At 35.7% G+C, this 71,218-nt stretch overlaps 6 protein-coding genes across 7 annotated transcripts; 1 reads left to right on the plus strand and 5 right to left on the minus strand.

The window, feature by feature from the left end:
- Positions 1 to 16,581: 16,581 nt before the first annotated feature.
- On the minus strand, positions 16,582 to 18,913 carry LOC112802296 (small ribosomal subunit protein RACK1). Its single transcript, XM_025845439.3, has 3 exons — positions 18,267 to 18,913; positions 17,131 to 17,485; positions 16,582 to 16,895 (listed from the first exon to the last, which is right to left on the minus strand). The coding sequence occupies exons 1-3, from the start codon at positions 18,782 to 18,784 to the stop codon at positions 16,794 to 16,796; spliced, it is 975 nt and encodes a 324-aa protein (XP_025701224.1). The 5' UTR covers positions 18,785 to 18,913; the 3' UTR covers positions 16,582 to 16,793.
- Positions 18,914 to 28,155: 9,242 nt separating this feature from the next.
- Positions 28,156 to 30,164, minus strand: LOC112803880 (uncharacterized). Its single transcript, XM_025847331.1, has 2 exons — positions 28,981 to 30,164; positions 28,156 to 28,873 (listed from the first exon to the last, which is right to left on the minus strand). Exons 1-2 carry the CDS (start codon positions 30,162 to 30,164, stop codon positions 28,156 to 28,158), a joined length of 1,902 nt encoding a protein of 633 aa, XP_025703116.1.
- Positions 30,165 to 34,998: 4,834 nt separating this feature from the next.
- Positions 34,999 to 37,343, minus strand: LOC112802297 (small ribosomal subunit protein RACK1). Its single transcript, XM_025845440.3, has 3 exons — positions 36,684 to 37,343; positions 35,548 to 35,902; positions 34,999 to 35,312 (listed from the first exon to the last, which is right to left on the minus strand). Exons 1-3 carry the CDS (start codon positions 37,199 to 37,201, stop codon positions 35,211 to 35,213), a joined length of 975 nt encoding a protein of 324 aa, XP_025701225.1. The 5' UTR covers positions 37,202 to 37,343; the 3' UTR covers positions 34,999 to 35,210.
- Positions 37,344 to 41,918: 4,575 nt separating this feature from the next.
- LOC112802298 (uncharacterized) lies at positions 41,919 to 48,041 on the minus strand. Of its 2 annotated transcripts, none has more exons than XM_025845441.3 (9): positions 47,338 to 48,041; positions 46,514 to 46,983; positions 45,758 to 45,945; positions 45,498 to 45,665; positions 44,347 to 44,661; positions 43,953 to 44,102; positions 43,718 to 43,867; positions 43,417 to 43,626; positions 41,919 to 43,254 (listed from the first exon to the last, which is right to left on the minus strand). In XM_025845441.3, exons 1-9 carry the CDS (start codon positions 47,825 to 47,827, stop codon positions 42,318 to 42,320), a joined length of 3,078 nt encoding a protein of 1,025 aa, XP_025701226.1. In that variant the 5' UTR covers positions 47,828 to 48,041; the 3' UTR covers positions 41,919 to 42,317. The 2 variants fall into 2 exon arrangements, with proteins under 2 accessions (XP_025701226.1, XP_025701227.1); XM_025845442.3 differs by having other exon boundaries at positions 47,300 to 47,998.
- A 1,412-nt stretch (positions 48,042 to 49,453) lies between these two features.
- On the plus strand, positions 49,454 to 54,073 carry LOC112802299 (exonuclease 1). Its single transcript, XM_025845443.3, has 12 exons — positions 49,454 to 49,615; positions 49,721 to 49,757; positions 49,890 to 50,064; positions 50,154 to 50,232; positions 50,353 to 50,397; positions 50,664 to 50,813; positions 50,962 to 51,076; positions 51,260 to 51,360; positions 52,264 to 52,361; positions 52,455 to 52,547; positions 52,916 to 53,133; positions 53,434 to 54,073. Exons 1-12 carry the CDS (start codon positions 49,538 to 49,540, stop codon positions 53,982 to 53,984), a joined length of 1,740 nt encoding a protein of 579 aa, XP_025701228.1. The 5' UTR covers positions 49,454 to 49,537; the 3' UTR covers positions 53,985 to 54,073.
- A 282-nt stretch (positions 54,074 to 54,355) lies between these two features.
- Positions 54,356 to 60,500, minus strand: LOC112802300 (beta-glucosidase 44). The gene is made up of 11 exons (XM_025845445.3): positions 60,088 to 60,500; positions 58,680 to 58,738; positions 57,438 to 57,513; positions 57,265 to 57,336; positions 57,079 to 57,166; positions 56,744 to 56,996; positions 56,533 to 56,648; positions 55,910 to 56,130; positions 55,546 to 55,577; positions 55,351 to 55,453; positions 54,356 to 54,793 (listed from the first exon to the last, which is right to left on the minus strand). Exons 1-11 carry the CDS (start codon positions 60,341 to 60,343, stop codon positions 54,513 to 54,515), a joined length of 1,557 nt encoding a protein of 518 aa, XP_025701230.1. The 5' UTR covers positions 60,344 to 60,500; the 3' UTR covers positions 54,356 to 54,512.
- Positions 60,501 to 71,218: the final 10,718 nt, after the last annotated feature.

The following is a 71,218-nucleotide window of genomic DNA, read 5'->3' on the forward strand; positions in this document are numbered from 1 at the left end:
AGTCTGCCTCATTTTGTTTGATGCCAATATTTGTTAGTACCGAGTATAGCCCTTGCAAACCTTCTTCCTCCTAACTTCTTAATGGTCTCTTCCATTGTGAACTCTACCTCCACGAATATCCATCCCAAAAATCACATTCACTAGCTGTACAATGTGTCCAAGGCCATCTTATATAACAAACAACAATAACAACAAAACTTTGTCCCACGAGGTGGGTCGGCTACATGAATCAAACGACATCATTATACTCTATCATGTCTACAAAGAGATCGTTTACATGTAGATCTCGTTTGACCACTTCATGGATGGTCTTCTTAGGTCTTTCTCTGCCTTTCGCCCCTTTTCTATCTTTCATCTCATCCACCTTCTTGACTGGGTGTTCTATCGGTCTTCTTCTCACATGTCCAAACCACCTGAGACACGATTTAACCATCTTTTCCACCATGGATGTTACTCCAACTCTCTCCCTTATATCTTCGTTCTATATAAGTTAGGGTATTTTTTCTTTAATCTACTAATACTAACCCATAAATCATGCCAAAATTTTGTCTTTACTCCATATCCAACCTGGATTTGCAACCGATCTTTATACAAGTCAACCAGCTCAACTCCCGGTTGCTTTGAATCAACTATAGCCACCGAAACACCTCCACTTTTGAATCTCCAATGCCATATTTTCTCCAAATTATTATACAAATAAAGAATCCTAATCTATAATGGGCATTCTTTCTTATAAAACCGTCACCACTACTTTAACAATAGTGCAATGTTTTTTTATTGTAGCATCTCCAACACCAAATCTTCCTAGTTTTTTCGACCTTTGGATCACAGATCACTTTACTGTTGATAATCCCCTACGTTCTTGTTCGTTTATAATTTAAAAAATAATAAATAAATTACATCATTTTGACTTTCTTGTTCGTTTATATTATTCTGTTTTTAAATTTAGTATATGCTCTTCCTAAGTTTATATATTTATTTCAATATCTTATTTTAATTTTTTTTATATTTTGTGGATTTAAAACTATTTAAAAAAATAAAAAATATGAAAGATGCACTATTGTATTATCAGCACATGTACGTATAATCAATTACAATTAGAAAATGATACGAGATATCTTAGTTGTCCAATTAATATTAATACTATATATATAACCTATCTTAACCCAAATAATTAATGGTTAGTTTGAGTTAGCTCAAAACTTATCCCGGCTACAAAATTTTAGGAGAATTATTATCACAAAAACAAACTATATTATAATAAGAGAGTCCAATATCTTATAAAATTCTTTGTAAATATTAATCACTCGATATGAGCTTTTTTTTTTAAGGTATTAGTTTCACGAGATTCATAACATCAAATCATCAAATGATTTGCTTCTTGATAAATCTTAGTATCTTTAAAGTTTAAATAGAGATTTTAAAATGTCACTAAATTAAAATGTTTGATTTAATAATTAAAATTTGTTAAAATCTTTAAGAATTGTTAAAAATTGTATTGGATATTACTCACTTTTAAATTAAAGACTAACTGTGAGGATGAGGACCAACAAACACATTTTACACAGAAAATCAAACTCCATACAATATAAAAAGAAATTATATTCAATTTAATCTTCAAAATTTTAGCATTTATTAAAATACACTTTAACTTTTAGAAACAGATCAAATCAGTCTCTAAATTTATAAATTATAAATTTCAGTTCATCTCTAATTCAAATAACATAGCTAATATTTTAGTATGATTAAATAGACGTTCTAAATTAGTTAATTGGACTTACTTTTAATATTTATACCAATATAAAATCAATTTACTAAAATGAGTTCAAATAACTAACTTAGAACACCTATTTGATCAAAACTTTAACTATGTCACTTTATTATTGAAAATACCATGCAGATACTTTAACGTTACTTGTAAATACTAAATACTATATTAATGGTAATTGAATTATGAACAAATGGCAATTTATAATTTATAAATTCAAACAAATTTGATTATTTTCAGAAGTTTAAGGACTGTTTTGATAAACGCCGAAAATTTTAGAAATCAAAATAAACATTACCTCGATATAACAGTAACCATGAAACGATAAATAACCAAGCCAACTAAATTAAACAACACCCAAAGCCGTTATCTTGAGACTCCAACATAAAAAAAAAAAAAGGAAATAACCCAAAAAGATTTAAGAGAAAAATACATTTTATACTTTCAACACTTTTTAACATTGGTATTTAGTTTAAATTTTATCTTAAGAGTAAAGACCCAATTTCTATCTATTTTTTTTTTAAAGACAAGACAACTCATTAAAAAATGATACTTTAGCTCTCCAATAATATTATATTAGGACAATAATCTTCTGTTAAAATTTTCGTTAAATAGTAACTAAAATTAGTTTTGTGAGAGGTATATATTACATTTAGAAATGATGTTACAAAAAGAAAAAGTAATTATAATTCAAAAATTTAAAAAAAAATAACATTGTACAAAAAATGTAAGAAGAGAATAATGACAATGTTAATGGTGTTAGTGTTAATGGTAGTAAAAGAAATGTCGATAATAATAAAATATCGTCAAACAATTGAAGTAGTAAAGATAAAAATAATAATAATAATGAAAAAGTTGGTGGTAGTGGTAGTTGGAAATCAAAGTGGCTGTTATCTTAAATTTATTTTGATTCAATTATTCTCCTAATGTTTTAAAACCATTCAGCAAAATTCTTATATTAAACTTTCAATTAATCAAATGTTATTCAATTTCGCCTCAATTATACTCTTTTCTTTTTGTGTTCTCCTTCCCTTTCTAGTTTCTACTTTTTCTCTTCTTTTTTCATCTCCTTTCTCCCATCATCATTCACCATTGTGCCACTGCCGCAATCACCACTGCCATAGCCACTGTACCATGCCTCTCCAAAGCTGAATCGCGATCTTCGAGCTTGAAGATGATAGTGCCAAGGGAGACCCTCTTTCTTTGGGTAGAGGCGTGAACGATGGCACCGATGACGCAATGCTCTCCATTATCACCAACAACCTCTACCATTCAGTCCTCTAGACGCTGCCCTTTCAAGAGGTTTAGCTCAAGAAAGTGAAAACACCTAGTCGATGACATGAAGGACGAAAAGGGAATTCCAGGGGAGCGTGCATGGTCAGCTTGGAAGTTTTATAGGTAGGGACGCGAATGCCAGTGGAGAAGTGGAGGCCAAGCTTGGCAAAAACAAAGGTGGCGATGGAGCTGGTTTCTAGGCCGAGGAGTTAAGGGGCACAGAAGACAGAGCAGTTGATGCTTGGAGTGTGAAACTTAAGGTGGCGCAATTTGGAGCAAAATTGAATCAAAATAAAACCTAGAAGATAAAATTGAAATCAAACACTCATTAAATGGTATAATGTATATTTTTCAAATAATAAATAACATAGATAACATTTTTCTAGTGAGAGTTCTGTAAGTAACTAGGTGTCTCAAATCAAAACAGATGTAAATTGCAAAATTAATTTGAAAACTTTTTTCTAAAAGCGTCCGATTCCCCAAACTCTGAACAACGTGCTTCCTTCCGCACTCCAGTTCAGGCTGGTGCAGTAGATAACCTGCAAGAAAATGGGAATGAAACAATAAATAAATGAAAAATTCTTCGGTATAGACACGTACATTTGTGCTGTTTGAATTTTAGAGTGACAAGTGTCTATTTAATGGGTAAAGTAAATGGAACAAATTCTCCGGCTTGTCATGGCCTTGGACACACTCCAACGCTACCGTGCCGGCACTCGAACTTACTCAACTTCTTGAGTTAAGACCAAGTCAGCCTAACCCTCAATACTTAGCAAGAAAGCTAAGAACACAAGAGAAAAGAAGCTTGGTGGAAAGAACACTTTATTATTCAAGTGTTGATTACAAATGATTCATACAGATCTCACACTAACTCTCACCTCCTATTTATAGCCATCCACCTCCTCAATGGATGGTTAGGATTAAATATAATCAACGGTCTAAATTAATCATCTAAAACCTTCTTTGCAAATATCTATCCTACCACTACTTTCTAAATACTTCTAGATTGTTCCATACTACTCTTCATACTTTTATATACATCCACACTCTTCTAGAATATTCTATGATCTTCTAGAGTCATCTAGAACCTTCTAGGGTATTCCAAGACCTTCTAGGACATTTTAGAACATTTCAGAATCATCTAGAGCATTTTCAAATACTCTAGAAAACTCTACAAACACTGTTAAATTTAACCTTCTAAAATTTACCGTGACATTCTCCCCCACCAAATGCACAGACGTCCTCGTTGTGTTCTGCTCATGATAGCGCTCTAGGTGTTCTTGGAATCGGCACAGGTCTTCACGAGCTTCCCAACTAGCTTCGGTTATCGGGAGCCATTTCCACTTGATCAAGTTTTGGATACTTGGTGGTACCCCTCTTCATCGCACGATGCGATTAGCTAAGATCTCTTCGATTTCTTTATCAAAGGATCTAATCACCACGGGCGGAGCACGACTCGAGTCACCTCTACTCGGTTCGTCTTGGCCTCTATGATATGGTTTAAGCATACTCACATGAAAGACCGGGTGGATCTTCATAGAGGGAGGGAGTTGTACTTTGTAAGCAACCTCCTGAATACGTCCAATGATCTCAAATGGCCCTTCGTATTTGCAGATTAAACCCTTATGAACTTTGCGAAAGGCTTTGAATTGTTGTGGAAGAAGTTTGATCATTACCTTGTCTCCCACTTGATAGCTTGCATGCCTCCTCTTCTTATCTGCACATTTCTTCATCATCTTGGCAGCTTTGTCGAGGTAAGAACGAGTGACATCTGCTTGTTCTTCCCATGACTTAATCATATGATAAGCTCCAGGGCTCTTCCCTGAGTAAGAGGAAGAAAGAGAGTGAGGTGTAAGCGGCTGTTGTCCAGTCACAATCTCGAACGGACTCTTCCGTGTAGACTCACTCCTTCGTAAATTGTATGAGAACTGAGCAATGTCGAGGAGTTTTGTCCAATCCTTCTGATTAGCGCTTATGAAATGCCTCAAGTAACACTCGAGTAAGGCATTCACTCTCTCAGTCTGCCCATCGGTTTGAGGATGGAAGCTTGTTGAAAAATGAAGCTTTGACCCAAGGAGTTTGAACAGCTCTATCCATAGTCGTCCTGTGAAGCGTGGATCTCGATCACTAATGATGCTCTTAGGCAATCCCCAATATTTCACCACATTCTTGAAGAATAGTCGTGCTGCCTCCTCTGCAGTGCAGTCAGTAGGGGCGGGTATAAAGGTAGCATACTTTGAAAATCGATCTACTACCACGAGAATAGATCCAAACCCCTTGGACTTCGGTAAGGCAGAGATGAAATCTAGAGAGAAACTTTCCCGCGGTCGCTCTGATAGAGGAAGAGGTTCTAACAACCCACTTGATGTCTTGTTTTCAATCTTATCTTGTTGGCACACAAGACAAGTCTTCACATAGCTTTCCACTTCATCTCTCATTTGAGGCCAATAATAAGAAGATTCAATGAGTGCCAAGGTCCTTCGCTGACCTTGGTGACCAGCCCACTTGGTGTCGTGGTATTCTCTCACTAATTTTCTTCTTAGATTTTCCCATTTATGGACGTATAGTCTTCTCCCTTTAGTATAGAGAAGGTCGTTTTCTAGCCAAAATCTTTTGGTCTTACCTTCTCTAGCCAACTCCACCAACTTCTTGGCTAGAGGATCGTGATGCAACCCTTCCTTAATGGCATGCATAATATCTCCTTCAACCATAGAAATGGCCACCAACTCAACCTTGCGACTCAGCGCATCTGCTACCACATTAGTCTTGCCTGACTTGTATTCAAATTCGAAATCAAACTCAGCTAAGAAATCTTGCCACCTAGCTTGTTTGGGGCTTAACTTCTTCTGAGTTTGGAACTAGCTTGTAGCTACATTGTCTGTCTTGACGATGAAGTGTGAACCAAGCAAGTAGTGACGCCAAATTCTCAGACAATGCACTACCGTATTCATCTCCTTCTCCTGGACGGTGTATCGCCTCTCTGTATCATTCAACTTGTGACTTTCAAAGGCAATCGGATGTCCTTCTTGCATCAGAACCCCTCCAATAGCGTATTCAAAAGCATCAGTGTGGACTTCAAATACCTTTGAGTAGTTGGGTAATGCTAGTACTGGTCCTTTTGTGATACCAGCCTTCAACTCATCAAAGGCCTTTTGACACTCCTTTGACCACTCCCAAAAGTGATTCTTCTTGAGAAGATCAGTTAATGGTGCAGCCTTGGTGGAGTATCCCTTGATAAACCTTCGATAGTAATTAGCTAACCCAAGGAATGACCTCAATTCAGATACCTTGTTTAGAGGTTCCCACTCTTTGATAGCCTTCACCTTTCCTTGATTCCATCTTTAATGATGTGTCGCAAGAAGTGGACTTCATCCCTTGCAAAGGAACACTTTTTCTTCTTCACATATAGGTTATTCTCTCGCAAGATCCTAAATACGGTTCGTAAATGTTCTACATGTTCCTCCAAAGTATTGCTATAGACAACAATATCATCCAAGTAGACCATTACAAATCGATCAACGTAAGATCGAAAGATCTCGTTCATCAAGGTACAGAAGGTCGCAGGAGCATTGGTCAAGTCAAAAGGCATCACCAACCACTCATATGATCTATACCTCGTGACACACGTGGTCTTAGGCTCATCACCTTCGGCAATTCTCACTTGGTGATATCCTGACCTCAAATCTAGCTTTGAGAACCACCTGGCTCTACCAAGTTAATCAAACAAATCGGCTATCAAAGGAATTGGGTATTTGTTCTTGATGGTTATCTTGTTAAGTGCTCGATAGTTGATGCATAGTCTCAATAAACCATTATGCTTCTTTTGGAACAAGACTGGTGCGCCATAAGGTGCCTTTGATGGACGGATGAACCCAGCATCTAGCAAATCCTTGAGTTGCTTCTTCAACTTCTCAAGTTCTGGCGGTGCCATCCTATAAGGTGTTGAGGCGGGCGGCTTTGCTCCTGACCCTAATTCAATCTTGTGGTCCACATTCCTCCTAGGTGGTAGTTGTTTTGGCAACTCGAGAAGCATCACATCCTTATTTTCTTCAAGGACTTCCTTGATTTTGGGAGGAACGTACTCTCTTTCGGATGTTGACTCCTCTTTTAATAGAGCCAAATATGTAATCTCTCCCTTCTTGAACCCTTTCTTGAGTTACATAGCAGAAAGTATCGGTGGTCCGCCAAATTTAGAGACTGTAGGGACCATGCATGGAGACCCTTTCTCCGTGACGTATACTACGTCGTAGTATGGCATAGGTATTATATTTGCCTTCATTTGTAAATCGAGCCCGATGAATATTTTAAAATTGTCCATGGGTGCTACTGAGAAATTCACAAGGCCCTTCTGAGAACCAAGAGTCATACCAACCCCTTTTGCTACTCCCTTAAGGGGTTCACCCTTGGTATTCACGGGTTTGAACCAGCTATTCTTTTCGGTGATCTTCAACCCAAGCCTCTTTGCTTCATCAGGCGTGATAAAGTTGTGTGTAGCACCAGTGTCGATCATAGCCATGACAGGATTTTCATTGATAAAGGCTTTGACATACATCAAGCCTTTCTTTTCTGCAGTGCTTGCCTCTTTTCCCTTCACAGCATTTATGTGTTGGATAGATCCAACACACTCAGTTACTTGAGTTTGAACTTTTCGTTCCTCGGTGATAGATGCCAAAGTCCCTAACTTGGGACAATCTTTCATTTGGTGTGGTCCCTTGCACACGAAGCATCCTCCTTTGGGTACAAAAGCCTTCTTCTTTTCTTTGTACTCTTTCTTTGAAGAGTATTTTCCTTTCTTCTTGGTTGAGAAACTCTTCCCTTTGTCTCCCCCACCTTTAGTAGAACTAGGCTTGGAGGAAGATTTGGGTTTGGAGTCTCCCCTATGATACTCAGTGAGTGATTCGGCCACCACGATGGCCTCATCGACATCCTTAACATTCCTTCTTTGTAGTTCTTGCTTTGCCCAAGGTTGGAGTCCATCAATGAAGAAGAATAATGCATCCTCTGATGCTAAGTTGGGGATTTGAAGCGTGAGAGTATTGAACTCCTTTACGTAGTCACTAATCGTACTCTTGTGCTTCAACTCTCTCAACTTCTTCCTTGCTTCATAGACCACATTCTTAGGGAAGAATTGTCTTTTCAACTCCCTTTTAAAATCTTCCCATGTGGCTATGTTGCAAGTACCCTTCTCCATATCTACGCACTTTCTCCTCCACCACAAAGTAGCATTATCAGAAAGGTAGAGAGCTGCAGTGCGTACCTTTATTACTTCTTCGACCACCCCTTGGCCTTCGAAGTACCTCTCCATTTTCCATAGGAAGTTCTCCACCTCTCGAGCATCCCTCACGCCCTTGAACTCCTTTGGCTTGGGGAGATCAATCTTTGTCGTCTCCCTTATAATGGTTGGTCGAGATTTTGCCTCCTCGAACCAAACTCGAACTTCCTCAAATAGCTTTAAATAATTCTCAAGCTTCTCTTCGATTTGGAGCATGCTTTCTTTGAAAGCTTCTAGTTCTCCCAACACGTGAGCCTCGAGGGTCTCCTTATCATGTTCTATCCTTTGGAAATGCTCATCCATAGAGGATAGAATATTCTCCAACGCAGAAACTCTCTCTTCTAAGAAGTTAGAGTCCTTACCTCTAGGCTCACTTGAAGAACGGACCTTCTTACCTCCCCATTGAGAAGGAATAGCATTCCTTCCTCTTTGAGACTCAATATGCTCCATGGTTACACTAGAAGCCATACACACAAACCACTTGTGCTCCCTCTCGAACCTTGCTCTGATGCCAAATTTGTCACGGCCTTGGACACACTCCAACGCTACCGTGCCGACACTCAGACTTATTCAACCTCTTGAGCTAAGACCAAGTCAGCCTAACCCTCAATACTTAGCAAAAAAGCTAAGAATACAAGAGAACACAAGAGAAAGGAAGCTTGGTGGAAATATCACTTTATTACTCAAGTGTTGGTTACAAATGATTCACACACATCTCATACTAACTCTCACCTTCTATTTATAGCCATCCAGCTCCTCAATGGATGGTTAGGATTAGATCTAATCAACGATCTAGATTAATCATCTAGAACCTTCTTTGCAAATATCTATCCTACCACTACTTTCTAAATACTCCTAAATTGTTCTATACTACTCTTCATATTTTTATATACATCCACACTCTTCTAGAATATTCTATGATCTTTTAGAGTCTTCTAGAACCTTCTAGAGTATTTTGGGACCTTCTAAAAAATTCTAGAACATTCTGGAACCATCTAGAGCATTCTCAAATACTCTAGAAAACTCTACAAATACTGTTAAATTTAACCTTCTAAAGTTTACCATGACAGGCTGCTTCAGTTGCAGAAGTACTTGCACCAGTGGTTATTAGAAAAAAGGGAGTGTTACTTTTTGAGATTAATAAAAAAGTTATTAGACTAATTAAAAGTAGTGCAATTAGAAAGTAGTTGGGCTTATTCACTTTCTATTGTGCTGGGTATTTTATTGAGCCTATAAAAGAAGAATAATTTAAAGCAATTTGAACAATATCTCTTAGGCCTTTTGTAATATGAAAATCAAAACACATATATAATATATTATGATTAACCATATCAAATAAAAATTAAAAAAAATAGCACGATGTTCATTGTCACTACACCATATATCTGCATAAGTCACAATTGAAATAAATAAGAATAAGTTGTTAGTTCAAAGTAGAAGAAAAGCTTTGCAACGTTTGTATAATAACATTTTTGTGCCTAACATATTCAAGTTTTCTCCTGTGTATCTAGGGTTGGACAACCTTAAAAAAAGATTCTATTTCTTAACTCCTATAAATAAAGCGGGAAAAAAAGGAAAGAATCTCAAAATGATATGAATCAAATATCCGTGCAGTATACAGTTAATGAAAATGCTAAAATATGTATTACTACTTTACTAGAATCAAACTGCTATCATATCAATAACAAAGACACATATTTTAAGCAATGAAGCACAAGTATAACATAAAAGGAAAATTACCTGATAAAAGCAATAAGAAGCCAGTAACAACAGAGAGACAATAAGAGCAATCAAAACGGCCAAGTGCCCTCCTGATGATGAATGGATAATTTGTGGTAATTGAACAATAAAAAACGGAATGATAGCACTGGTTTAAAACAGAAGACAAGAACTTTATCATTAGGTGATACAACTATACAAAAATTGTCATAAAAATCTCAATCGACCATATTTTTATATAAAATATTAATTCCTGTCCAGTTTGCAATAGGTATTTTAATGATTAGTTAATCACTTCATCAATGAATATTCATCCACAAAATAAGCAAACAATCCTGATTTGATACTTGTTGGAGACCAAGAGGACCCAAAGACCTTGGCTCTTCTTCAATATCATCCCAAAAGCTTTGATCTTCTAAAAGCTACAAAGTAATAGTTTCTGTAACTATCATCCATGGAAACAAATTCAATATGAGTAAATTAAACATTCAATTTCATGATAAAGAAACTACAAAACGTAGAAAAAAACGCACAACATATTTGATAAACCCCATTTTTAGAGTTTATCTTGTGTTGAATTTAGAGAATTTTATCAACTTTTCCCACATTTATTCACTAAAATAGCATGGTTTTGTAAATTCTCCTTAAATTGTGCTTAAGAGTGAAAACATGCTTTTTAGGTCCAAAAATTGATAAATTTAATTCACTTTAATTCTATTTGATGTCTTGATATATTTGTTAAGTGATTTCAGGTTTAAAAGGCAGGATTGGATTGAAGGAATGAAGAAAAAGCATGTAAAAATGGAGAATTCATGAAGAAATGAGAATTTGCTGAATTCAGGGCGACGCGTATACGTGGCCCATGCGTATACGTGGTCCATGTGTATGCGTAGGAGAAAATCTGTCAAGCGAGGCGTATATGTGGCCCACGCGTACGCGTGAGAAGCAGCACCTGATCAACTTAAAGGCAATACGCTGGGGGCGATTTCTGAGCCATCCAGGTCCAAATCCAACTCATTTTTGATGCTATTGAACCCAAAGATTGAAGGAGAATGAACCAAGTAGTCATAGTATAATTTTCATCATATTTTATGTTAGAATTCTAGAGAGAGAAACTCTCCCTTCTCTCTACAATTTAGGGTAGTTTAGGTTAAAATTTCTTAGATCCAACTTTTAATTCTTGCTTTTAGTTCAACTCTCTTTATATTTTATTGTTCTATTGTCTCAATCTTCTTAACTTTTCTTGTTAATTTCCTTATTTTGCCATTTTTACTTTCATGCACCCTTGTTGGATTTTTATTTTCTTTTAATGCAATTTTATGTTTCCATGTCTTTTTATGTTTATCTTAATTGCTATTGTTGATTTCTTGTTTGTGTTAATTATGGGTTTCATTAATTTTTGTAATTTGTGATGTTTATTTTTATTGCATTCTAGGTGTTTGATAAAATACTTTCACTAGTTATAGAGTAGTTTTCTACAATCTTGGCCTAGGCTAAGGGAATTGAGTGACCTTGAGTTATTGGGTCTAATTGGATTGGTGATTTGGATCCCTTGTTGATCAATTTGATATCCATTGACACTGAATTTGGATCCTCTAAAGTTTGAATTTCACTTTAGAGAATAAAGTATGATCTTCTATCGTTGAATAGTTTCTCTTTCATATTTATTCTTGGTCCCACCTATGAAATCAATGGTGAGAGATCACACTTTACTCTCTAAAGTGAAATTCAAACTTTAGAGAATCTAAATTCATTAACACTAACCTACTATTAAGCTAATTAATAGCTAGGTTGGACTTATGGCTGATGTTGATCAAGCCTATTTGACTTACTTCAAGCATAGAAGTAGACTTGATGGGTTGGTCCCTCATAATTGTCAATATATGGTTGTTTAGACAAGGATGGTGATCTCAATTTCCATGTCTTAGCCAAGAGTTCTTTTCCTTTCTTTTATTAGTTAATTGTAATTTACTTTCTTGTTATTTACTTTTCTTGTCAATCGCCAAATCAAACCTCCTTGTTCCTTCATAGCCAATAATTGAGTACTTCATTACAATTTCTTGTGAGACGATCCGAGATTTAAATACTCTCGGTTTTTATTGGGGTTTGTACTTGTGACAACCAAATTAAAACTTTGATTGAAGGTTGTTTGTTGGTTGGGAACTATACTTGCAACGGAATTATTTGTGTGAAATTCCTAATTGACATAAACCTTCTTTCAATATCCAACACACTTTTATTCAAACCTGAAAAATTAATGACATGAGGAACATAAAAATTGAAACAGCACTGCAGAGAGGAGATTATCGTGTTGGTGGCGTCAGACGCGGGGAACAAGATTGCAACAAGCCTGGTGGCGAGCCGGGGGGAGGCTATTGGGCAGCATGGGGTGGTGAGTTTCAACGGCCGCACTAACGATGACCGGGGGTCGCGGTAGCATAGCGGAGGGCGACATGAGGGAGGACACGCCCGCTGAGGTGCGATTGAGGAGGGCGACGCGAAGGGGGGCTTGATGTGGTGGATGATGACAACATGAGGAAGGAAGAAGGGACGCCGGTGCTGAATGGAAAGAAAAAGAAGAACGGCGCTGAGAGAGAATTATAATTAGGGCTGCCATTTTTTTGTTTACATCACTGAGGAAAATCCTAATTTCCTTCAAATTCCAAATATGAAACAATTAAAAATTAATTAATTGACCCTAATTTGTTTTTAATTTCAACATAAATCCCATTATAAACATTGTATACTGCATACATTGGCTCCTAATACTTTTTTTATGTTTTATGTTTGATTGATTATAAACTTGAAGATATTTAATTATATGTTTTGGAGAATGTTTATTTTGTTTTGGACAATATTGATTTTACTATTTTTTTTTTAAAAAACTTGGTTTATAATTATGTTTATCACATATTTATGATTATAAAGACTTTAATATTTGTAAATTTAGAAATTATAATTTTTTTATATCTTTAGAAATTATAAATTATAATAAAATTCTAATTAATCGATCGACAATATAAATTATAACAAAATTTTAATCCCTTGTATAAATATAGGCAATTACGTACCTGCACTCATATATTTAGAAAACTCCGAAGCATGCATGGCCTCTAAATTCAAAGCGCCAATGAAAGATGGCTTCTCAAATGAATGTTGGTTTGCTAGTGCATTTGCTACTTCTGTCACATTTACTTCCATAGTGCCATCAGCTTGATCTTCATCTCCATCTGGACCAATGACCTTGTAATTGCTTTCAAACATTTTCTCACTGTTACTATTGTAATCTTTCCATTCAATATTTCGGTCAACTTCAGATTGTTTGAACTCAATATAAAACTCAATGAACGACATCTGAAAGCAACTTTCAATATACATTGAAAACATCTCTTGCATGCTCGCTTCATCAGTTACATATTTGGATTGAAATTGAACGAATCCACCAAATACCGATATAGGATACCTGTATAAAATACAGGATATTCTCCTTGACATTTCAGAATTTATCTTCTCACAAATCACACATTTTAGTTCTTCAAATGAGATTGTGAACGGAATAATAATATCTAACGGATTTTCACAAATAAATTTCACTTCTTCAAATATTTGTAACAAAATCTGAGGAAAATAATATAATTTTAATACGATTCTATCATCTATTTTTTTTCTCACATAAACATGAACTTCATTGTAATTTTTTTCAAGCACAAACGAAAATGATAGTTCTGGAGGGGCTGAAAGAAGAAAAAGAAGAGAGATTTGCCAACTTGGATACGAATTGCATATATATATATATTAAACAAATCGGTTAATCCGATTTCTATTGACACATCAAAAAAATAATTTCCAACAAACAAATTGGATGGTCCAATTTGTTTTCTTCTGACCTAAAAAAAAATTTTAACCACATTAAAATTGGATGGTAAGATTATCTACATGCAAATTAAACTTTTTTCTCCTATACAAATTGGATCATCCGATTTATATACCTTATTTTACTAATAAATAAATTAGATGATTCAATTTCTTCTCGCTACATTTTAAGAAAACAGCTATCACATTTTAGTCTAGCACTCTAAATTTCTATAACAAGACACAACACATATAATATGCATATTAAAAAAATGAGTCTATTAATAAATATGTAATTGAAGAATTTTTTGTATATATTTTAAACAAATATATTACATTAATTTATATATATGGGGGTATAACAAATGATTTTGGATTGACATAAATTTTCTACGGATAATTTATAAGATATCAACTCCTAATTCAACTATGAGTTTGTCGAAAAAGTTTTAAAAATAAACAGTTATTTATTTGTGCAACATTTACTTAAATTGACACTAATGTTATATATATAATTTTTTGTCAAATCTTTCTATCGGATTGAATTTATCGTAATACTATCAGATTAGCAGGTTTGAATGTGAAGCACTAGAGCCACCATAATGTGTGTTAGTGTGGATTGATTTTTTTTAATGAAAAAAGTTTTTTTTTAATAAAATACTTTTATTTAATTTAAAATTTATTTGAATATGTATTTAAAAAAATATTTTTATTAAGAAAAATAAAAATAAAAAATATTTTTAATACTTTAAATTTCTAAAAAAATATATTCAAATATAAAATAATTTTTATCGGTTAAAAAAAATTTTAAATATAAAAAAAATAAATACTTTTTTAAAAGCGAATTTAAACTAACTATATCTCTAACTTTAAATATCTATTATATCCATTTTTCGTTGCCTATAAAGTACAGACTGAGTTACTATGTCCGCACTTATTGACACTCGTGTAACATATATGTCTTCTGTATCGTGTCGTATCTTAATAAAAAAATAGAAGAATAATAAAAGATTTTTTTCGGACACGCTTAAACATACATAAATATCATAACATGTCAATGTATTTCGCTTTATTCTTAATATGTACTCTTAAAATAAATTTAAAAATTATATATATTATTCAATAAAACAAAAAATATTTTAAATATTTTAAATAAATAAAAATATTAAAAAAAATTAAAAAAAATTTATTTATATTTTAATATTAATAAAATATGAAAATAGCATTACAATTTATTTACATAAAATATAATATATATTCTGTATTTTTGAAAAATTCGTGTCCACATGTCATATCATTGTGCATCATAGCTCTTCACCGTTCAGGACCTCAGATCTATGCCTCTCTTCTGCCACAGAAAAAACACTAAAACCATCCGAACTCATCGCTTTTTAGCTCTGAAAGTTGGGATTTACATAGTTTATTGGGTTCCTTTAAAAAATATTAAAAATAATCAAAACATTTATTTATATTTTAACTTCAATAAAATATCAAAATAGCATTATAATTTACATAAAATATAATTTATATTTTATATATATTATGTATTTCTGTAAAATTCGTGTCCATATGTCATATCATTGTGCATCATAGCTCTTCACCGTTCAAGACTTCAAGTCTATGCCTCTCTTCCGCCTCAGGAAAAAACACCAAAACCATCCGTGCCCATCGTTTTTTAGCTCTGAAAGTTGGGATTTACATGGTCTATTGGGTTCCATTAAGGATGGCAACACTAACCGAATTCGTGGATACCCACCCGTCTCTACCCACTCGAGGCGAGTAATTATCTACACCCGTTCCCGCACCAGGACGGATAGGACGGGGTCAATTTAAGTTAAATCTGCCCCCGATATATAATATATCTAATATATATAAAATAATTAATAAAATAATCAATAATATTATATTATATTTAAATTTTTATTTTAATTTATGTTATGTATGTTATAATAGTTACATAAATTTTAATATTTAATTTTATTTGTAAAATTTTAATAATTATAAGAATAGATAGAAGTAAAACAGTACCCGTAGTGACAAATTAGGAATTAACAATTTACTACCCACTTATAAAAACGGAACGGTTCAATGTGGACTTATTGTAGAGCGGAATGGAATTGAATTAAGCAACAACCCACAACTACCTGCCCATTGCCACCCCTCTGTTCCATGTTAGTTCAAGATGAACATGTATGGTACGAAAAATCACCTTCAAAGTAGAAGAACAAGGTCCAAAGACAATCTTAGCATGGAAACTATTGCCAATTTGCATGCGTCTGCATTAAAAGGTCAAATTACTTTGCTTAAGAAAGGTTTTCGGATAGTTAAATGAACGAGTTTGAGAATTGGAAGAAACAAAACACGATTTTACACAATCAAGCTCCACATGATAAAAGTAATTGAAAAATGATGAGTGAATACCTCTCGTGACCTTTGACAATTATCACGAAAAGACGAAATTCCAAAAATAAAAAAACACCCAGTGCAGCCTTTGATATTTTTTTTTAAGACTGATTAATCCCTGTGTTAAAAAAAAACAACATTGCCTTTTTTTGACACAGGAGCTAATCCATCCCATAAAAAAATAAAACTCAGGGTCAGGTTGATATTTTTTTTTGTCAATAACCTCATCGTCTTGAAATAATTGTCAGGAGCTGATTTGGATTTTTCTCAAAAATGATCATAAAACGATTCATAACCAGGCCAACGTGACATTAATTAAAGGCCGCCCAACGTCATTATCTTGAGACTTCAACAATACAAAAATAAAATTAAAAAAAGAAATAACCCAAAAATATTCAACAATAAACAACCTAGAGAACATTTTTCTGGTGAGTTCTATGAGTAACTAGCTGTCTCAAAAATAAAAACAGATGTGCATCGCAAAATTAATTTGAAGCCTTTTTTCTAAAACCGTCCGATTCCCCAAACTCTGACCACACCATCAGTGTAACCACTGAACAATGTGCTTCCATCTGCACTCCAGTTCAAGCTGGTGCAGTAGATCACCTGCAAGACAATGGTGTAATGAAACAACAAATAAATACCTTAATGTATAACAGTTCATTCCACGGTGCAAATCAAACCAACCAGGACAAGAATCAAAGATCTGTGAGAGCATCACTATAAAACCCAATAAGGAAAACACTAAAACCCAATGATAACCATCATCAGCTATGTTATTATAAAAGAAAATCTAGCATTAACCAAAAGCGTGTGAAGGGGAGGGACTGAGAACAGTTACCTTCTTCTTGTTGGCGTTCCCACCGGTGGCGGCATCAGCTTCGGTCTTGAGATCAACCTTCAAGTCTTCCACAATGCTCTTACTCTCCAAATCCCAGATCTTAATGCTCTGTTCAGTAGCAGCGCATAGCCAGTACCTATTAGGGCTAAAGCACAGAGCATGGATGATAGCACCAGCATCAAGGGAGTAGAGCTTCTTCCCTTCAGCCAAATCCCACAGTAAAATTACTCCATCTTTGCCACCACTGGCACACAGGGAACCATCAGGTGAAACAGCAACTGTGTTCACATAACCAGAATGACCAGCAAGAGTGTTTCTCAGCTTGCAATTGGTCAGGTTCCAAACTTTCACAGTCCTATCCAAAAAAAAAAAAAAAACAGTAAGAAATCGTAGCAAATGTATTGCCAGTTGGAAATAAACCAAACCGAAGCAACTCCTAAGCTTAAGTAATCTCAAACCATTAAGCCATATGATTCAGTACTACCTATGTAAAATGCATTTAGCATGCCAATTATCTACAATTTTGGAAAAGGAAAAAGGGATAAAAGCAAGTGAATTTAAACCCCCCCCCTACGTCGTACTTCTCAAATATATTGTATCTAAAGGCAAAACCATTTTTTTCAAAGTTTCTAACAAAGTAAACCTTTTCTTTCACAAGCATTTCTATCCAATCAAACTACACATTTCAAAATACAAGCACATGCCCTTCATAGAATATACAAACTTGAAACTTTAAGAAACAAGTTCGTTTTCCATGATTATAAATGTCAAAGTAAACAAATGTAATAAGAGGGAAAAAATCTTACTTCCCGATGCTAATCCAAAAATTATTGCAAAAACATGGTCTTTCTTTCATTAATCACAAATCAATCCTTCCAATCAAAACCCTATAAATCACACAACATACTCCACAAAAAAGCGCATTTTCCAAACTTTTTATAATCAGAAGGAAAAAGAAGTTCAACCCTAATACTCACTAATATTATTGCATAAATAAGCCCTTTTATCGCAACTCAATCAATCCAATCAAACCCTATAAATCACACAAAGTCAACAACCACAGAAACACTCTTTTCAACCCAGAATTACATATCTGAACCAAAAACAATTAAAAGAAAAAACATATTTAAATCTACCTGTCCCAAGACGCAGAAACAATGGTAGGGTGCACAGTGTTAGGGCTAAACCTAACGCAAGAAACCCAATCGGAATGCGCATCACCGTCCTGGATCGTGTATTTGCACTCGCCAAGAGTGTTCCACAACTTAATCGTGCGGTCACGAGACGCCGACACGATCTGACGGTTATCAACCGAGAACGCAACAGACATAACGTCCTTTGTGTGTCCGACGAATCGGCGAGCGGACTTTCCGGCCGCGAGGTCCCAGAGGCGGAGCTCGCCATCCCAGGAGCCGGATAGAGCGAACTGGCCGTCGGAAGAGAGAACGACGTCCTGAACGAAGTGAGAATGACCGGTGAGCCTGCGGCGGGGGACGCCGTAGGTGCCCCCCTCCTTGGTGAGGTGCCAGAGGATGATGGACTTGTCGCGTGAGGCGGTTACGATCATGTCGGAGTTGTCGATTGGGGTTGCGATGGCTGTGACGGAGTCCGTGTGGGCTCGCATGGTGCCGCGGAGAACAAGTCCGTCTGCCATTGTTGTTTCTGTGGATGGTAGGGTTTGAAGGATTGGGAGAGAGTGCGAACTGCGATGAAGAAAAGGGCGCTTGCTTCTGTCTTTATATATGGTGTCAAAAATTCGATTTAGGGTTTTGGGATAAACTATGGTTCGTTTTGCTGTTTTGTTGAAGAATTTAATTTTAGGAAAAAAAGACACATAGATCCTGACTTTTTAAATTTTTGATAAATATATTTTTGACAAAATTTAAATATAAAAAAGTCTTTAATTTTAATATACAGAAGACAATTTAATCTTTCTTTTTCTTTGCCTCTCATTTACCAAATAGAATTGGCTGACGTGGATGAAACAGTATTCAAATGTCCGTTACGGTGCCATGCTAGAAGGGGAATAAAGTTTGAAGGACAAATAAGTCCTTAAGAATTTAGTTCATTATACTTCTATATGTATCCTATATTACTATTTAATTTAATAGTTAAATGTGTCACATAATACTCTTATTAAAATTGAAAGAAAATATTTTTTTTCAAAATTAATAAATTTCCTTCCTAAATTCTCTCATCTACCTCTCTTCATTTTTCTACTTTTCTCTACTATTTTTATTCTATATATAATTTATATTTTATATTAGTAATTTGACAAAACAAAATATGTCATTCGATTTTTTTTACAATTAAAATATTTTAAATGTAAAAGTATACACGAGTTAAATTATTTTAGATTTTAGATAACGAATGTTAAAATTAATTATTAATAAAAAATTAGATTTTTTTCATATAAAAATAATAACTAAAAATCTTATTAATTAATTTTTTATCTACAGATATCTTCGTTTTCTTAGCCAAGGACTTTTGTGAACTTACGACTTTTTTGTAAAAGTAGTTTGCTTTTATAAATTTTTTGTGCTATGCATAATTTATATTGTTAGAACAAAGTGAATTATAATTTTTAAAAAAAATTATTCCTATAATGTTATTACGGATAAAAATACTAATTCTAATATAATACACAAATGCACTAATACTAACTTAATACATGAATGATGCATAAGTGAACTAATGTAATTTAACAAATTATAATATAATACAGAAATGCACTAATTTTAACTAATGCTAACTAATGTGAGAAAACTGAAATAATGCAATTTAAGGGAAAAAAAGTAGAAACAGAATAAGCCTAATTTCTGCAGTTTTAATACAAATAATCTAAATTACCGAATACAACAAGTTAACTAGATTTTAAAATACAAGCATAATTTTATAAACTAAATCCTCATAATAGAAGTATAATGAACTAAATTCTCAAGGACCTATTTGTCTTTTAAACTTTATTTGCAAAATGATGTCAATGACTTATTTGTCCTTCGAATTTTATTCTCCTTCCAACGTGGCACCGTAACGGACATCTGGACACCATTTCATTCACGTCAGCCAGTTCCGTTTGGTGTATAAGAGACAAATAGACGGAAGGATTAAATTGTCCTCCGTTTGTTAAAGTTAGGGACTTTTTTGTATTTAAATTTTGTCGGGATATATTTGTCGAAAATTTAAAAAGTTAGGGACCTATCTGTCTTTTTTCCTTAATTTTAATCAAGATTTTTTTCTAAAATAAAATTTAAAAAAATTATTATCTTTTCAAACACTATTTTTGACTTTAATTTTTTAAATATGATTTTTTTCCACTCCCGACGAACTCTATAATCTTTATCTTTATTTTTATCGTAACCGTAATCGTAATTCGTAATTCGTAATACAAATGGAAAGCTTATACTGACATGCCATTCATACGTTGAGTCTAAAAGTTTCTTTGTTTAGGTGTTGTCACTAGAAATTTTTAAAATTATATTTATAAATTATAAATTATTATTTACTTAGATTGTTATTTTCAAATTTTAAATTATTTGTTTGGGTTGTTTTACTTGGTGGTTATGTTTTAAATTTTAAACCATTGTTTTAGATTGTTGTTTTTTAAATTTTAGATTGTTTTAGTTAAGTTGTTATTTTTTAAATTTTAACTAGTTTTACTTAAGTTGTTATTTTTAAAATTTTAACATTATTTTTTAAAAATTTGTTGATTCTTTTTAACACTATTTTTTAAAATATTGTTGATTCTTTTTAAAAATTGCAGCTACATATGTCCTTTTACATATATTCACGTTAATTTAGAATTTAAAAAATTGTTAGTATATTTATTACTTTATCCACAAGTTTAATTCAAATTTAAATTAAAGTCAACTTAATTAAAAAAAAAAAAGAAGTAGAAGAAGAAGCGCAAGGAGAAAAGAGGAAGAAGAGAAAAAGCATGAGAAAAGAAGAAAAACAAAAAAAAGTGTGTGACCTAAAATTATTTCATGAACTTGGATGTCAAAATTACTTAAATGCGGAAAATATCTCTTTAATTAATGATAATGTTAGAATTGGATTAATGTAGTAATTATTGAAAAATATATGTTTAAAATATTTTGTAATAATTATTAAAATTATATCTTAGTTTTATTTATTATTATTAGAGTTACGTTATTATTGTATAATTTTTGTAAAGTAGATTTTAATAAATATGATATTTTTGCTCCGTTAATAATTATTTATTTATTGTTAGATATTTAATTAACATAAATATATTATAGTTGAGTTTTTAAAGTTTTTAATATTGTTAGTTAAATTAGGTTAGTCATCCGGTTTAGGGTTAATTAATTAGTTATTTAGTTATTATTATTAGTAAGTTATTATTTATTATTAGTGAAATAGAAATTATTATTTGATAAATTATTTACAAATAAATAAATAATTATGTAACGAATAATTTAATAAAAATTTAATAAATAATTTACTAAAATATTTAATATGAATAATAATATCATAATTTTTTAAAATAAAAAATATTCGAAATATTTTTTAGTTTTATTAATTAAATTTAGAAGTTAAATTATTATTATTGTGGAGTTTAGCAAAAATAGATTTAGTAAATTCAATTTATTTTTTAATTTTAATAATTAATAATTATAGTTAGATATTTAATTAATATATTTTTTGAAGTAAAATTTTCAAATTTTTTAATAATGTTAATTAAATAATTTGTAAATTAGACATATTTATGCATACAGGTTAGTTACCAAATTAACTAATTAACACTAAATTTAGTATTATTTTAATAAATTAGTTACTATTACTAAAAAATTATTAATTTTTAATAGTAAATTAGTAATTATTAATTATTTAACTAATAAATTATCTTACAAATATTTAAGTTTGTGGTATTATGAATATGTATTGTATTGTTGTTGTATGTATGTATATTTATGTGGATAAATAGAATAGAATATGTCCCGTTTGTTGGTTGCAGGACGGTTCGGATAAGGATGAGGGGGAGGCGCCTTGGTTGATGCTGTCGTGTGAATGTTGATGAACCGGGCCGCCGAGGTCTCGATGTGCGGAGAAGGAGGAGGGGGTCACCTTCAAAGACACTCCGACGCTCTAGTCAGTGAGTGTACAGATGAGTATAAGATGTAGTATGTGACGTACCTTGGGGGGAGGGCAGGTCCTTCCCCATTTATACCGTGTCAGAGGTGGACCCTGTGAGGACGGGCCCACTTTTCTGAAAGCTTCCTCACAGCTGTATTAGAGGGATGGTGAGGACGCGTGTCCAGGTATCGTGGCGAGTGCTAAGAACCTGACCGCTCGGGTCGGATTCTCAATGGGTCGGGTCGACCCGTATATGGTTTGGGTCAGGCCGTAACAGTACCCCCAACGCGCCGGCAATCAGCCGCATGGGCTGTTGGTGGCGGGTTGTCTCTTTATTCATAGTCGCTAGGTCGGTCGTTCGTGTGAGAGACGCGCCACTCGCGTGTATGCCCGTTCGTAATTCGGGGCGTTCATTCGTCGCCTCGTTTCTCGCGCGGGGCATTGAATGCTCATAATGGGTTGAAAAGACCATTTTGCCTCTAGGTCTTTCGCGCTCTCCCTAAGGCAGTTTTAAACAGTTTCGCATTTTCCTCTTCCATTCTTGTTTCTCCTAATTGTCTTTGTTCCTCCTTTTTCACGCATTCTCCATCATCCAGAAGTTCTTTTCAGCATTCTTGCGTGTCTCGTTCATTTCCGAACTTTCCTAATAATCCAGGTAATCACCATTTTCTTTCTGCCTCAATGGTTTTCTGCACGTTCGTTATAGGTATCTGTTGCTTGTTGTTTTATTTCTGTGAATAGATGTATTTTCTTTCTATCGAATATGGTGTGCCAAGGGGGGTTACCATTCTGGACTTGGTCTTATTTGGTCTCCCCTTTAGCTATGCTTAGTTTGGGTTGTAGGATAGGTGATGTGTGGGTTTTTAGGTTTTTCCGGGCTTCCGACCTCATGGACTAACCGAGCGGTGCCCCCACTGTAGGTATGCCTCGTGTCGTCGGCCGGGCTTCCACTTCCGCTGCGGGTTACGACTCGTATGCCTGGGTTGTTTCCGACCTTAGGGACTCCCCCAACCAGATGGGTGAGGAGGAGCTCACGGAATTTCGTCAGGCCGAGTACCTATGTGGGGGTACCGATGAAGAGGCTAATTATGACGTGTATGTCCCTGCTCCTCACGAACGGTTGTATGAGATTAACTTCAACGCCCCCCGTGTTGCCGACTGGATCTGGTTTTACAAGGCCATGTTCACCCAAGTAGGGGTTCACATCCCTTTCTCTCCCTTTCAGATGGACCTTCTTAACCGGATCTCGGTGGCGCCATCCCAGCTGCATCCGAACAGTTGGGCTTCAATCTGCTGCTTCGAGATGGTGTGCGAGTACTTGGAGCTGCCGATCTCTGTCGACGTCTTCCTATACTTTTTTAATCTTACGAACCCTTCGAAGGAAGGGAAACATAAAAAGGGTTCATTTCCTTCCGGTCTGCCCAAGGTCGGAGGATTTTCGGCTTGTTTGAGGACTCTTATCATGGGTTCAAGGACAAGTATTTTAAAGTTCGGCCAGTTAAGGGTCGTCACCCTTTTTGGTTGTCGTTGGAAAGGGAGCGCCTCATCCCGACGTACTGGAGCTTCGGGGCGGGGTCCAATCCTTTCATCAAGGTTACTTACAAAGGGATGTCGGCTGTGGATCGGAAGGTAGCCGACATACTGTGGGCCGTTCTTGGGAGAAATAATGTGAATCCTCATCTCCTTATGGGTAGCCGAGAGGTCGCCCGAGATTATATTCGTGAGTTGTCTTTGTCGTGTCGTCGTTTACATGATTGTTTATTTTTGCCTTGCTGTACTGATTGCTAATTTGTTCATTTCTTGTTTGTAGTGGGACTGTCCGCCGAAGTGACCGGCATGGAGAATTTGTTCCATACCTTCCTCCAGGAGGATGATGGCGAAGAGGCTGGGGGACAGTCGGTGGCGGTTCCTGAGGGCGAGGCGGCCCAGACGGCACCCACGCCTCCCGACGTCACCACGACCACGAAGGTTGCCACTCCGACATCCGCGTCCCCTATTTTCCAGGAAGTGGTCGTTCCTGGGCACTCGTCTTCGGCTCGTCGGGAGGAGGACGAGGAGTTGTCCGTCATCCCCACCCCCAAGAGACAGAGGTCGCAGTCTAGTCCCGAGGGGGTCCTTACCGTCATGGAAAGGAACTTTGATGCCGGGTCGTTCATAGATACTCAGTTGCTTCCTGGCACGGAGGAACATTTCCATGGTACCGACCTCTCCGGGCAGGCATGATGGATGTACTGTACCCTCCTTCGCAGCGCGGCCATAGCCCGGAAGGCTGAGTTCGAGCTTTCGGGTATGGCCTTGCTTCGTCGGAAGCTTGAGGCCGCGGCCGCAGCCAACAACAAGCTTAAAGCTCAAGTTGAAACGCTTCAAGGGCAACTGGCGGAGGCAGGGAATAAGCTCGAGGCCGCCGAGAAGAAAACTGCGTCGGCCGAAGAGAAGTTAAAAACTGCCGATGCGTCTGTGTCCCGTCTGACAGAGCAAGAGATGACCCTGAAGAGCCAGTTGAGCGCCGCACAAAATCGGGTGGCCACGTTGGAGAAAGACCGTGATGACGCAGTTGCGGCCGCTAAGACCACTCGGGACGAGGCCGATGCATTCAAGAAAAAACACAAGGAGGTTAAGGAGCAGGGCAAGAATGCGATTTTCATGACCGAAGAGGCCCTCAAAGCTCAAGTGAAGACTATTGCTCCTGATTTCGATATATCAGCAATTGGCGTCTTCAAAACCATTAAGGACGGGAAGGTCGTCGACATGCCGAAGAAGTGATTTTTGTAACTTTTGAACTTTTTGTAGAACTGTGTTCGTATCGAAACCGTTAGTGGGTTTGCTGGTTTGTATGTACGTACGCTTGCTTACTATGTTGGTCTCGTTTCAATGTTTGCCGGTTTACTCGCTTTTATCGTTACGTCGGTATTTCCTTGAGGTCGCGTTATTTTTTGTTATGGCTGTTTGCTATGTCCTTAGCCTAGGGGCTCCCGGGGTGATCAGTCCCGGGACCGTGTATCCTTGTTTGCACGGTGGTTGCTCAAAAAAGAAAGTAAACACAAGATAGAAAAAATATGGGCAAGCATAACAATTGGTAATCAAGCAAATCTTACCATTGTAGCAAAGGTATTGAGGTGTTGTTACAAAGTAAACGACTTAGGAGTAAAACCTTCTTAAGTTATCTGCGTTCCATGTCCTCGGGATCTCCTTGCCATTGAGCTTTTCCAATTTGTATGCACCCTTACCAATCACCTCTTTGACTCTGTAGGGCCCTTCCCAGTTTTCTCTCAGTTTGCCCTCTCCCGGGGTCGGTAAGCCGATGTCGTTGCGCCTCAGGACGAGGTCGTTTGCTTCAAACTTTCTTTTGAGTGCTTTGGCGTTGTAGCGCAGGGCCATTCTTTGCTTTAGCGCTGTTTCCGTAAAGTGGGTCATCTCCCTGGCTTCATCTATTAGATCTTTCTCCACAGCTTCCTCTACTCCCTTCAAAAGTAGTCGTGGGCTTGGTTCCCTGATTTCCACAGGTATTACCGCATCTAGCCCGTACGTTAGTCGAAAGGGGGTCTCCCTGGTGAAAGAGTGCTCGGTTGTACAGTAGGACCAGAGGACCGAGGCGAGCTCGTCGGCCCAAGCACCTTTTTTATTGTCTAGCCGCTTCTTAAGTCCTAGCAGGATGATCTTGTTTGCGGACTCAACCTGTCCGTTTGTTTGGGGGTGTTCCACCGAGGAGAACCTCTGTCTTATGCCCAGGCCGGTGAGGAACTCCGTGAATTTCTTGTCGGTGAACTGTGTTCCGTTGTCCGAGATAACGACCTCCGAGATACCAAACCGTGTTATCACTTGCCTCCATATGAACTTCCTGCAATTGGATGAGGATATGCTGGCCAGCGGCTCAGCTTCTATCCATTTGGTGTAGTAGTCAATGGCGACTATGAGGTACTTGACTTGTCCACGACCAACCGGGAAGGGCCGCAAGAGGTCGACTCCCCATTGTGAAAATGGCCAGGAAGACGTTAACAAGCTTAGCTCGGAGGCCGGTGCTTTGTGGAAATTGGCGTTTTCTTGGCATCTGACACACTTTCTAACGAATTCTTTCGAGTCTGGCATCATTGACGGCCAATAGTATCCGGCCCGGATTAATTTTCTTGCCAGGGCATTGCCTCTTATGTGATGGCCGCAGCACCCTTCATGGACTTCCCTGAGGACGTAGTCCGTTTGGTCGGGGTGCAGACATTTCAGTAGGGGCTGGTTGAATCCTTTCCTGAACAACTGACCCTGGATGATCGCATACCTGGTTGCTTCCCTTCTCAGTTTCTTAGCATCTTTTTCGTTATCGGGAAGTTTGTCGTTTTCTAAGAAGTCGGTGATGGGGTCCAACCATGAGGGGCTTAGCTTTGAGAGGTGCAGAGTGACTGCCGACTCCTTCATCATTCCTTGGATGAGAGATCGGTTGCCTTCTCCCGGTTTTGTGCTAGCCAACTTCGATATGAGGTCTGCCCGTGTGTTCCTTTCTCTCGAAACGTGGTGGATCGTGACTTCCTCAAACATCCGGCTCAAATCCTTGACTTTCTCCAAGTACTTTTGTAGTAGCGAGTCCCTGGCTTGGTAGCTCCCGTTCACTTGGGAGGTGACGACTTGTGAATCGCTGCATATTTCCAACCTTGTCGCTCCAACCTCCTTTGCTAGGGCTAAGCCTCATATGAGGGCTTCGTATTCTGCTTGGTTGTTCGAAACGGGGTATTCAAACTTAATCGACTGCTCGTACACGACCCCGGCCGGGCTCTCTAGGATGATCTCGGCGCCCCCGAATGTCTGATTGGAGGCCCCGTCCACGTGGAGCCTCCACCGTGTGCCCGTCTCTTCGGTTGGTTCTCCTGTTACTTCTACCAGGAAATCTGCCATCGCTTGCGCCTTGATCGCTTGTCGAGGCTCGTACCGTATGTCGTATTGGGAGAGTTCGATGGACCAAGTCATCATTCTTCCCGCCAAATCGGGTTTCTGGAGAACTTGTCGGATTCCTTGGTCCGTCCTTACGACAATCTGGTGGCCTTGGAAGTATTGTTTTAACGTCCTCGAAGTGGTCAAGAGTGCCAGAACTAGCTTTTCCAGTTTGCTGTACCTTAGTTCCGCCCCTTGTAGGGCTCTGCTCACGAAATAGACTGGCTGCTGAGCCCTTCCTTCTTCTCGTATCAAGACCGTGGCCAGGGCTTCTCCTGTTATGGCGAGGTACAGGTATAACGGCTCTCCGGCCTTTGGCTTTCCGAGTAAGGGGGGTGTTGCTAGGATTTCCTTGAAGTGTTTGAAAGCTTCCTCGCATGCGGGCGTCCATTCAAACGCTATCCCTTTCCTCATGAGGTTAAAGAAGGGTAGGGCTTTTGTTGCCGAAGCTCCGAGGAAACGGGAAAACGAGGTTAGTCGACCTGCCAATCTTTGGACATCCTTGACGCAACCCGGACTCTTCATCTGGAGTATCGCTTGGCATTTCTCAGGGTTGGCTTCTACTTTCCTTTGGGTTATCATGAATCTTAGGAACTTTCCGGCTTCATGGCGAAGGCACACTTCAGGGGATTGAGCCTCATACCGTGTTGTCGGAGAGACGCGAATACACTTTTCAGGTCATTCAAAAGGTCATCGGGTCGCGCAGTTTTCGCGAGGATGTCATCTACATAGACTTCAACTGTCTTGCCTTTGAGGTCGCCAAATATTTTGTTCATCAGTCTTTGGTATGTTGCTCCCGCGTTTTTTAGGCCGAACGGCATTACCCTGTAGCAGAAGGTTCCTCCTGGTGTTATAAATGTTGTTTTAGCCTCATCGGGCCGGTGCATCGGTATCTGGTTGTAGCCGGAGTAGGCATCCATGAAGCTCAGATACCGGTAGCCCGCCGCCACGTCGACGAGCGCATCTATGTTGGGGAGGGGGAAACAATCCTTAGGGCATGCCTTGTTGAGGTCAGAGTAGTCTACGACCTAGTTCCCGTATGAAGCCTGCTTCAAGGAGGCTGGCCGTCTGCCTGGCCACCTCCTCCGCCCTTTCGCACGACATCTTTCTCCTCCTCTGAGCCACCGGGCGGGCTTCCGCTTTGACGGCTAGGTGATGGGACATGACTTTGGGGTCTATGCCCAGCATGTCGGCCGGCGTCCAGGCGAACAAGTCCCCATTGGCCCTGATCATTTCTACCAAGGGTTCCTTCAATTCTTGCGGAAGGTTTCTATTGACAAACGTGAACTTGTCCTCCGTGTCACCGACCCTGAACTTCTCCAGGTCCCCCTCCGATTTCGGTCTGGGCTTGTCGTCAACCCTGGCGTCCAAGTCAGCCAGGAACACCCCTGACGCCTCTCTGGATTTCTTCCTTAGGGAGAGGCTGGCATTGTCGCAAGCAACCGCCGTTTCAAGGTCTCCTCTTATGGACCCTATAGATCCGTCGTCGGTGACAAACTTCATGACTAGCAGCTTTGTGTTGATTATCGCTTCAACATCGTTAATCGTCTTCCTTCCTAAGATGATGTTATAGGCCGTGGAATCTCGGAGGACCAAGAACTCGGCCATCGCCGATCTTCGGCCTTGAGCCTGTCCCACAGAGACCGGCAGCGATATTACTCCATCAGGTTTGATGAAGTGGTCGCCCAACCCGATGACCCCGTGTTGTTGAGTCGATAGGTCGGCGTCCCTTAGCCCCAATGCATCGAACACGTTGCGGAACATGATGTTCGAGTCTGCCCCCGTGTCGACAAGGATTCGTTTGACGAGGCCGGTTCCCACTCTGGCCGTGATGACCATGGGTGGATTTTCGGAGGCCTCATCGAACCACTGGTCTTCCGGTCGAAAGAGATGGATGGGGGTTTCTTAGAACTTCGCACCAGCGAGGAGGAGACCGCCAGGACCTTGGTGTCTTTCTTGTGTGCCGATCGCGACCTTGGCGCGGTGTTTTTGGCTGTTACTACGTTTATCACGGTGAGGCCGTGGTCTCTATCTTCTGGCTCTTGTCGCCACTTTGCCGACCGGGTTTTGCCTTCTTCGTCTTGGTCGCGATGACGTCTTCTCGGCTCCCTTATAAGATGGGAGAATTCTATTAGTTTACCCTCCCATATCGCTTGTTCTAGTGCGTCCTTCAGGTCAAAACAGTTCTGTGTTTGGTGCCCATAGCCCTTGTGATAGTCACAGTAAAAGTTCTTGTTTTCCCCCGTACTGTCCTTTAGTGGTCGGGGCTTTGACATGATTCCTTTCTCGGCAATCTGCTGATAAACTTCCATGATGGGAAGAGTGAGCAGAGTGTAGTTAGTGAATTTCCCGACCCGGGGGAATGGTCTGGGTGCCTTGCCCGGCGCTCCCTCCCTGACTTGTTCTTTTTGTCTTTCTCCGTTACCTTGTTGCCTAGGTTGGTTGTAGCCGGAGTGCCGTTTGTTGGCAGCAATGACTTGGCTGACTTCCTCGTCATTTATGTACTCCTTTGCTACCATTTGGATCTCGTGCATCGTCCAAACCAGTTTCGTGGTGAGGTGTTTTCGAAAGTTCTCGTTGAGGAGGCCGTTCGTCAGACAAAGGCTGGCCACCGAATCGGTTAGGCCGTCAATTTTCAAGCATTCGTCGTTGAACCGGTCTAGGTATTTTCTGGTCGGCTCCCCGTTTCTTTGGGTTATCCCAAGAAGGTTGATCGGGTGCTTTGCCTTTGCTATTCGTGTCGTGAATTGGGCTAAGAAGGCACGGCTAATGTCCGAAAACCCATAGATGGATCCCTGCGGGAGGCCGTTAAACCATCTGATCGCGGGTCCTGCCAAAGTCACCGGGAAGGCTCGGCACCTCACCTCATCCCCTACTCCCTCCAGATTCATCCTAGCTTCGAAGGCTGTGAGGTGTTCCAGAGGGTCCTGGGTTCCATCGTACCTCATGTCCGTTGGTTTGTCGAAGTGCTTCGGCAACCGGACCTCGAGGATGGATCGATGGAACGGGGTGGCGCCCATTATCACGGGTCGCCGTGTCCTCTCAGCCCTCTCTTCCCCGTCTTCGCGATCTCGTCCCGTGAGGCATGTTTCTTTGCCTCGGGAGTAGATGATTGTGTCGTTTCGTCTTCTCGGGATAGGTGGTTCTTCTCGGGTGCTCTCCGCTTCCGTCCGGGATGCGGAGGCGTGTCGGAGATGACTTCGGCGGGAATCTCTCTCTCGGCTTTCAGGAGATGGGGAGTAGCTAGGATCGGTGGTTCGTCGATCATGCTCCTGATCGGCTAGCTGTCGTTCCAGGTTCTGGACCTTGTGGTGTAGCTCCTACATTATTCTGGCGCTGTCGCCGCCAGTTCCTCCGAAGGGTCGTGTCCCTATACGTGGTTCAGTGTGTTGTCGGGGGACTTTCATCGTCCTCTTGGCGAGGCGACGGAGGCTGCCCCCTCTGCGCCGGCTGCTCGGCCTTGGTCTCTGGTGCCTGGCACGACGTCCATTTAGGCGTCCCCACAGATGGCGCCAATGTCCGGTTTGTCGGTTGCAAGACGGTTCGGATAAGGATGAGGGGGAGGCGCCTTGGTTGATGCTGTCGTGTGAACGTTGATGAACCGGGCCGCCGAGGTCTCGATGTGCGGAGAAGGAGGAGTGGGGTCACCTGCAAAGACACTCCGACGCTCTAGTCAGTGAATGTACAGATGAGTATAAGATGTAGTATGTGACGTACCTTGGGGGGAGGGCAGGTCCTTCCCCATTTATACCGTGTCAGAGGTGGGCCCTGTGGGGACTGGCCCACTTTCCTGAAAGCTTCCTCACAGCTGTATTGGAGGGATGGTGAGGACGCGTGTCCAGGTATCGTGGCGAGTGCTGAGAACCCGACCGCTCGGGTCGGATTCTCAATGGGTCGGGTCGACCCGTATGTGGTTTGGGCCAGGCCGTAACAGAATAGAATATTAATATTATTAGAGTTATAACTAATTATAATTTTAAAAATTGTTTGATGTAATATTTGGCTATATTTTTGTAAAGTTTACGAATGTTGACATATAACCACCTATTGTTTTTGAATTCGTACAATCCGAATGTAGAGGAGTATTTACCGTTTGCTGATTTTTATCATGTTTTTTAGATTGGAATAGATCAATGTCAATCAACAATGATAAATGCTCTAATCGAGAGATAGCACTCAAACATACAGACATTTCACCTTTCGGTTAGTGAGTGTGATGTGACATTGGAAGATGTGACTGTTATTCTTGGTCTTTAGACAAACGATCTTCTAGTGACAGGAGTAAGTAGTAGTCACGAAACCTTAGAGGCTAAGTGTTTGCACCAATTTGGGATTGCACCGAGAAAGTCAGATTGTAGAGGAAGTTTCATAAAATTGACGTGGCTTTGAAATTTAAAGGATCGTTTATAGTTGTTTGACGAAAACAGCATTCAGAGGTACGTGAAATGCCACATTATGTTGTTATTTGGTACGTTCTTGTTTGGAGATAAGTTTTGGATAGTTATGCACTATAAGTTTCTGCCTTTGTTTCGTGATTTAGACAGTATCGGACAATATAGTTGGGGATCGACATGCCTAGCATACCTGTACAGAGGGCTATGTAGGACATCTCGTTTTGATTGCAAGAAAATCGATGGTCCACTAATACTTCTGCTAACTTGGAATTGGATCTGTTTACCATTTCTTGCATCGATTCTTGGATATTTATGTATTTTTCTGTTTGCAAACAGATAAAATTATCGACTAAGATCGTATTTTATATTTATGATGAAATTGTATTAGCGAAATAAATCATGTAAGGTGACATAACTGGAAGCATACGGACCGACGCTAGGGGTGTCCATGGATCGGATCGTATCTGCAGATCCGCGGTAAATATCTGCATCCCATCCGAAAATTGCGGATACGATCTGATCCGCAAATTGATCGGATCGGATCCTATCCGATCTGCACCCTTTGCGGATCGGATCACGAATATCTGCTCTACATCCGCGGATCCGCAGTTCTGCACAATAATAATTAAAAATAAATAAAAATATATGTTTGGTATTATATTTACTTGTTTGTATGTTTTAGTTAGTAATTATTATTCATATATTGTATTATTTTATTTTTGTTATTTAGAAGGAGTTTGATTAAAAATATTTTAGGAATAAATAAGTTTAAAAGTATAAAAGAAATATTTTTATTGAATTTTTTTACATAGAAATATGATTAAAAAGAGAAGGTTTAATTATGCGGATATATCTGATATCCGATCCGATCCGCATGCAGATCGGATCGGATCTGGCACTAAAAAACGCGAATATCATATCCGATCCGATCCGATGAAAATTGTGCGGATCGAATCGAATTTTCGGCCATATCCAATCCGATTCGATCCGTGGACACCCCTAACCGACACTATATATTTTTTAGTATTGCTCACTTTAGAAAATTATTAGATAATCTTCAAAAAAACTAAGTATATTTTCATTAAATAAATATTTATTTCGGGTTGAGTATTACTATTATTTAATTTGTAATCATCTGTTTTATTTATCTAATAAGTAAAATTAAAAGTAAAATCTACCTATAAATTATAAATCATAAATAAATCATTATAAACTTATATCAAAGTTATACATAAATATTTTCATAAAAATATTTACATAAAGATATTAATATTAATATAAAAACATCAAGCATACGTACATAAATGCTAATTATATTTAACTAAATAAATAAATCTAATAAATATTCATATCAAAAATCGACATTCACTATATTTATATTAATACTAATATTAATACTAATATAAATAAATATTCATATAAAGAATTAATACTCACCGTATTAATATTAATATAAATAAAATTCAAGTAATTATCTCAATTTTAAATTTTTAACCAAATAAAAACATAAACATATAAATAAATACTAATTAATATTTAATCAAATAAATAAAAAAATTATTATCTTAAATTTAATTAAATAAAGACGTAAATAAATGCTAATTAATTATATTTTCACATGTGACATGACTAATTAATCGATCGATAATATAGATTATAACAAAATTTTAACCCCTTGGATAAATATAAGCAATTATGTACCTGCATTCATATATTCAGAAAATTTCAGAGCATGCATGACTTCCAAATTTAAAACGCGCATGAAAGATGACTCCTTAAACGGATGTTGGTTTGTTAGTGCATTTGCTACTTCTGTCACATTTGCCTCCATAGTGTCATCAGCTTGATCTTCCTTTCCACGTGAACCAAATGACCTTGTAAGTGCTTTCAAACTTTTTTTCACTATTACTATTGTAATCTTCCCGTTCAATATTTCGGTCAGCTTTAGATTGTTCGAACTCAATATACAACTCAATGAACGACATCTGAAAATAACTTTCAATACACATTAAAAATAAACAATTATTTATTTGTGCAACATTTACTTAAATTGACACTAATGTTATATATAATTTTTTGTCAAATCTTTTCTATCGGATTGAATCTATCGAAATACTATCAGATTAGCAGGTTTGAATTCGAAATACTAGAGTCACTATAATAATAGTTTGGATTATTTTTTTAATAAAAAAGTATTTTTTTAAATAAAATATTTTTATTTAATTTAAAATTTATTTAAATATGTTTTTTAAAAAAGTATTTTTATTAAAAAAATAAAAAATATTTTTAATATTAAAATTTTTTTAAAGTTTATTCAGATAAAAAATATTTTTTATCTGTTAAAAATTTTTTTTTTCTCAAAAAGATAAAAAAAATAAATACTATGTTTAAAAGCCAATCCAAACTAATTCTATCCGTAGCTTCAAATATCTACTATGTCCATTTTTATGACTATAAAATCGATATCCATTTTTCTTTGACTATAAAATCCAGACACTTTACTGAATTTTCACATCTGTACTTATCTTTCTTTACCACATCTTTCACATCTGTACTTATCTTTCTTTACCACATCTGTACTTATCTTTCTTTTCCAAACACATTTAAACAAGCGTAATTTTAAAAAATTGTATATATTATTATTCATTAAAATAAATAGTATTTTAAATACTTTAAATAATTAAAAAATATTAAAATTTTTATTTATATTTAAATATTAATAAAATATCAAAATAATATTATAATTTATTCTATAAATTTTGTGTCCACTCAGTGCCCACATGTCGTGTAATTGTGCATCATAGCTCTTTATCATTGCCTCTCTTCTGCCAAAGGAAAAAACAGCAAAACCTAGATCCTTCAAGCTATGATTTACACGGTCTATTAGGTTCCATGTTAGTTATAGATGAATATGTATGCTACGAGAATCACCTTCAAGGTAGAAGAACAAAGCTCAAGGACAATCTTAGCATGGAAACTATTCCAAGCGTTTGCATTTAAAAGGTCAAATTACTTTGTTTAAGAAGGATTTTCAAATTACTTTGCTTAAGAAGGGTTTTCAAATAGTTGAAAGACCAAGTTTGAGGATTGAGAGAAACAAAACACGAGGATTGAGAGAAACAAAACACGATTTTACACAATCAAGCTCCACATGATAAAAGTAATTGAAAAATGATGAGTGAATACCTCTCGTGACCTTTGACAATTATCACGAAAAGACGAAATTCCAAAAATAAAAAAACACCCAGTGCAGCCTTTGATATTTTTTTTTAAGACTGATTAATCCCTGTGTTAAAAAAAAACAACATTGCCTTTTTTTGACACAGGAGCTAATCCATCCCATAAAAAAATAAAACTCAGGGTCAGGTTGATATTTTTTTTTGTCAATAACCTCATCGTCTTGAAATAATTGTCAGGAGCTGATTTGGATTTTTCTCAAAAATGATCATAAAACGATTCATAACCAGGCCAACGTGACATTAATTAAAGGCCGCCCAACGTCATTATCTTGAGACTTCAACAATACAAAAATAAAATTAAAAAAAGAAATAACCCAAAAATATTCAACAATAAACAACCTAGAGAACATTTTTCTGGTGAGTTCTATGAGTAACTAGCTGTCTCAAAAATAAAAACAGATGTGCATCGCAAAATTAATTTGAAGCCTTTTTTCTAAAACCGTCCGATTCCCCAAACTCTGACCACACCATCAGTGTAACCACTGAACAATGTGCTTCCATCTGCACTCCAGTTCAAGCTGGTGCAGTAGATCACCTGCAAGACAATGGTGTAATGAAACAACAAATAAATACCTTAATGTATAACAGTTCATTCCACGGTGCAAATCAAACCAACCAGGACAAGAATCAAAGATCTGTGAGAGCATCACTATAAAACCCAATAAGGAAAACACTAAAACCCAATGATAACCATCATCAGCTATGTTATTATAAAAGAAAATCTAGCATTAACCAAAAGCGTGTGAAGGGGAGGGACTGAGAACAGTTACCTTCTTCTTGTTGGCGTTCCCACCGGTGGCGGCATCAGCTTCGGTCTTGAGATCAACCTTCAAGTCTTCCACAATGCTCTTACTCTCCAAATCCCAGATCTTAATGCTCTGTTCAGTAGCAGCGCATAGCCAGTACCTATTAGGGCTAAAGCACAGAGCATGGATGATAGCACCAGCATCAAGGGAGTAGAGCTTCTTCCCTTCAGCCAAATCCCACAGTAAAATTACTCCATCTTTGCCACCACTGGCACACAGGGAACCATCAGGTGAAACAGCAACTGTGTTCACATAACCAGAATGACCAGCAAGAGTGTTTCTCAGCTTGCAATTGGTCAGGTTCCAAACTTTCACAGTCCTATCCAAAAAAAAAAAAAAAACAGTAAGAAATCGTAGCAAATGTATTGCCAGTTGGAAATAAACCAAACCGAAGCAACTCCTAAGCTTAAGTAATCTCAAACCATTAAGCCATATGATTCAGTACTACCTATGTAAAATGCATTTAGCATGCCAATTATCTACAATTTTGGAAAAGGAAAAAGGGATAAAAGCAAGTGAATTTAAACCCCCCCCCTACGTCGTACTTCTCAAATATATTGTATCTAAAGGCAAAACCATTTTTTTCAAAGTTTCTAACAAAGTAAACCTTTTCTTTCACAAGCATTTCTATCCAATCAAACTACACATTTCAAAATACAAGCACATGCCCTTCATAGAATATACAAACTTGAAACTTTAAGAAACAAGTTCGTTTTCCATGATTATAAATGTCAAAGTAAACAAATGTAATAAGAGGGAAAAAATCTTACTTCCCGATGCTAATCCAAAAATTATTGCAAAAACATGGTCTTTCTTTCATTAATCACAAATCAATCCTTCCAATCAAAACCCTATAAATCACACAACATACTCCACAAAAAAGCGCATTTTCCAAACTTTTTATAATCAGAAGGAAAAAGAAGTTCAACCCTAATACTCACTAATATTATTGCATAAATAAGCCCTTTTATCGCAACTCAATCAATCCAATCAAACCCTATAAATCACACAAAGTCAACAACCACAGAAACACTCTTTTCAACCCAGAATTACATATCTGAACCAAAAACAATTAAAAGAAAAAACATATTTAAATCTACCTGTCCCAAGACGCAGAAACAATGGTAGGGTGCACAGTGTTAGGGCTAAACCTAACGCAAGAAACCCAATCGGAATGCGCATCACCGTCCTGGATCGTGTATTTGCACTCGCCAAGAGTGTTCCACAACTTAATCGTGCGGTCACGAGACGCCGACACGATCTGACGGTTATCAACCGAGAACGCAACAGACATAACGTCCTTTGTGTGTCCGACGAATCGGCGAGCGGACTTTCCGGCCGCGAGGTCCCAGAGGCGGAGCTCGCCATCCCAGGAGCCGGATAGAGCGAACTGGCCGTCGGAAGAGAGAACGACGTCCTGAACGAAGTGAGAATGACCGGTGAGCCTGCGGCGGGGGACGCCGTAGGTGCCCCCCTCCTTGGTGAGGTGCCAGAGGATGATGGACTTGTCGCGTGAGGCGGTTACGATCATGTCGGAGTTGTCGATTGGGGTTGCGATGGCTGTGACGGAGTCCGTGTGGGCTCGCATGGTGCCGCGGAGAACAAGTCCGTCTGCCATTGTTGTTTCTGTGGATGGTAGGGTTTGAAGGATTGGGGAGTGTGCGCAAGAGAGAAGAGAGCTTGCTGCTGGGAGTGAAAGGTCGTCTTCATATATATATGGGAACCGAATTCGATTTATTAGGGTTTTGAGAAATGGAAAATAAAACAGATTTAAATTCTCTAAATTTTAAATTTTATCTTAAAAATTAAAAAATAATTTTTTTACTTTTAAATAATTTTTTATTTGTATTTTTTATTTTATTTATAAAATAAATAATAAAAAATCGTATTTTATTTTTTAAAATAAATTTTAAAATTTAAATGATATAAATTTTTTTTTAGTTTGTCACTGGTCAATGAATTGCTGCATGCAGCAGGCGGGATTCGAACCCCGACACTTGTTTAAGCAAATTAGTGAGCTAACTACTAGATCAACTCAACTTGGTTAATGATATAAATTTAAAACCCAATAGTTTTGTTTTTGGATTTTGTTGAACGGGATGTGATTCTTCATTGGTTTTTTTTTTCCTCCCCTCATTTGTTTGGGTTTTGACTAAACTCTTAAAGTCTTAATGGATTCTTGTTCTTTTGGAGGTCTCTAAACTCGGGTACTTATCCAAAGGATTAAAAAACAATTTGTCCAAAAAAATATACTATTACCTTGATTATCTCATTGCAATGGCAATTATATCCTGGTCATGATTTGTTGTTGTTGACAACACCACCTTAAACCTTCACTACATATATGTGGTCCTAGTTATGAGAAACAAGATTATTCTTTGAGTATGGTGGGTTTGTGTATGTGTTGAAACATACACATAGAATATTAAAAAAATTTAATTATTTTGTTAGTTTTTATAATTTTACGAAATTTTTAATTAAATTTTTATACTTTTTTTTCATTAGAATTTTGTACCAATTTTTTTTAATTAGATCCCTCTTGACAGTAATTAGCTTAATTTTATAGGGACTCAACTAAAAAAAAGGTATAAAGACTCAAATAAAAGGAAACGAAAGTGTAGAAATCCAATTAAAAAAAATTTAGTGCAAAGACTCAATTAAAAAGAAAAAAGTACCGAAATCTAATTAAAAATTTTGCAAAACTATAGGAATCAATAGAATAATTAAACCAATTAAAAATATAAACGTTATGGATAAGTTACAAAATTTTTAACTTCTTTGCTAATTAAGTACGTGATAGATCATACAAATCATAATTCACACTCATACTTTCCATTAATTTCTTCGTATATTTCATTGTTGATTGCAACTATAATTCTGCGTGTTAATTATTGTTTTGGAACTGTTTCATTGGTTGCATTATTAAAGAGTAACAATCTCAACTAAACCACCGCGATTAAAAACTCTTAATCAACTAACAAATTTAATTCCAAAAACCAACATAAGATGGCTTTAACAAAACTTAAAGCAAAATTTAAATAAATAGAAAATAAATAAAGAATTAAAAGAGACGTAGTTAGAAAGAAAGACAAAGATAGAGAAAGATGATGATGAAGAAGAGAGAAAAGGACCGAAGAAGATTAAGACATAGAATAGAGGTGTAGAGAGAGAGATATATATATATAGAGAGAGAGAAAGAGGCAAATCTAGAAGTTCGTAATGATAGAGACGAAGCATACATGACATGAAGCAGAGGCAGCGGCGAATATGGGGTATAGACAAAGGCAACATAAATTTAAAGTAGAGGCAATTGCGATATGAAAAAAATAGACACAATGATGAAGAAAAGAAACACGAAGTCACAGTAAAGAAAGAAAGATGCGGCAAAGGGTACGACAGTGGCAGAGAAGATACGGTTGTGAAAAACATAGAAGAAAACGACATGATAAAGACAACGTAGGTACAAAGGTAGTGAAAAGAGAGAGAGGGAGGGAGGATGAAAGATTACAATAGTTTGTGTGACAGAAAGAAAAGAAGAGAGGTGACAACAAGAATTTGGTTTGGAGGGAGGGATGAGGAGAGGAGAGAGTGAGAAATGAGAGGAAAGAAGAAAAATCCAATAACAACAATCATGTATATATGAATTTAAAATGAAGTTATAGTTGAAGTTGAGTGTTAAAAGTATTGTGCTTTTGTCTCGAAATTAGTGTTTCACCCTATAATATGAGATTTGTTATTGATTTTAAATTTGAATCTCAATTCAAATTTAAATCATATCTTAAAATTCTAAATCGGAATTCTTCAAATTTATGAATAATATCATAACTCAATTTGAAAATAGAATCAGTTAGAATCTCATCCAAATTTGAAAATACAATAACTAATTATTCTCAAATCTCATTTAATATTCTCAATTATCATATTATTATTATATTCTTGGTGCTAGCAAAGAATATAACAATATTCTATTTGAATTAATATAATTATTTATTTGATCAAATCAAAATAATAATTAAATAATTCTATAGCAAAGATTAGAACACTCGTTAGTGTGTGACCCCATAGGTTCAATACTAAGCAGGTAGTGAATTAGTCATACTAAATTTACTAATCAAGGTTGGCGTCTAGAACTTGACCTCCTCCCAGAAATCCTAGGACAAGCTCGAATAAAAGAGGAAGCATTAAAACAAAGAATGGCTTTGAAGTAGAACAAGAAAGTCATCAAAAGAAGTTTTGCCACAAGCGACCTCATATTAATCCGAAATGATATCGTAGTTCAGAAGTCGGGCGAGAAAAAGCTGGCTGCAAACTAGAAAGGACCTTTATAAGGTTGTAAAGTCTTGGAAAAATGTTACTATATCCGACCTTAAGGGGAACAAGCTCCCAAGGTCGTGGAATGCATGTAACTTAAAGAGGTACTACAGTTAGCAAGCGCACCTTGCTCTCTGGTGTACTATTTTTTTCGACTTTATGATTTTTTTTTTTCAAAAAGGGTTTTCTTAAAAGTGTTTTAACAAAGCACCATAGCAAAGGCTAAGGATAAAAAGAAATATTCTTAATAGCAAGCAGACTTATCTAATTCTTTTTTTATTAATGATAATTAATTTTTCACCAACTTTTTCATCCAAATGCATTAATTTAGGCTTGAAAAATTGCAATTGTCTGGCCTAAATAATCGGCAAAATGAAACGAGGTACAAATTAATGAAGAAGTTACGTAAGCAGTTCATAGTTAACTTTAAAAGAGTTTGGCCTAAAACGAAATATAAGAGTAACTTGATAGGCACAACTACTCAAAGTTGGAGTTCAAATAACTAAGGGAAAACAAAATTTACAAGCGAAATATCCAAAAATGGCCGACTTACTTTATTAACGTCTTTTTCAACTTAATGAAAATCTTTACCAAGATTTTCAAAGCAGCATCTAAAGCTACCAAAATAATTTAAAATTACAAAAAATTCTGATTAACCGTCGTTTAAAAAGGTAGTTTTAACCGTCATTTTTACCGTGTTAAACAAATGATTTTTTGTTTAAAATTTCACAATAATAAGAAATTATAACCTATAAACAAAAATTACGTAATTCATAAATAAAGCATTAAAAATAATATATAACTTTTTAGTATTGAAAATAAAAAATAATAACTCGAATACAAATAAAATATCAAATATAACATAATTTTTTAATTCTAAATGTCTTCACTTAGACTGGCTTCAATTTTTAGCAATGTGTCACATTCATCTCATACATAAAAGGAGAAATCTTGGAGAAGTTTGTGAAGGAAATCAAAGAAATTTTGAAGAAAGAAGAGAGTAAACATTTCTAAGAAGCCAAAAAAGGAAAATGAAACGAGTTTGAAGATTTATAAAACAATATGGACAAAAAAGCCATTTCAGGCCCCTTTATAATGACGTGTGCGATTCTCAAGGTAATCGAAAAAATAACGTGCGTGATGGCACACAACGTTTGAAAATTTTTTTGAAAACACGTCGAGTATCCAACCTACCAAAGGCGATATACCCAATGTGGGAGACTAAATCTACAAATGCTCGAATCCGACCTTATAAAAGCTCGGCCTCAAACAGGGACATTGTTCATAACCTAACCCAAAATAAAGCCAGGCCCAAAAAGGATAGAAGCCCACGTAAGAGATCATGCCTCCTCTACACCTACCCGACCTCATAGAGGTCGGACGCGACGAGAGTAGTGCAGCCTTACTTATCCAAATAAAATAACTCCCTCCTAAGATATCTCTCATTCCTCTAGAAGAGAAATTTCAACAACTTACCTAGAAAAAAGGAACAGTTATCCACCATTTAAGATAGATCTAATCCAAAAAAGTAGTTATCTTGTCTATTATAAATACACTAACACTTTTAGGAATATTCAAAACTCAATCTAATTAAAAAACCTGCCTAAAAGTCTTGCTAACTTAAGATTGAAGCCTCTTAGAGTTACCATCCCCACCTCCTCATGAGAAACTCGGACGGCGCCACCTCAACACCAACAAGACGGACGTTGTTTCAGAAGGATTTTAAACCTCACGTTCAGGTCCAAATCACCGTTTCAGGTAACTTTCGTAACAAATACTAATTTCAACCTTACATTAGCATTTATTTATAGAAATTGTATGTACAAACCCCATCAAATATTTGGCTAGAAATGATCGATAACTCATCATGTTCAATCTACTTCTAGCAAGAGATATATCTTAACCAATAATTGTCATGGCTCCCAATTAGGTTAATAGCATAAAATAGAAAAAAGGAAATTGAAAGAAATCATTCCCATAGCCTAGACTGAAAATAATGTCGACAATGTAAAAGTCTAAGTTAATAATCCACTAACATGTAAAATTCTTTATACCATCACCTCTTGGAAAAACAGTCCAAAAATTTGACTAGAGATGTATACTTATCCTTTCATTAGGAACAAAATAACACAAGAATTATGGCAATTCACAAAGTGCGCCAAGCCGAAAAATCAGCCTATACAGGCGTAAACAGGCCCAACAAATCAAGATTACAATGCATGCTTCATGTAGCAGAATCACAGAACTTACGTCACCCTTATTATCCTGATTTCGCAATCATGGCCATGAGGGGTTTCAATTAGGGCTATATGTGTATATATATACCTCTGTCATTTCACTCTTAAAAATGTCCACAGGTTTTGATCAACCGTCTTCTACACATAATTAAATATCTGAAAACACCAGCCCAGTAAGTTGGAGCATTAGCAATTACCTTCTTTACGTTTCACCTTTCTTCGTGCTCCCTTAGACTTATTTCGCATAAAGGTAGCAAGCAGTTCATCTTCTTCCTCTGCATTGAAGGCTGTCGTAGGTTCAGCCAAACTACTAGGTGAAACGGATCGGTCTTCAACAAGATTTGGTGTCGACTGCCCGGTGCAATCAGCTGTGATGGCTGCCTTTTCTGTGCAATGCACTTCAGGAAGCGAAACAGACGCATGTTTTGATTTGGAAGAAGATAAAACAGAAGGTCCTTTAGTCACTTGACTACATTCTTTTGATTTGTTTCCCACAAGGCAATCAAGGGTGATATCTTCGTTGTCATCCTCACCACCAGTCAACCTATTTACATTCTCTGGTTTTCTCAGTAGCCTGTCAGAAGCGGAGTTGTTTTGCACCGTAACCAAATGTTCAACCCCACCAGCACCACACAACTGCGACAAGCCATCTTGCTCAGCAGAGGAGCTTTGATTATCAACCTGCTTAGATACAACATTTGTCGCAAATGCAGAGGCAGCCCCGCCCTTATTTTTGTTGCATTTCAACCCTCTCTTATTTAACTTCATGTGTAGAAAGGAAGAAAGAGTTGTGTTGTCCTCATTTTGACTTCCAGAACACTCAACAACAGTAGACAAGCTTTCAGGTTTCAACATTTTATTCTTTAGTTTGTTCTTTGATGTTTCGGCGCCCTTGATTCTACTTAGTTTCCCACTACAAGCCTGGATCTCAGCATTTTGTTTTGTATTCTCAGCTTCCTTAGCATGAACTAAAGTATTTCTTGAGTTTTTCTTGGACCTTGTTCTTTTGGGAATATTGACATCTCCATTAAAAATCTTGGACTCATCAATATCCTTTCCATCATTGTGATTTGTTCGTGTCTTTTTTGCGGGTCTTCTGGACCTGAATTTCTTGTGTTCATTGCTGCAACCATGAACCGGAATTATTAGAAAATAAAAAGCATTCCTAAAACGATATTCAATGTAACAATTTACAGCAGCATAAATAATAATTCCAAAGAAGATGGCAACATATCTTTTATTTGTCAATAAACAAGGAGTTTATCAAAGGGAGATTAGGCAGTACCTTGACTTCCTCTTTCTCTTCCTAGGGAGATTCTCATCATCAGCATCACAAGGAAGAGGAGATAATGTAGGTAAGGGAAGGAAATCATTCAGTGTAAGGTTTGGGCGTTCAGATTCTCGATCAACAAAGTTACCAGCAATCAAAGACTTTTGCTTCTTTCTTGCTTCTTGAAGCAAATAAGCTTGATCAGGAAATAACACCTTAAATCTCCTGGTCAATGAAAAAAATAGGAGTAAGACACCATAATCTAAATATTTTAAAGAAATATTTTTCACCACCCTAATTACTCCTAAGCTCATACTTCCGGCATTGAGAATCAGTACGAGGGGGCATATCTTCAGCAACCTTAGACCAGCAGAATCCATGCTTAGCAATTGCAGCTTGCAATCTTGAATCCTCTTCGTCAGTCCATCCACCCCATTTCAAAGAAGGGTTCAAACTATTGACGTATCTGCAATAAGAATGCCCAAAAACTTTATCAGTAACCAATATCATAAAACATCTCTATTATCAATTTTTAAAACCTTTTGCATTACCTGTCCCTACATTGACATTGGGTCCGACCAGGAACAAACCTAGCTATTTGATTCCATTTCCGACCAAAAAGCATGACTGCCACTGTCAAGCGCTTGTCCTCCTCTTGAGTATAACTCCCTTTTCTCTCGGGAAAAAGTGATTTCTTCCATCTGCATCGATTATAATTTATTTTCATTAACAGACAAAATATAGCAGCTAAGAAAAAAGTTATCCTATTTAATACACTCAAAATCCATGCCAATTTATTTAACCAACCTTTTCATATACAAGAACCAATTTTTGTTACAATGAATGTTTTAATTTTAGGGACAGGGTATCAGAAAATTGTTCTGATTTTGGATAGTTTGTTCACAATCTTATATAAAACGTAATTAGAAGAAATAGCTGACCAACCTATTTGAGCATTGGGTTCCTGTCCGCCTTTCTAAAACAGAAGCCACAGCTTGCCAATTACTCTCTCCATAAATAGCTACAGCAGAACAGAGTTGAGCATCTTCTTCTTTAGTCCATTCCCTATTTAGCATCGAAGGATTCAAGCTCCTTTGAAATCGAGCCAAGCATTGAAATGGAGTCCTGTTCGTGCCCAAGGATTTGGAAATATCGAACCAGTTCCTAATTCCCATTTGTTGGACAAGAAGCAAAAGCAACCTATCCTCTTCACTAGTCCATGGTCCATGGTTGATCAAGGGATCTTCACAATTCAACCACCTGTCGACAGTACACTACTAAATTAGTGGAACTTATGATGGGATCCGCCAATTCATATACATAGACATATCTTTTTATATTCTATATGTTCCAGATTCGAGATCACTAGATGAGTAAAACAGAAATCTGTGATGGCAATCATCACAGACAAATTAATCACCACCGTGTTAAAAAATCATTTCATGTACGGTCCCACCTGCAAGATCAATGTTGCTCTCGAACTCATGAAATCCAAAAAAGTGGGTAAACTGATGGTGATCGTCATAGATCTCTGCAGTATTCTTCATGAAAAGGCAATGAACATGAAACAACAGTCAAAGAACTATGCGGCAGAGACGGAGCACATGATACACAGTGCAATGAATCAACAAAAAACATGTCTACATTGTATAAAAAGAGAAAGTTTATCTTTCCCTGAAATGCACTGAACTGGATATTTAGTACCCAAACCTGAATTAACCAGTAAATTATAGGAAATAAAATCATTTTATTATAAATACAACATTTTTCTGCTTGAAACTGCCATATCATGAGGCCTTCCTACTCCCCACACCCCAAGGGGCCCAGCTTTTTTGGAATAAGAAGTGATCAGCCATATATGGCTGCCAAATCATTATCATTATATAATATTGTAATGCATCAAATTAATATTGCAGAAGGTTGAGTTCAATCCACAGTTTCCCAATTACAAGCAAAATCCTCCTAATTCTCCTCAACAAACATGACATGAAGTGAGCATAGCACAATAAGAGAAACATAACACACAGCTCAATTGTAAATCTTTTAACATATTTTAACACATAAAAGTAGAAGCTCGCCAAATAGGAAATACATACCTTGATTCACATTCAGCACCAGTACGGCCAGGAACATGAGTAGAAGCTAACTTATCCCAATTAACATCGGGTAAATATTTTTTCATAATTTCGGGTGTAATATCAACTTGGTTAGTATATTCCATTATGCTATCCATGTAATTTCCATCTCCATGTGGAACTTCAGAACTGTAAAGGGTGTACATCAAGGATAAAAGGAATCAAAACACGATAGGCTGAAATGAAACACTAATATATAGAAAACCCAATATTGTTGTTACCTCATTGCTATTACCAACGATTCTTGGAATTGTTGCTTAATTCCCTTCATAAGATTTTCCTTTTCCTCATTTGACCATTTTTTTCGATCCAATGAACGCGGAAATCTTTCTAAAACCATCTTATAATTAGCAACATGACGATTGTCTGGTGGGCCAAAACACATTGGAGATTTTCTTTTACTATCACTCTACATCAAAGAAAAAAGAAAATTAAACCAAAAGGGTTTTCGATGTTTATCATAAACAATATAAGAATCACAAAAGCTATGCTAAAATCCCACCCAGTAAATTGAAACTGGCAAAATTCCAAATGTTCCATACTCGTTAAATGATTATTTTAGATTAAGAACTAAGAAAGATTGTTAACCAATAGATTCAATCTCCACCGAACAGATACTCCAATAAAATACTAGAATCAGATAACAAGAACAGTAAATTTTCCAAAAATAATACAAAAAAACTGTAAAAGAAGAAAAATCCTTCCTCTGCATTCCAATTTGATACTAATCCATTTAAATCCATACCTGCATTAACTTGATAATGGTATCTATTGAAATATATAACAACTGAAGTTCTTGTAATTTTACGGAAACAAACAAATGTTTCAAAGATAGGAAAACCATAAATAACATCCAGTGATCTACCCCTAAGATGAATAAATGAAGGTACAAGAATATGTGACCAAAGACAGAATTTATCAGTGAAATTAATAACTCAAGACTTTAGAATTTAGATAATTATATATTACAAACCAACCTTTTGTGCTGATATTAACAGGACACGAGGATCCTTTTTTAGCGATAAAGCACTCCCTGTTCTTCTTATGCATGAAGCTTGGAAGTCCTTAAGGATTTTAACATTGTTCCTAAGTTGCTTGTTTTCCTCAATTTTTGCTTCAATCTCAATCATCTTGCTTCTAATAAACTTCTGAAGAGACCTATTCTTCTTAAGGGCATCAAAAAGAGCCTGCGCTAACGGTGGGAAACTTGATCTTCTCCGTGGCAACCTGGATACAGTGCTGGCATCTGGATTAGAACTCTCAGCAAGACCAGAGTGCTGCATTTCAGTATTTCCAGTCATGAAATCTGTGGAATTAGTACGATCATGATAAACAGGGCATGTTTCACCACCTTCAACAATTACGGAAGATGTTGAACCATTAGCAATGTCTCTCTCAGGGCCTGGACTTGTGGCCTGATCTCCCTCAGTCATTGTACCTAAACCTCCTAGAGGATCCAATATTCATCAAAAGGATAAGCTCGTGATAAACAAAAATAAATAAATAAAATATAATAACAATATGAAGCAAGGCCAAACGGAGAATTCAGAGGCATCCTTAAAAAGCACATACACCGGAACCAAGTAAAACTAAGAGCTTGCTTGACAACAAATAATTAAGCTGTCTTGAAATTGGAATAAGTTAAACCAAACACATGCTTAAGTCACAAAGATGAATATAACGTCATAAAGAAAAAACCCAAAGACATGTGATTAAGAAAAACAATCAATTAGTGCACCAAAACAATAAATATTCAGAATTACCGAAACAAAAATTTCCAACACGAGAAAAGGTGCCCTACTCATATCGTAGTCGGCAAACCGTTTGAAAATGGCGCGAACGGTCTCGACATCGTCGTCATCATCATCGAATACGTCCACCGGTGGCGGCGAAGGCGATGGAGGAGGAAGAGTCGCCAGAGGCTTGTAGAGATTCTGCAATCTCTGGAGATACTCAATATCTTCGTTGGACTCGTAGCCGCCGGAGTCGACAGCGTCGATGGATACGACGGCATCGCCGGTGGCCAACAGTGGGTCGTTGCGCAGCTCGTCGTCGGAGTTCGTTCGAACCACGAGGTCAGTGAACGCGGCGGCAGGAGGAGCTGTGGAGACACCGCCGCGCAAGTCGTCGTCGAAATCCACTTGAAGGACGGGGTCGGGAGGCGCGGTGGAGTCAGCGCCGCTCATATCGAAGGCCCTAGAGAGCGCCGCCAAGTCCTCCTTGAGGCCTTCGTCGTCGCTTTCGTCGTCATCGGTGCTTGAGAGACTGTCTTGGTCGGCGCGGGGAGCCATTGAAATTGGAAGGTTGGGGAAGTTAGGGTTTTGAAATTTCACAGTGAGAGAATGAAGGAGTGAATGAGAGACCTTGGAGAATAGTTATGGTGCAGAATTTTTTGAGTTTGTAGCGTTTTGTAGTAGCAACGCGAAATTGGAGGGAGCTTAAGACGACGGCGTTTTTTGTCTGTTCTTTCTTCTTCTGAGTCGTTGCTTTGCCGACTCTGTTTCCGTTTCTTTCTGTCTTTTTGGGCTGCTTCTAATTATTTTCATTATGGGCCCAACCGAAAACGAAATTGAAAAAAAAAAAAACAAACACCTGAGTCCACTTGAAATCCCTTAGCAGTTAGCACAGATAAAATATTTTAGTAATTAACCAAGTTGGGTTGGTCTAGTAGTTAGCTCACTAGTCCGCTTAAGCAAGTGTTGGGAGTTCGAATCCCGTCTTGTGCATGCAGCAACCCATTGGCCAGCGGCAAACCCTTAAATAGAGCTCAGTACTGCGACGGATTAGTCCTTAACCTGTCGGGTTAGGGGATACCTTTCTCACTATTGATTTTATAGATGGGATCAAGAATAAATATAAAAGAAAAACTATTCCATGGTAGAAGATCACACTTTATTTTTTAAAATAAAATTCAAATTTTTAACTGAAAATTATAAGAATATAGTTTTATAATTAATCAAAATACAAAAATATAAATATCAATGTGACATACTTATTTCGTATACAAAAATTTATGTTTATTTCTTTATATTTATATATTTATCAACCATTGAATATTCAAAATTCTTTGTTATCATCAATAGTCAGTAATTAGTTTTTTAAAAAAAATTATGTCCTATTCATCTATAATCCTTACTAACAAAAGAATGTCCATAGAAGTTTAAGCCATTCAATTTCAATATAAGTGAACAAATTAGGAATAAAATTTTATTTATAATTTTCAAATATTTAAATTAAATTGTTTAACTAACCTAAGTTTTTTATTTTATTTTATGGATATCTAATTATCTACTTATTTCACTTTGAAATAACTATATTTTTTACTTTTAAATATTAATGTACTTAAATATAAAATAAATGTAAATTCAATAATTTTTTAATGTACCGAATATCTAAAAATTTAAAGCGAATAACATGTTATATTATTAAAATAGATAGTTTTCAGCACACAGCAAACAGAGCGGCTGATTTAATGACTAAAACTACTGCTTTAAACAAGCAGGTGTATCTAGAGTGGTTACTACCTCCTAATAATTTAGACATTATTATTAGAAAGAAGTGCTACTCTTTTTTTTAAGTTATTTTTTTTTGTGTTATATTCAGTCACCAAAAAAATAGATAGTTTTCAAATATTTCATGGTTTTAAATTAGGTTTTACTGGTTTAGAATGGTATTATGTTAAGATGATCAATTTAAAAAAATTAAAAAAAATTAAAAATTTAATTTGGCATAAATTAAATGCACTCCATGGCAACCAATGAACCAATCACTACGCTCCTTATTGGACTGTGTAGAATCATTCTGTGACAGGCACGTGATCGACAACTTTACGCAAAGCATAGGTTTTCTCCTCGTTTTGCCTCCTTCAAATTTCGCCACTTGCTTATCTTCCCGCCATTTTCTGCTTCCTTATTAATACTCCAAAAAATGGGGGGAACAATTGAAGAATTGGTTTTCAGAAGAAAAGAAAAACCCCAAAACCCAGAATCGGATTGCAAAAAATGGGTATCAAGGATCTCCTGAAATTTATGAAGCCTTACATCGAACCTATCCACATAAAAAAGTACGCTGGCAAACGAGTAAGAAACTAAGAATTAGACCTCATTTTCATTTAAAGTTTCAATTTTTCATTTGAAAAATTATTTGGGGTGTGCTCATTTTCTTTGTTTCATCTCATTTTGCAGGTGGGTATCGATGCATACTCATGGCTTCACAAGGGTGGTGAGTAGTAAATAGTAAACTATTTTTTGTTTTTGGTGCAGTTTAGACTGATGCATTGTGTAGTTAGTGTAAACTGTAACTAATCGTTAACATGTTGAAGTTCGCATTATTTTTTTTTTTGGGTTTTTTCAGCTTATTCATGTAGTATGGAGCTTTGTCTAGATTCTGATAGTGAAAAGAAATTGCGGTACATTGAGTACTTTATGCATCGAGTGAACCTTCTTCGCTACTACAAAATAACACCGGTTGTTGTCTTTGATGGTGGCAATGTTCCTTGCAAAGCAGCAACTGAGCAAGAGAGGCATAAGTATGGTTTTCAAGTTTTGAAATTGATAAAGTGCATATCTAGTTTCCATAGTGTGTAATGTCTATGTGTTTTTTTTTCTTGTGATTCAGAAAAAGAAGTGCTAATCGTGAATTGGCAATGGCCAAGCTCAAAGAAGGAAATGTTATTGCAGCTTCAGAACTCTTCCAGGTACAACACTTTTTTCTTTTCTGTCTCCCTTTATTTTTGGGTAGTTTTCTTGTTCCATGTTGTCTATGTTAGTCCCATGAAGGAAACATTGAATAGTTTTAACTTGGTTTTCTGTTGTAGAGAGCAGTTAACATTACTCCCCTGATGGCATATCAATTAATTCAGGTATGTTGTAAACATATCCTTTTATACATACTTTTGACTGATACACGGAGAATACTTCCGCCTAAGGTTATCGAGCTCTCAATAACTCGTAAACCCTTCAAAGCAAGTTTACAATTTTACAGGAGTTTATGAGTTGAGCTTTATGATTTAAGTTCACCTATATTTGTGTAAGTTCTACGAGTTTTGGTGAAAATTCGAGTTTCATTACCTTGCTTTCACCTCTTTTTTCCTTTTTTGAGAAATACCAATTCCTAATCACTTTGCAGACTCTGAGATCAGAGAGCATTGAATTTGTTGTAGCTCCATATGAAGCAGATGCTCAGTTAGCATACATGTCCAATCTTGAAGTAGAAAAGGGTGGAATTGCTGCAGTGATCACAGAAGATAGTGATTTGATAGCTTATGGTTGTCCAGCTGTAAGAACTTCTTCAAATCTATGATGCTGTGCGTCAGGTTTTTATTGCATTTTTCTAATGTATTGATGTCAATTATTGCTGCTTCATTGTTAAACTTCATCGAAGTCTGAAAGTTTTGGATTTGTTATTTGGTATGATTTTGAAACAGATTATTTTTAAGATGGACCGTGATGGGAATGGCGAAAGAATTGAGATAGAGAAGGTTTTTTGTGCCAAGTCCAGTAGACCTTCATTTCGGAATTTTGACATGAAACTCTTCACAGGTAAACTTTGTGAATTGCAATGATGCATCTGCATAAATGTGCAAAATTCTTGGTAGTAACCAACAAAAAAAGAAGGGGAAAAAAAGACAAAACCCTGCAAAATCATTTACAACTTAAAGTATGCACTTGTAGTATCTTGGCATGAGATGAAAGGTTGATAAGGGATTTTTATTGTCTTTCCAGGTATGTGTGTCTTAGCTGGCTGTGATTTTCTTCCATCTGTTCCTGGAATTGGTATTGCTCGAGCTCATGCCTTAGTGTCCAAGTATAAGAACCTAGATCGTGTAAGTATCTTCATATCGGATAATAAGAACATGTGCTGATTGGAGTATATCTGAACAAAATATGGAAGATATATTTTAAGCTCTTTTCTTCTCAATTGCATTGTTCAGTTGGAATGAATTCGTTATGATTTAGATTTTGACCTGTTCAGCATAAGGATTTATCATTTTCTATTTATACTAAGTCTGAACTTTGAATGCCAAATACCTATGATGATAAACTCAGAATTTAAGGGAAAGAGGCTTCACATAAATTCTATTTACTTGCAATATTGATGTTTTTGGAAATAAGATACAGATATATTTATCACATAAAATTTTCAACATGAATCACTAGGTTAACATTATAAGCACTCAGCACTTAGTATGAAGTTACATTTTCAATAAAAAAATTTCTTTCCCCTGGAGAAACTAATTCATATTTAGTTAGTTCTGCACTTCTTCTGTATGGTACAACCTATATCGTGCCTTACTTATGAACATGAAAACTTAGACTATGTGCCATGAGGAAATTTTCTTAAGAGAGAAATTACACTTAGGCCAGTACTATCTTGATCTCTAACTTGATCAATGTCTTTATCATCTTTTCAAGTTTCTAGTTAATTATCCTTATGACAAGCTATTACTAATTTACCACTACAAAATAAGAGTAGCAAACAATTGTTTTTTACCCAAGAACTTCAATTTTTCTAGGATGTCTACTTTTAAGTTTTAACTTCTATCATCAATAGGGGATGGAGCCATAAAATACAAGATTTTACAAATTTGGAATATTTTCTCATTTTGAATGTTAATAACAGCAATATATGCATTTTGTTGTAATGCTTTAACAGAGGCAACTGGCAATTATGCTGTTCTTGTTCATATTCAGTTTGTTCTGACTATTAAATAAGATTTTTTTAACAGGTTTTGTCAGTTCTTAAGTTTGAGAAGGGTGATCAAATGCCTGAAGATTATGCAAAATCCTTCAAAGAGGCAATTGCAGTCTTTCAGCATGCTCGAATGTAAGTACTTAAAAAAATAGTTCTTGTTTCTTTTAAAGAGCATACATTATTATATCATCAGTGACTATGTTTCCTTATGAAATTAATGTGTAGATATGATGCCAATGCTAAAGAGCTTAAGCACATGAAGCCTCTTCCCCAAGGTTTTCTTGAATCACTCGATGGAACCCTTGATTTCTTGGGACCGTATCCTTTACTTAGTCTTATGTTGTTTCAACATTCTCGAACTCACTAGCATGTAGCATCTGTTTCCAGCCTTTATAAAGTATGTTTTGGCAACAATTTCTTATACTATAGTTTTCCATTATCTTCCAATTAGATGCTTGAGTTTGCATGACTTTTGAAACAGTGGATGGTTGAATTAAACACTTTCTCTAATGTAGCAAAACATGATATTTATATAAAACTATATTATAAATCAAAGTCTCTTGACTATTGGTCATGCCTTTAATAATGCACTTGCACTTTGCACTTTTGATAGGGATATTTGATCAATGTCAATCTACATGTGCTTGTTGAACATATTTTCCTTGACTAAATCCATTGCCATGTAGAGAAATTCCATCAACTATAGTCACTGCAATAGCTGAAGGAGACTTAAACCCATCAACTAAGGAAGCCTTTGATAAGTCTGAAAGTCCTGGACTTTCTCTTAACCGTATTGCAGTCAAAAGCATTGGTCAAATAAAGAAAGTTGAGGTTCCAAAACAACTTACCAAGGAAAACTGCTTCTCAATCTTTGTCTCCCAAAACACCACTGAAAATAATACAGGCAAGTCATGTAAATTAGAGAATCATGTGGTCATAAATTAGAAATTAATTACTCTTGACAAACTATTTTTTGGTAGTTACATTGTAGACTATATATAATTTGTTATGTTTACACTAACTTCATATCTTGCATCATGACTATAAGGGAGAGTAGTATTATATTTTATAAATATAGGATGATTATCAAGTGTTATAAAATTTTAATCTTGGTGTGGTTAATATCGGTTAATCTCAAAGGAGGTAACTGGTTTTCGCTATCTATTAGAATGTAATAAACATTTTCTTCATCTGCATTCTGCAGTGACAAGAGAAGAGTTGATCTCAGATAAAGAAAGACATTCAGTTGAAGAATTGGCACTTGAGAAACTAATCATGCCACTGGAAACAAATGAAACAATTGAAAAGACCATTTTATTTGATGACACTCCTTTGAAGGTTCCTAACAACAACCCATTCAAGATAATGAAAACTGAGGAAGCATCTTTTTCTGTTCAGACAGATAATAAAACCACATTTGAAAAGGTTTCTATTGCAAGCAATGAGGAATACATTGACTTGTGCACACCCCCAGATAGTTTTGAAGAAGAAAAGGAGTCTCAGAATCTCTCAAGAAAAAGGAAATTTCAGAACATTTGCTCAGATGAACCGGTCTCAGGAGTGACTCAAGAACTAGATTCAGATGTTGTTTGCTTGAATGTGGAATCACAAGGGAGTGTGAATTCTAAGACAAGCATGAAAAATGGTTCAGGATCAAAAGGAAGATGTGGAAGTGAAAAACAATCAAAGAGAGGCAAGTTCAAGCAGGCTTTGACCGGCAATAGAACTATTTTGAGTTTCTTTTCTAGAGTGTAATCATAAAATTTCTATGGCCATGAATGTTTTGTAATCAATTTAGAATATAATTCCCCATTTAAATTATAAACATCTAGCTTTTTATAAAATAGATTTGTCACAAAGGGGTAGGTGAAAATTAGAAAAGATTTTGTTGGAAGACTTATAGTAATTTTATTTAGACGTGCATAAGTATTAGACAAAATTTTGGTAACAAGATATAGATACTAGAGGTTTCATTTAGAGCATTCAACATGTTTAAGTCAAAAGAAGAAAATTTTTTCATTTGCATACTTGAAAATATAGTTAGAAAAGAAAAGATGAATGAATTCATAATTTCATGGATTTTTAGACATATTTTCTGTGCCTCATGTAAAACATAAGGTAGAGAGTGACATAAAAGAAACATTTTATTTGCATATACTCAAGTCACATACATATATAATTAAAACCTCATAGGCAAACCACACAAGAAGTTACAAGTTAGGAACAAGATACTCTATAGAAGCTTAATTGGTGAATCAAGAAGCATTGTTGCCAAGCTCTTCATTAGTTCTTAGTCTTCCTAGTCAGGAGTTGCTTGAACCAATATGCTGACATCTTAGGGTATCTCTTAAGGGTCTTGAAATCAACATACACAATTCCAAACCTTGATGTGTACCCTAATCTCCATTCAAAGTTATCAAGCAATGACCATGCAAAATATCCAACTACATTCGCTCCATCATCAACTGCTTTCTTTAGTTGAGTTAGATAATCTTTGTAAAAATTTATTCTTGTGGTGTCATGTAAGCCCTTTGGTAGAGTCCAACTTCCCGGATCATCCATTCCTACAAATCATAAACAATGTTAGATATCATGTTGAATAGGTACATACATATTGCTAGAATCTCGATTTAACTTAAAATCTTTGGATATTACGATTTTAAATGAGTGAATCGATTTTTCAAAATATGTACTATGTTTGACGATTTTACAATTTAAATCTTGTTACAATTTTATATTTTATATACTTAATATACTTTTTCGATTTCACGTAAAATCTCTATTTTCTTTGTACAAGTACAACACTAGTACTAAAGGAAATACCATAAATATATTTTACAATAAAATCTTGATTGCATCCTTAACAAAAGTATGGCGGACGAAGAAAATGACAAATTCATCCTTAACCATTAAAACAGCTAAATGCGTAATCCTCCTATTAGTATTATGTATATTAAGATCAATTTGTTATCATTTTTGAATAATAAATGACAATTTTTCATCTTTAAATATCGAGGAACGATGGTGTCTTCGATCCTCTCTTGTTTGTCAGAGAGGAAATTAGGATTTTAATCAAAAGATTAGAAACAAAACCACAAAGTAGTAGGCTTATGGTGTTTACCATTTTCAGATAAGATGACAGTTGGGTTTCCATAACGCTCCTTGATGTATATTAGTGCCTTGTACAATCCCCATGGAACATTGTAAAGCCAATATGAATATGCCTACACAGTTCAATTTCATGACAAGATTAATGCATGATTTTTATACACTTCTAATTTTATAAATTGAACATGTACCACTTTTTCTAACTTACCTTCGGACCAATAGGTTTCCCATTTTTAGCATCTGCCAAGTTACATAAAATCAACATTAATCAAAGAAATGCAACAAAAAACATAAAAAAAGATAAATTAAACTATCTTCCCTAGGATGTCGAGTGTCATATAACTTAAGAATAATGCCAGGGAACCAACTTTTTTCAGCCAACATTAGCCATCTTTTTTAAAATTGTTTTGCTTATTTTAAATTATAGACCTTAAATCATAAACCCTTAGTCCTGCACCACTCAATTAAAAACGCTCTAAAAATTGATTTCCTATACTTTCTCACAAATTAAATATGAGGAGAAATCGGTGTAATTTTTTCTGTTTTGAATTGTAAGGGAGCATGGATCTTACAAACAAATGCTACATTCCAATCTTGTTGGTAGCCTGGAACTTTTGGTGGTTTTGATAGGTGGGGTGCAGCCATATAGTAAGTAGTATACTGGTTAATGCCAACAAAATCCATGGAACCCTTCACAATCTTAACTTCTTCCAGACTGAACTTTGGGAGTCTGTTCCCAACAATGTTTTGCATGGTTTTTGGATACTCTCCATATACAATGGGATGAATGAACCTGTATGTGAATTTCAACACTTATTAAATATGTGAGAGTCTACAATTTCTAGTCATAAATTGACACAAAAACTAAGAATTTTTTGATATATAATGTAAAATAGATTTACAACCTGTATCTAATTACGTAGTACGTAACGCCATATCAGCAAAAATACCTAGCTTATATATGGATCACATGAATGGTTATCCGAAAGAATGAATGTGGATGAATGACTATGTAAAACATATTACACTATCAGTAAGTGCATCAAAATTAAACTTTTTTCAAAATAGGACAAGAGAAACATGATCTGGGAAAGACTTTTAACCAATTTCTGTATCTACCTATGAACTTTACTTGAACATACTTAGGTGATGATTTAATGTGAAAATGCAAAAGATTCTAAATTAATAATTATACCATCCAACATGAAAGTCTCTTGCTCTTTGAGCAGCATAGTTGTCAGCCTTGGATCTTGTAAGAGGCTCATACCACACAAAGTCCAAGAGAATTCCAATCCTACCCTTTTGAGTTTCCTGAAACAAAAAAGCACATTCATCCACCACATAAGAACTTCATAGCAATTCAAATCAAAGAAGAAAAAAGAAAGAAAGAAAGAAATTGTTATCACTTGGTATTTGGTTCTGTATCTTTGAACAGCAGTTGCATGTGCCAAAATCAAATTGTGTGCAACAATGTAAGGCTCAGTGCCTGAGTTTCCAACAGTGCAATTCCCATATTCCTTTGAGCACCTTCCAGGGGCAAAGAAGCCATTGTCATAGCCAAGAGCAGCTACCACTCTTGGTTCATTGAATGTCATCCAGTTCTTCACTCTGTCCCCAAATGTCTTGAAACAGAATTCTGCATAATCTGCAAAATCATTCCTGTGCCAAATTTTATACATTCATAAGTAACAAGTACCATCAAAATTGTTGCTTAAGAAAAAAAAAAAAGTGTGCTACTTACACTGCTTGGTGGCTCAATAATCCATTATATCTCAATTCAAGAGCTTGAGGAAGGTCATAATGGTAGAGATTTGCATATGGAGTAATGCCTGCAAAGGTTAAAAGGATTTATCATTTAGATTAGAGTATCAATAACTTGTTTTGAATTGACACAAATATATTATGTACATAGACATAGATATTTTACCTTTTTCAAGTAAGGAATTGATCAACCTATTGTAATAATCTACCCCTTTCCAATTTACTTCGCCTGTTCCATCTGCACAATTATAATTCGTTAATTATAGACTTCATCAGCTTTCTTTTTCCTGTTCTTATACTATTTTTCATCAAATATGGAAAATATAACAAAATAATTACTTGGAAAGATTCTTGACCAAGAGATTGAGAATCGGTAGGCATCGAAGTTCAATTTTTGCATGAGATCCACGTCCTCCTGTCATATTAAATACACTTGAGCTAAGTAATACATATATATATAGGCTTTTTATTGATATATACATAGAAAATTCTTTATTTCCCATAATATGTACGGATGGAAACTCCTCCCAAATTGCGTATGACCAATTCGCAACTCTCACCCACGAAATGGAAATAAGCACCATTTCATGCAAGGTGGCCACGAAATGGTTACTAGCATCTGAGACACACGTCATGCCAAGTTTACCAGCCAGGAAATGAAGCATTTCAGTGACTATATATATATATGATTTGTTTGGACGAAAGCTTTTTTAAATAAATTTAAAAAAATAAAAATAATTTTATGTTTAGATATTTTATATAAAAATATTTTTTATTTAATAATTATATTTAGGTACAATAATATAAATATTTTTTTTTGTTTATTTGTAATGTTAAAAATATCTTTCTTTTAAGTAAAAAATCTTTAAAAAATATAAATTGTAACTTTTATTTTTTTTAATATTTTTATTTTTACTATTAAAATTTTTGTAAACACACTAAAAAATAAAAAATATATTTTTTATTAAAATTTTTAATAACTTAACAGTACCCGAACAAATTCATAGCATGCACAAACTTCTCCTTTTTTAACTAGCTTTTGGTATTATAAATAATTAATAAAAAAATGAGAAGAGATAAAAACAATTATATTTTTATAGCATAAAAATATAAAAAAATATTGATAAAAATTAAATAGTACAAAATATCTTCAATGTCACGGCTTTGGACACTAAAATTTACCGTGAAATATAGCACATGTATATTATACTGTTTCTAATTATCTATTGAAAAGCATTTAACAAAAAAATTGATATTTTAAGATAAACTATTCAACTCTAATATCAAGATAATGATATTTTTTTTTTCAAAAAGTACCTTAAATGTAGTTGAAATAATTAAATATTATGTTAATTACATCATTTCATATAATTTTAAGTGTTACCAGGATTTATTTAATACTTCACTCGGCATGTGTATTTTTGTTTTTTGTAAGATGGAAGTATTATTTTAAAAACATACAAATAGCTTTTGGGCCTACTGAATTTAATGCATACACTATCAAATATTGGAGTAGTGTTATAAAATTTATTGAAATGTATTGATACTTGGTTCATTCTTCATTCAATTATTGGCACTTACTTTGTAGCGATGGTACTGATCCACCGAAACTTCTGCAGTTCCATTACCGGCGACAATCCCTGTTTCCAATTTAAAAAACAATGTGAGCTTATGAATTTCATTTCATTAAGATAAATTCTTATATATATACTAAAGAAGAAGAGTAATTCTTATTTTTAAAATATAAAATAAATAAATAGTTATCAAGTAACATAAAATAAGAAATTTATAATACAAAAATATAATTTCTCGATAATTAAATACAGATTAAATTCTTTTAAAATAAACAATTGATAGATAAGAAAATTAGTATTAGTTATTTTTAAATTAAAAATAAAATTTATAAAGAACAAAAATTAAAATAATTTTTCATTTTATCAATTTTTCAATTTTTTACTTTATAAAATATTTTTTCTTAAATACATGGGGCCAATAATTAAAGCAATAACGTGCCAACTTATTTTCAGGATAAGAGCAATGTTGGAGATTCGTGGAAGAAGAAAAGAAAAATAATGGAGATTTTATTAGATTGGGTGATTACATTCTTTCTTGTAAGATTGGGTGATTACATTCATTCCCAATTAAATGACTGGATTATGTTACACGTCATTATTAATTTGATAAGGCACCAACATCCATACCCACATAAGAATGATGAATTAATATGTATTTCTTTTAATGAAATCGAGGTGCTGTGATGTGCTTACAATATTCGTGTTTTAATGATTTTAATTATTAATGTTAATTATAAAAAATATATAAAATATATATTAATTAAAATTATTAAAATATTAATATTTTAAAAATATTTAAAAAGTTTTATTGTTTAATATCTATATATTTTTTAAAAAGAAAAAAAAGGACTTTTCTCAATTCTCAGTTCTCACATACATTTTCAAACTAATTAAAGATATTTGAAAGGGAAAGGTATTCTAAAATATTTTAAGTAACATGCAAATCATGTTAAAAGCGGACAGTGATTGGACACTAGTTAAGTTAATTTGAAAATTATAATAAGGGTTTAGCAGTACATAACCAAAACTTTTTGACAGAATTTCAATGTTAAAATATATGTATATAATAAAATATCAGCTATAAATATAAAAATATATATTAGATGGATTTAGTAACTGATTTTTTTATAGATATATTATTCTTTTAAAAGAATAAGACAATATATTAACTTTTAGCCTATGAATAACAAGTAATAATCCTCGCTACTTTATATCATTTAATTATCTTTAAGTCCTAAAAAATAAATATTTTAATTGAAATTTTCTGATTGCATTACTCAAGACAACAGTTACAAGAATTTGGTAAAGAGAATTCTTGCTAAACTAACATCACTATTCTGTCCATTCAGCAGAATATAAAGCACATAAGTAATAGAATAATATAGTGATGAGAGTAATAATTTGAATTAACTTACCTGGTTTAGTGATAAAAACATCCCAAATGCTGGGGCCACGACCATCTTTGTCGGCCATACCTTCAACTTGGTAAGCAGAAGTTGCTGTTCCAAACACAAAGCCCTTTGGGAACACTTGTCTGCTCAAACCCCCCGTGTCAAAATGCACCCCATCAAGATCCCCTGCACCCGCGCCACACTGGATTATTGTTGAGCCAACTATTACAACCACCAAAGTTGTAAGCAACAGTGGTGGAGATGGTTTTGGAGCCACCATGTTTGGAGGAGAGTGTGAAGAATAGTGTGTTTTTGTGTTTTCTGGTTCATGTGAGTGGGGTTTATTTATAGGCCATATTCGTTGAAAAATGTGGGGGGGGGGGGGGGTTTAGTTTCTCCAGCTAAGAAGAAAATATTAATTAATTGAAATTGTAGATATCAATCTTTCTTCGCATGCCACCATATCGCAATCAGAGTGTGGACCATACGTGGCAATGCGTTTTTTTTTTCCACTTTTTTTCTTTGTGGTACTAATCGTTTATCTCCTTTAATTTTTCCTTTAAAAAAAAAAAGCTCTGTAATCTCCTTTTTCTTTTGTTTTTAAACTATATTTTCTAGTTTAATAAGTTAAGGAATAATTTGTTATAAATTTAAATTTTATTTAAAAGTTTGTTGATGGCTATTGAGTTGAGATTTAAATTTCTAGCATTTATTTAAACGAATAAATAAGTTGATAATTTAAAGTTGAATTTTAGAATTTTATTAGTTGTTTGGTTTAAACTCTTCTAAAATAAAAAAAAATAGTAAAATAAACAAAAAAATTTAATTATTTTTAAATTAAAATAATAGAATTTACACACGATAAAAATTGCAAATTTAATTATAATTAGCTTTTTATTTTATTACTTTATAATTTTATTTACTTTAGAAGATTTTTTTTAATTCCTTATATTTACAGAATAGGTAACTAAAAAAATATTACTGAAGAAATCATTATAAAATGTATAAATAATAAATATGTTTTCAAAAAATATAAAAATATGATAAAAATAATAAAATATCATTCATTCTAGAAGTGATAAATAATTTTTGTATTTAGTAAATAATTTGTGATCTAATATAAAAGATACATGTTTCAAAATTTGTGATACGAAAAGTTCAATTATTATTTAATAGTTATTAGTTTATAATTAAATATCAGAATGTTCAATTTAATTTTGTGTATTTTGATTTTGTTTGTTTAGTTATTAAATTAAGCTTGATGTTAGTGAGTTTAGAATTTTCTTTATTTTAAACTAAAAAAGAATTATAAATGCCTCCTAAATTATTGTAGTCACCATAGAGTGATTAAAACTTAGAAAAGTGTCAAAGTACCTTTTGATTTCATGATGAAATTATGCTATGAATAAATGAGATTAAATAAATCCCTCTCTTATTGTATTAGGAAATTGGGTATAAAAGGTTAAGTGATTTTCTTTTATTCAATTTTTAATCTGTGGTGTGGATAAATTAGGTTAATTAAGTCTATTTTTTGTTACATCAAAAAATTAGATAAAAATAAAATAAAATGAATTTCTTTATATTCAATTTCGACTTATTTTTTATTCAATTTTAATATTGTATTTTTGTTTATCCTTTTTTTGTATTACTAAATTTTTATGAAAACGTTTAGATAATTATATAGAAATATAGAATATACGTACAAAAAATAGAAATAAAATGTGATCTTTATTACTGTTTATCGTTTTTTCAAATTATTTTACATAAAATTATTAAATTTAAAAAATAAAAATGCCTAATTTCTCTAATCACACTCATAGAAATCTAAATCCTAAAGTTTTTGAATATATATAATATCCAGCTATTCTTATCAATTTTATTTTAAAAAAGTGGTTATTTATCAATAATTTTTTTTATCAGCAAAATTGATAGTTTAGTCATAGAGTTTGATCTTTTAAATTTTAGATTTTATTTTAAAAGATAAAATATAATTTTTTTATTATTTATTTCATAAATAAAAAAAATTATTCAAAAATAAAAAATCACATTTTATTTTTTAAAATAAAAGTTTAAAATTTAAAAAATTCAAATTCTACCCTTACATATTTGAATCTTCCGAAGTCATTAGAACATGCAATTAATTAGGCAAAGGAAGATTTTCTATCGCATAGAACAGTAAATAAATCTTTTGTGTGATCCTAAATTAAAAAGTTAGGTGATACTCTATAATCTATATTACTCATAATATTTGTGTAATTTCTTTATGCATTTTCTTAGAAAAGAGGATTATGATTTGAAAATAAACTTCTTGATTAAATATTGGTTTAAAATAGTTGGACATTCGAACTTTTTCTATCGAGTAATGTTCCGTACACACTAAAATTAGTTATTAAATTTAATTATTAGTATAAATTTTATATAAAAATATAAATACATATTTTTTTTGTGACTATAAATACACATTAAATATAAATTAAATTACATATATTTATATATAAATACATTAATAACTAATTTTAGTGACTGATTTTAATATATAAATAATATTTTTGTTTTGTATCAGCATATGATTGTTTAAAGTGACAAAAATCGATATTTAGAAAGTCATGCAACTTTTAAAATTTCAAATACTCAAATATGATGTGCAGCAGTATAGAAAGATACCTACGAATGATTCATAATAAATAATAAATAAATATAAATAAAATAAGTAAATAACAACATTTTACACGTATTACTGTATTAGCTTTGCTTAAAAGACTCAAGTCCTCAGTAATTAATATACATATCCGGATAAGAAATCGTGAATTAAAAGAAACGATTATCTTATAACGTGTTTCTTTTAGTAGTAAAATTTACATCGTCTTTCTTTTAGTAGTAAAATTTACATCATTCTTATTTTGTAAAGTTGCATGCTATATAATAAATTCACTTGACCTTGACAAATGATGATCATTCTACCATTTAATACATTGGTAAAGCTAGGATGACAAAAAAAAATCTAAATTTATTTTATTTAATATTTATTAATTATTTAGTTTTTTATTTTCCAACCAATATTGTTAATATATATCATATAACACGTTAGGATAACATCACCAAAGATTTAAACCCAAAAAGAAACGAAATCTTTATATATATATATACAACTTGCTATGTACTTTTCAAACCATAACTTATACGTTTTTTGTAGCTAGGAGATTGTCTTGACTTAACTACAGATTTCACGCTTTAATTTCTTTAATTTCTTGTGCTAGAACTTGGAAATAAGGGCTTTGATGATAAATTATAACCGGGATAATTGTTATTTTTTTATGCTAGTAATTTACCGAATAATTAATTGATATGGGGATATAACGAATAATTATCAATTAATAAGTTAAATTCTATGTGATGATGTGCCAAAAATTTTTATTTCAAATCTTACACATAATGTATATGTATTATATAATTTTTTATTAAATAAATTTATTGGCAGACGTTGTTCGATCTTTATTACCGTTTGAAGAGTATCTACTAATTAATAACATGGAGTATTGAACAAAAGTACTGGTTTATTTTGTATCAAATAATGGACCATATTTTGTCATTTTCTAATCATTGAAAGATAAATTCAGTTTTTTGCCGCGGCCCCGCTCGTCGCTAATATCTAGAAGTAACCATTGTTGCTGTGTTAAATGTCGGTGCTGTCCGTTGCCTTTTGCCATGTAATTTTATATTTTTTATATAAACAATAACAACAAAGTCTTGTCTCAATAAATAGGGTTGGCTACATGAATCAAACGACACCGTTAAAAATGGTAATTTTTTTGGACGGAATGAATATCTGCGGAGAATTACCTGCTGGGGCATGGGTTTAGGGAGCATTTTCTCCCCGCAGAGACAAGGGGGAGGACCCGTATCATAAACGGGGTGGAGGCGGGGTAGAGGTCCCCACCCCGTAAATACCCGTTTAATCCCCTCTATATCAAAAAAGACCAAAATACCCCGGCATATATATATATATATATATATATATATATATATATATATATATATATATATATATATAAAAGTTTTGAAACCCTAAAATTCTAATGCGATCACTCTTTCCCTTCTCAGATTTTAAACCTTTTTATCTTTCATAGATTCTCTCCCCTTCATCGCCTTTTGCCGCCCTCCTACCTCTCACCGCGACATCGCCAAGTTCCTCCCCTTGACCCCTCTCACCCTCAAGTCACCGCCACACCACCGTCGCACGCTTGAGCACAGCCAAAAGACGAGGAAAATGTCGTTATCGCCTCATCTTCCTCCTTTCTTTTTTACTTTTTCTCATCGTATTATGTTCCTTTTCCGTTGAACTTCTTGCCGTGGTGTCGTCTCATTGTCATCACCGAATCGAGCCTCCTTGCTGCTGTCAGATTGTCTCCATCCCATGGACATTGTCGTCAGATCTCCTTGTGCGTTAGCCTTCCTCCTTGTTAGCACCACAGATCTGCGCATCGCCTTCTGTGCATTGCCATCTTCCTGTCGTCGTCTACTCCATCTCCCAGTTTGCTCTTCGCTGCTGCTGACTACACCTGTCTCGCTTTTGAAATCTATTGTTAATCTGCATTGTATAGATCTGAAATTTTTTTTAATTATTCAGAAATCTAGATTATTAATCTGCATTGTTATAAAATCTACATAGTATAGATCTGAGTTCTTTAAAATTGTTCTGAAATCTGAATTTTTAATCTCCGTTGTTATGAAAGTTGCATTGATAATGTGCATTGTTCTGAAATGAGAATTCAATCGTTTGAATTTTTTATTTTTTTAAGAAAAATCCGTGGGGATATTCGAGGGGAATAGATATCCGGCGGATATCGGGGATTCGTTACCCGTCGCGGATATGGGGTGGGGATGGGGGGATTTTTTGGAGCACGAGGCGTGGGGCATGAGGCATGTCCCCATCCCCATGGGGACCCGTTGCCATCCTTAGATGCCATTAAACTCTATCATGTATCATATTTACAGAGACCGTTTATATGTAGATATCGTTTGATCACTTTGTGGATAGTCTTCCTAGGTCTTCCTCTGTCTCTCACTCCTTGTCCATCTTCTATCTCATCCACCTTTCTGACTGGGTGCTTTGTCAGTCTTCTCACATATCCAAACCACCTAAGACGCAATTCTACCATCTTTTCCACAATAGGTGCTACTCCAACTCTCTCTTGTATTTTCGTTTCTTATTCTATCCATCGCGTATAACCACTCATCCATCTCAATATCTTCATCTCTGACACACTTAACTTATGTTCGTGCTTTTTTTTGCCATCCAACACTCTATTCCATAAAGTATAGCCAGTTTGATAGCAGTGCAATAGAATTTAACTTTAAGTTTTAAAGAAACTTTTTTGTCACATATAAAACCAGACGCACTCCGCTATTTTGACCAACTTGCTTAGATCATATGATTTATATCATGTTCAATCTCTCCATTATCCTGTATGATGCACCCAAGATACTTAAAATTTTTAACTTTTTGTAAGATGTTTTCTCCTATCTTCACCTCTGTATTAGGTTTTTTTCTTCGGCAGCTAAACTTACATTCTATATATTCTGTCTTGCTACGACTTATGTGTAGACCATACAGTTCTAGAGTTTCTCTTTATAATTCCAACTTCTTATTTAGGTCTTTCCTTGACTGTCCCATAAGAATGATATCATTGGCAAAAAGCATGCACCATTTCACAGGCTCTTAGATATGCTCTGTGAGTACTTCCAAGACTAAGGTGAAAAGGTATGGACTTAAGGATGATCCCTGATGTAATCCTATACCAATAAAAAATTTTTTTGTCACACCACCTTGAGTCTTCACACTAGTTGTAGCCTCCATCATATATACATGTCTTTAATTGTACAAATATATGCAATTCTTACTCTTTTTCTTTCTAAAACCTTTGATAAGACCTCCTTTGGCACCCTATTGTACGCTTTTTCCAAATCAATAAACACCATATGTAGATCTCTTTTATTACTACGATACTTTTCCATCATCCTTCTTAACAGGTATATCGCTTTAGTGATGGATCTGACTAGCATAAAACCAAATTGGTTCTCTGTTACTTGTGTCTTTTGTCTCAGCCTTCGTTCTATCACCCTTTTCCATAACTTTATGGTATGACTCATGAGTTTGATCCTTCTATAGTTTTCGCAATTTTATATATCCCCCTTATTCTTGTAGATAGGTACCAAGATACTTTTTCTCCACTCATCTGGCATCTTCTTTGACCTTAAAATCTCATTAAAAAGCTTGGTTCGCCAATTGATACCTTTCTCTCAAAGGCCCTTCTAAACTTCAATCGGAATATTATCGGGCCCTACTGCCCTGCCATTTTTTATCCGCTTTAGAGCTTCTTTTACCTCAAAGTCTCAAATCCTTCGATAATAGTCAAAGTTTTGATCTTCTTCCCTCGTACACAATCGATCAAAGCTCGGAAGACTCTTCTATCATTCATTAAATAACTAGTAGAAGTAGCTCTTCCACCTTTCATTGATTTTTATCTCTTGAGCCAAAATCTCTCCGTCTTTATCCTTTATGCATTTAACCTGATCCAAGTCTCTCATTCTTCTTTCACGGCCCTTTGCAATTCTATATATACCTTTTTCTCCTTACTTCGTGTCTAAAAATTGGTAGAGACCCTCATATGCTCTTATTCTTACTTCACTTACAGCCACTTTTGTCTCTTTCTTAGCCGCCTTATATTTTTCCCAATTATCTGTATTGCGACACAAAGATCACCCCTAAAGCACTTCCCTTTTACCATTATCTTTTCTTGTACACTCGCATTCTACCACCAGGACTCTTTGTCTCTTAGTCATGTCCCTTCTCCAATTTTTTTTTACTGTTCTTCTAATAACTTCTGTCATCTCCCTCCACATCTCTTCTGTTTCCATCCCCATCCTACTTTACTTCTTCTTCTACCCGTCTTAGGAAGCTTATTTGGTCCTCACTTTTCATCCGTCACCACCTCGTCATTGGGTTCTTCGTATGATGTCTTTTCGTCAACTTTTACTCAACACAAAAATTCATGACGAGCATCCAATGTTGTGTTGTTAAACTCTCTCCCGGAATAATTTTAGAATTAATACAAAATTTTCGGTCGACTTTGCTCAACAAGAAAAAATCGATTTGAGAGCTTGTCATGCCACTCCTATAGGTTATAAGATGTTGCTTCTCTCTTTTTAAAACATATATTTGCGATGAGAATGTCAAAAGTTGAGAAAAAGTCTAAAATAGTTTTACCCTCGATATTGACCATCCCGAAATCATGGCCTCCGTGAATACTTTCATACTTAGTCACTTCTTTTTCAACATGGCCATTTAAATCTCCTCCTAAAAAAAATCTTATCTCTCAAAGGTATGTCTTGAACCAAACTCTCTAGATCCTCCCAAAATCTTATTTTGTGTTGCTCGTCCAAACCCACTTGCGGTGCATAGGCACTAACCACATGAAAAGTACCTCCTTCCACCACAAATTTGATAGAGATAATCCGATTTTCTACCCTCTTGACACCTACTACGTTCTTCTTTCACTGCTTATCCACGATAATACCTACCCCATTCCTATTCTTCACATTTTCTGTATACCAAAGTTTAAACTCGGAAGTATCCAATTTCCTAGCCTTCGCACCAATTCATTTTTTTCTTGTAGGCACATGATGTTAATCTTCCTCCTTGTCATGTATATTTGCCTTTGCTATTTAAAATTTCTTCCTCATTTCTTTGTTCACATGCAGAAATTGGTGAAAATACAATTTTGAAGTACACTTAAAAAGCAAAGAGAAAACCAAAGAAATTTTTATGAGATAGGGTTAATTACTACAAAATAAAAAATATATTAAAAGACAGCTTCAAATTTAAATAACAGTAGCAAAAATAACAAGAACAAGCCGATATGTCTTTAAATCTGAGCAGAAATTCAAAAACCAAGAGTAGAGAAACTGGAAACAAGATTTCCACCATAGTTTGTGAATATTGCTCTCTCTACCTCTTTAATCACAAATGAAATTATATCATTTAAAAACAATGCTTCACGAAGCATAATTTCATTCCTTGTATATGAAGTTATAAACATGTATCAATTCGTAACAATGCAAATTCTAAGACTTAATTATGTATGTAGTTAAAAGTTTTGGGAAAAAAAATAAGTCCATTGTGTAAATTAGACAAAATTCGGAAGAATCAATTGCTTTTAACTTTAATTTATAAGAATTGAAGTGTATCTATCATATATAAATTATCACTCTATAACATCCATTCCACTATGAAAAATAAGACACATGTTTGAAAAGTCCTATATCCATTCTTAAATTCTGACACCTCTTCCATAACATATAAGTTGTTCGTTACATGATGATATCGGGTACTCGACGAGTCGGGTGGTGATGAGTAGGAGAGCGGGTGAGACCCTGAGCTAACGTGGAGTGAAGACAAAGATGCGAGCTGGTGACGCTGGAGGCGGTGTGAAGAATGGGGGTGGCCACTTGCAAGGATATTCCGACAATCAAGTCAGCGTCCGTACGATGTGGTAGCTGAATTAGGTAAAAGTGTTACGTACCTTAGGGGGAGAGCTAACCTCTCCCCTTTTATACTATGCGAGGTGGGCCCTAAGAATGACCTAGCCCACTGCCCAAGAAGCTTCCATGAGCTGTCGTAATCCACGTGGGAAGGGCATGTCATTCCGGACCCCGGTTCGGGGCTTCGGATCATTATCCGAAGGTACCGGCCCAACCGGTGTCCTGGGCCATACAGATGGTAAGTTGGGTATGCCCTGGGTCGGGCGTTCTAGGGCCCAACCCGTCAGACTCTCTTTTGTGATGGGTGCCTTGGGCCTGGGTCAGGGGTGGTGCCCCGACCCGACGGCTAGTGGGCTGGACTCGGCGGTCCGTAACAGTGCCCCCAACGCGCCAGCTTCGAGTTTTGGTGCTCGGGGCTAGGCGCGTTTATCCTACTCGTCGAGACGGTGCATGTCCTTCTTCTCGTGAGCTTGTTGGTGGCGTTTCATGTTTCTCACGCGTGGTCATCCCGTTTCTCGATGCTGCCTTCTTGGCTTCCGCGCTGGGTATTAAATGCCCATCACTTCATTGATTTGAAATTTTGGGTGAAATAGCGAATATACCCCTGGCTTTTCGCACTTTTTCTCGGCAGTTACGCTTTTTCCTATTTTCGTCATGGGTTTGTTGAACCGTTGTGATGTTGCTCCATCACAATTGCACCCAAACAGCTGGGCAGCCATCCGAGATGATTTGTGAATATCTGGAGCTTCCAACTTCTGTAAATATTTTCCTCTACCTCTTTCTTCTCATAAACCCTTCTCGCCAGGGAAAGGTGAAAAAGGGATATATGTCTTTTAGGGCCCAACAAAGTCGTAGGATTTTTGGCCTTTTTGAGGATTCCTACCATGGCTTTAAGTCTACTTTTTTCAAGGTTAGGCCCATTGAAGGTCATCAACCCTTCTGGCTTACTGCCGAGGGAGAGAGGTGGATCCCGACTTATTGGAGTTTCGGAGCGGGATCCGATTATCTGATAAAAATTTCTTATGATTGGTTGAGTCCGGTAGATCGTAACATTGCTGATATCTTGTTGGCAATTTTTGGCGAGAGAAACCATAACCCTCGCATGGTTATGGGGAACCGGGAGGCCGGTCGGTCGTACGTTGGTGAGTTTTTTAATTTTTTGCATTTTTAGCACTTTGCTCTTCTTTTACTTATACATTTGTCTTTTTGCTTGTAGTTTCCATGGCTGGTGGGAAGAAAACCTTGGCTGACCTGATGAGCCTCATCCAAGGGGATGGCGAGGGTGGTGACGATTCCTCGGTGACTCCTTCGGCGAGTCAAGACCAGGGGGATGTTGGGGAAAGTAGTGGGCGGGTTGATGGGGCCGTCCAAGGTCAGCCAGAAAGGGTTGAGGTCCCTCCTAAGAACACATCGGGAACCCGAGTGTGGAGGCGAAAGTTTCCTTTGATGAGGAGGATCTAAGGTTTGGTGAGGACTTGAAGGTCGTCAGTAAACCTAAGAAAAGGAAACGTGATTCCGGAAAGACACTTTTGGTTTTGGAGAAAAACTTCGATGCTGGGGGCTTTATTGAATCCCAGTTACTCCCTGGCACCGACGAGTTTTTCCGTGATGCCAATCTTTTCGGGCAGGCGAGGTGGATCTATCACAGCCTTCTTTGAGCAGCAACTATTGCCAAGAAGGTGGAGCCTGTCTTGGGAAATTATCATGCTATGGAAGTGAAGCTTCGAGACTCCCAAAAAGACCTGACAGATTCGAGATCTCGGGAGGAGTCTCTGAAGACAAAGTTGTCTGAGCAAGAGAAGAAGGCTGAGGAGGATGCCACGAAGATCAACAGGCTGGTGGATCGGGACCTTGCCATAATGAAAGATTTGAATGCCTCTCGTGGTGAGGCTGCTGCAGCTAAGAAAAAGGTTGAGGAATTAGAGGAAAAGCTGAAGTTGGCGTAGGGCTCGGTCGAGGCTACTCGTCAGGAGATGGCTACCTTGAAGAAGAAGAATAAAGAGCTTGCCAAGGGGGCCCAGGAAGCCGTGAAGCTGACTGAGGAAGGAATTAAGCTTCAGGTCACTATGCTGGCTCTTGGCCTCGATATTTCTCAGGTGGGTGCTCTTAAGACAGTTGAGGATAGGAAGATTGTCGACATCCTGAAGCCCTGAAGTGGACGTCTCTCTTTGCCTTTTGTTCATCCTGCCTTTTACTTTGTGATTTTTGCCTTTTGTTTATGGGCCTGTTTAGGCGCCTTTGTCTGTAATGAAGACTTTAGGTTTTTATTTCAATGTTGTTTTCATTAGTGGTTGTTCGCCTGTTCGGGCCGTCGCGGCTTTGCTTTATTTTACTGCTTTTGTTTATCTGAGCCGTCGTGGCCTTTTTGGTTTACCACTTTTATGGTATTTACCACTCTGTTACTTGTTGATTGTTTTAAGCTTAGGTCCCTTTGATTCTCGGGGTGATAAGCCCCCTAGTTTCTGTTAGGTCGATCGTTCATCATTTGCGCCATTATATTGTTTTGTCGTAAATCTTGCAAAGAACAAAGTTTATTATATATATGCATATGTGAAACTTTAAAATAGAGGGGTAATGTGATATATAAATGAAGGAATAAAATTTAAAGGAACTA

The sequence above is a fragment of the Arachis hypogaea genome, chromosome 5 (assembly GCF_003086295.3).
Source record: "Arachis hypogaea cultivar Tifrunner chromosome 5, arahy.Tifrunner.gnm2.J5K5, whole genome shotgun sequence".
Lineage (NCBI taxonomy): Eukaryota > Viridiplantae > Streptophyta > Magnoliopsida > Fabales > Fabaceae > Arachis > Arachis hypogaea.

Coding starts and splice junctions, on each gene's coding strand:
- LOC112802298 (XM_025845441.3), bottom strand. CDS start 47,827: ATGGCTCCCCGCGCCGACCAAGACAGTCTCTCAAGCACCGATGACGAC. Junction 45,946..46,513: donor TGTTAATATCAGCACAAAAG/GTTGGTTTGTAA, acceptor TCTTTGATGTAG/AGTGATAGTAAAAGAAAATC. Junction 45,666..45,757: donor TCGTTGGTAATAGCAATGAG/GTAACAACAATA, acceptor CACCCTTTACAG/TTCTGAAGTTCCACATGGAG.
- LOC112802299 (XM_025845443.3), top strand. CDS start 49,538: ATGGGTATCAAGGATCTCCTGAAATTTATGAAGCCTTACATCGAACCT. Junction 49,758..49,889: donor CTCATGGCTTCACAAGGGTG/GTGAGTAGTAAA, acceptor GGGTTTTTTCAG/CTTATTCATGTAGTATGGAG. Junction 50,233..50,352: donor CAGCTTCAGAACTCTTCCAG/GTACAACACTTT, acceptor TTTCTGTTGTAG/AGAGCAGTTAACATTACTCC.
- LOC112802300 (XM_025845445.3), bottom strand. CDS start 60,343: ATGGTGGCTCCAAAACCATCTCCACCACTGTTGCTTACAACTTTGGTG. Junction 57,167..57,264: donor CAATTCCTTACTTGAAAAAG/GTAAAATATCTA, acceptor TAACCTTTGCAG/GCATTACTCCATATGCAAAT. Junction 55,578..55,909: donor TTGGAATGTAGCATTTGTTT/GTAAGATCCATG, acceptor GTAACTTGGCAG/ATGCTAAAAATGGGAAACCT.
- LOC112802297 (XM_025845440.3), bottom strand. CDS start 37,201: ATGGCAGACGGACTTGTTCTCCGCGGCACCATGCGAGCCCACACGGAC. Junction 35,903..36,683: donor GTTTCTGCGTCTTGGGACAG/GTAGATTTAAAT, acceptor TTTTTTGGATAG/GACTGTGAAAGTTTGGAACC. Junction 35,313..35,547: donor GGAACGCCAACAAGAAGAAG/GTAACTGTTCTC, acceptor ATTGTCTTGCAG/GTGATCTACTGCACCAGCTT.
- LOC112802296 (XM_025845439.3), bottom strand. CDS start 18,784: ATGGCAGACGGACTTGTTCTCCGCGGCACCATGCGAGCCCACACGGAC. Junction 17,486..18,266: donor GTTTCTGCGTCTTGGGACAG/GTAGATTTAAAT, acceptor TTTTTTGGATAG/GACTGTGAAAGTTTGGAACC. Junction 16,896..17,130: donor GGAACGCCAACAAGAAGAAG/GTAACTGTTCTC, acceptor ATTGTCTTGCAG/GTGATCTACTGCACCAGCTT.
- LOC112803880 (XM_025847331.1), bottom strand. CDS start 30,164: ATGGGCGCCACCCCGTTCCATCGATCCATCCTCGAGGTCCGGTTGCCG. Junction 28,874..28,980: donor CCTCCGAAAATCCACCCATG/GTCATCACGGCC, acceptor ATTGGGGCTAAG/GGACGCCGACCTATCGACTC.